Here is a 72,089-nt window from a genome sequence, read left to right as displayed (position 1 = left end):
ATGTGGGATCTTCCCGGATCGGGTCACGAACTCTCAACCACTGCGCCACCAGGGAAGCCCCTCTCTGCTATCTTAAGTCCATGCAATTCAGGATTTGTTTTAATCAGTGCCATGGAAATTCTCACTCCACTGAATAGGATCACTAAAGTGTTCTCTGTCTAGATTTATATATATATTTTCCATTTAAACAAAGGAAACAGAAGAGGGGAATTCATCATGGGTTATTGTGGTAGTTTTACAGCAATTTTAGCAATAATGACATTTAAGTAATAGTGATATTTAATGATAGCATAATAATAATAAAATAATAGCTCTTAAATGTATTGAAGACGAATCGTATGCTAAACTCAGTGCTAAAATATTTCCATGTATATTTTGTGCAAAATCCTTATGAATATTCTATCAGATGAGCTTTATGTGTAACTCCACCAGGCATACTTCTCTTATTCTGCTTTCAAAGATAAGGAAATTGATGAGAAGTGTGGTAACCGTTTGATCAAGATGAGACTGGTAATAAGTTGTGAGTATGAATTTAAATTCAGGTCTAACTCCAGAATTTGATTCTCAATCCATACATGAAAATTCTGATAATTCCTTTGATAAGGGTATGTTCTCTCCTGGAAAACATCCCCCATTATGTCTGCCTGTGCTCATACCTTCAGGACACAGTCAAGTTTGAAACATGATAAAAATGTTTAAATAGTGTGCTTTAATAAATGGAAATATCTTCATCTAAACAATAACACAAAAAGGCAGGCTCAGCCCTTTGAAGTGGCTTCGTTGCTACCTTCCATCCAGAACAAGAGAAGGAATCAACAGCTGCAGAGTAAAGAAAGCATGAAACCCAGAGATGGAGGATTCTGTAAATGACCAATTACAAGACTATTAAGCCACACTTTCATAGCAAGAGGCAAAATATTCCATTAAACTGAAAATTCTTCTACCCCTCACTCCAAGGCCCACACAAACATTAATGTTGCATTTATTAGGATGTATTTCCTGTGCTCTATCAACTTGACTTTCAGCAACTGTATTAATACAGTCCTTTCGCTTTGCACATATATCTGAATGATGGATTCCATTACTGGAGTTTTGTAGAAAGAGTGGAGTGAATGAAGTAAAGTTTGGGAAGAGCCATCATAATCCATAATGATGGGCACTGAATCAGGACAAGAAGAAACCTCTCTTCTCATTTATTTGAATGAAAATTCTACTATATATTTATTGCCTCTGTACAGGGCCATCTGTTGAATAATGGAAAACAAGCATCTTTCATTTGGAGGTAGGATTTGTGTGCTCAAGTTTCTATGGGCCTGCAGAATTAATCTTGTTTTAGAAATGAAATAAAATGTAATTTCTTACTGTAAGTAGATGTGGTTAAGCAACTGGCAACTTTGATGTCTTTAAATCACTGCAGTTTCGGGGTAGGCAAATCTATAATTATTTCAAGCACTTCTTTATTGGTGCAACAATTGAGCAGTGTACATAGTGGTCAACAACCTGGGCATTGTCAGACGACTCTAAGTTTGAATCTAGACTTTGCCACTCACCAGCTATGTGACTTTCAGCTATGAGAATAACTTTCTTCAGCTTTACACTGTGGATTATTATATGCCCTTTGCAGAACTACTGTAAGAACTAAATGTATATGCGCACAGTGGCTCATAGTAAGGGCTCAAATTAGTACTGTGGTCACTACTAGTAGTACTGAAAAGAAATTAGAACTTCTATTCTCATAAAGTGGGATATGTGTCCCTTTATCATTGTAATTTCATATCATTTTACTTTTGACCTTATAATTTAATAGCTTGATCCAAAAAACATTTAGCAGTAAATATAATTGAAAGAAGATTACCTGTCAAACATGAAATACTGTAGTAACAAGTGTGCTGGCACAATACTCTTCTCAGATAATTAACCTGTAAAAATATGTTATTGTCTTCTTTTTAATTGAGCACATTGAACATATATATTTACTGTGCCAATTGGCGAAAGGTCCATTAATTAATCAGTCTAACTATATGTTGCATAAACGTCTTCTAAACATAATCGTATATGTATTTTATTTGTTGGGAAAATGTGTTTGAGATGGTTCTTTTCTGCCTATTTAAAGTAAAAGAGGATGAGAAGTAGAGTTAGGCTTAATGTACTTTGTACTCCATTATGCCATGAAAATGCTTCTGTGTCCTGGAGACAACAACAAAAGATTTGCTTTAATGACAAGAATCAAGTATGTTCTAAAGCTTCCAGGTAGGAGGCGTATAGGTTGCAGTTTATATCAGAAGTCTTTGCTCTCTCTCTCAACTGCGTCTAGATGGGAAAGATGTGGTCACAAATGCTTCAAGGTGATATAGTAAATGTTGGAAAAGAGGGGGGTAGGAGGCAGAGTTTTGAATATCTCAAACCTGAGCTAGAAGGATTTTATTTAAAGAAAATAGCGGATATTATTTTTCACTTAAGGAAGCAAACGTGACATTAACGTAGGAAATTAGCTCTTTTAGCTATGATGCTTTCAAATGCACATGGCTGAAAACAAATTCAAAATAGTCAAAGGAAATTTAAAAACAAAACCCAAACAACAACAACAAGCTCAACAAACAAGTACTAGAAATTCAGGGATGCAGCCATATTCAGATACAGTTGGATCTGGACGTTCCAGAGTATCAGCAGGGTTCCAGCTCTCTCTACATCGCTCAGCCCTGCTTACCTCTGCAAGACTTTATTTTACAGAAAGTCTCTTCTTGTGCTGGATGGTCACTGGGAGTCCCAGAGTCATATCTCCCCAGCTTAGAAATTCCAGAGAGAAAAGACAATTCTTCCATTTTGCTCTGAGACAAAAGTCCTGGGGAGGAGTCTGATAGACTTAGCCGAGGTCAGATGCCTACCCATGAGCCAATCACCTGCTTTACTGGAGTTCAGTCCCTGGGCGACTCATCCCCGGGGCCCGTCAGGAGGCAGGATGGCATTATCTGGCAGTTCTCCAAGAAAAGCCTGCTGTTTTTGTAAGATGAAAGGGGAGAGGACATGGATAATGAAACCTGTATCTGCTTCTGTAAAATCCACAGAATCTTACTCCCTGCCCTGTGTCGATGACCACGCAGTAAGCTGACCCAGGAGGTCATTTTTCCCACAACAGTCTTTATATATATGACTAAGGAACACACTGGTAAAAGAATATGGGAGAAAGTCTGAGTATGACAAGTCAGCTAGACTGATATTAACTAAAAAAGCTGTGTGAAAATATCCTTAAAAAGTTGCCCCCAACTCACTCAAAGTCCAAAGTTGGAGCTGGAAATACAATGTCATGGAGTTTGGATAAGAACAGGTTTTCTCCAAGCTGAACTATGACACAGAGATTAGAGACTTCCAGAAACTATACTTTTTCAAAGAAAAAACATCACATGAGAAAAATGAGGCCTAGAAAAATTAAATGACTTAAGCTAATTAATGGCAGGACTGAGACTAGAGTATACTTTGTGTAATTCGCTATGGCCTTGTTTTTGTTTTTGTTTTTGTTTTGTTATCACTTCAGAACGAGACAAACTTAAAGAAAGGAAACACAACCAAAACTCAATGGTTGGAAAAGAGATGGATGTGAACGCCCACTTGTTTCTTACGTATAAAGTTACCCCTCGCAGTGTTTTGGAGGAGAAAACGCTGGCTCTTCCCAACGTTGGTTACATACACAAAGATTCCAAAGACAAGTGCTTTGCAAACAAAGTAACTAGAACCAGCTCAGGCTTCCCCGCGCCGGGTCCTACGTTCCACGGTCAGAACCACCAGTTGTATCCCCCCGGGTAACAAGGTGATTCAGAAAAGCTGGCGCCTTAAGAGAAGGGAGAAAACTTAGCCGGGAAGAGAGTCAGGAGGAAACTTGCTCAGCTTCTTACTGAGGTCTGAAACGATCCCAATAGAGTCCTTAAACCCCTCAGGTTTCCCCCATCAAGCACCCTCGCCTCCAACCTGGGCCACCCCAGATCTATCAGACGACAGAAGTCTGCGGACGCACGGAGAGCTGACCACCCCACGAGAGGGACCTACGCGTGGCCGCGCCCACTCACCCGCCGCTCCCTGGGAGACGGGAGACCAGCCCGGGGTGCAAGTCCTGGGCGTGGCAGACTCGCCCCTCTCCGGGCCCGGTTCCAGCTCACCTCGGCGCGGCCCGCCTGGGGGACGCCATCTTGACCACGAAGGGGGCCTCGCGCCGGAGGCCCCTGAGCGGGCGCCCTGAGCGGAGCCGGAGCGCCGAGGAGGCCCAGGTCGGCGCCCTACGTCCCCCGAGCGCTCGCGCCCCGTCCACGAGCGACGAGAGTCCCGCACGCAGTGCCCGACCCAGGCTTCCGCGGAACCGGCGCCCCGCGCAGCCCGCACCGCGGCTCAGGCGGCGCCGAGGGCGGCCCGGGCGGAAGAGCGAGCGCGGGGAAAGCGCTCGGTAACCTGGCAACGCGGAGCAACCTGGCGTCCCCGGCGAACCCCAGCCCTCTACCACGAGGAAGCACGGACCCCCTCACCCGCCGCCCAGCCCGCGCCGCCCCTCGGTCGCTCCGCCCGCCGCTGCCCGCTTGCTATGGTCTTTTAAATCCATGATACAACGTCTATATGTAACAAATCTGTTAAACCCTAAATGTTTATGATATTCAAGTAATCCAGTATCTGAATTATTCTTGAAGATAAAACATCCAAAGACTTCTTAATTGTATGGGTTTACACACATAAAATACACGTGGAGGTAACTTCAAGTATAGTATGTGCCTGTCTCTATTCCTTCCCTCTCCGCTCTTTTAAAAAATGCCCCTTTAAAAATTGCCCACTCACCATCTGTTAGGTAAATTTGCTGAAACACAGTAAATGTGGAGACAGAAATTGTTATAGAGACTATTCCAAATGGCACTGACACCTGTATTTATGAAATTTTTAAAAGGGTAAGTTAGAGTTGTTTTTTTTAAAAAAAAAATCCCACTATAGTAACACCACATCATCCTAGGTGCCCAGTTCTATCCAATTACATAAGATGGAGAAAGAGAGAGAGAGACAGAGAGAGAGGAGACAGAGAAAGAAGAAAGGAAGAAAACCAAGTACTTATGTATAAAATGTTGCTGCCAAAGTTTGAGATTATACTCAAGCATCAATGAACAGAAGGAAAACACAAATTTACAAATGTATTTCATTTATGGTATGAGGGACACAGGTTTAGATTTGCAACACGCTCCCACAAGGGTCAAATTGACCACTTTTTTCTATCTAGTTGCTCTTGAGAGAACAAAACAATTGAAACAGATGCCATTCAATTCCAAGTCTATAGCTTAGACCATGTCACTGCACATGAAATATTGTTCATTCAGAATCAGCACACAGCAAGAGTAATTTATACTCTCAGAGTGTTTGCTCTCAAGTCAATAGCAGAGAAGCCTTGAATAAAAACGTTCCCATTACTTTCCATTGTAATAGATCTTACTTATAGCCCATGAAACAGTGGTCAGAGGAGATTTATTCTTTGGACACCATATTATATAATCTCTCCACTTTAAGCCATCCCCCACTCGGCGATTATTTTTTAAATATGTTACTCGTAGTCAATATTAATTTACATTTAATCTTTCTTAGCATTAGGAGAGTATTATTTTGTACAGGCTCAGAAACAAATCTCCCGAAATTCCTCCCTGATGCTCCCTTCAGGCTGAAAATGCATTGCAGGGTGGCTGCAGTGACTTAATTCTAGTTGGCAGAGCCCTGGCCACACACTAATTTCATTAGCCTCAAACTCCTGGATTTGAAAGATCCACTGAATATGATTCCTGTCCTCTGACATGTCACTTACTAACCAATTCAGTGTGCATACAGAGGAGAGAAAGGACTTGCTCAGCTCTGGCCCACCGGCAGGCAGATGAGAATTCCCAGTCAGAGACACTGTTTACATCTGAGTGGTCATTCTTGCCCGGGTCCTCATTTTCAGGAAGGAAGTTCAATCCAGGCTTTGCTGGCAGCTGCAGCATTTGTTACATCCATTACTAGCTCCTTGTTCCTTCCTGCCCCCCAGTGCTTAGCATCCCCCATTTCAGTCACTAAGTCTTCCTTCCCCCAGCCTAGAAGCTTACCTCACCATAAATTTTTATCTCAAATGATAGGTTTGGCACATTCCCCACAGCAACCCACAGGGACTGGGGAAAAGAAAACTCAAATCTCTGGAGAGCTAAGAATTCAACCATTTAGAGGAGTTTCTTTTATACAGGACAGTCTTCATTGAGCTGAACCCTGCAATCCCAGAGAAGATTCACCTACCCGTTCTTTTCCTCTTTCCCTAAAGTGACTGTGTCTTTGAACAAGGGGTCTGTGTTCCACTATTCTCTCTATTCATTTTGCAGGTTTACAGAGGCTGGGAAACTGGGGGCTGGACTTACATGCCAGGAGCTTCTAAGATCACACGCAAAAATAAGGCTACTGGAAGAGATTGTTGGAATCTATCTCTGTATATTTGAACATGGGCAGTGGTTAACCAGGATGCTCACACCAAGCTTATATCCAGCTTGCAGCACAAGCTACAAGTTGGTGCATCCCTCCTACTACCAGCCTCTTCTCAATAAATGCAGGTGAAAACTGGGGGCTCTTTTCCCTCAGCTGTTCAATCCAACATGAATAGCTGCAATTTGCAAATTAGAGGAAAATGACAGTGTTTTCTCTGAATGGTTTTGGTCCCAACACACACTGCTAATGCTGGCATTCAGTTCCTTTCCTTCCCAGCCCAGGGAAGGGGGGAACTAACCATAAGGCAAGCGTTCTCTTTTCTTGCAAGTGCCTCAGATCCACACACCAGAGAAGGAATCAGCTCCCCCTGGAATCTTTTTCAGCAAACACAATCCTTCACCTAGTCTGCAAGCTCTCTCTTGACTTTAAGATTTCACTCTTTTTTCGACAGGCAGGCCCATCTGCAAGCTCCCAAGCTCCAAGTGAAGGCACCAAAATAATTTTTTAAATGTCAAACAGCAAATGTGCCTTCAACCCCCAGAGCTCCAGTAAAAATACTGTGAGTTGTCCCTGTGTTTCTCAGGTGACCTCTGGCCTCATCCTCCCTGCAGCGCTGCCTCCTCAGGTTCTCTAGTTTAAGCTCAGAGGTAAAGGAAGTGCTTCTGGGTTTTGCTTACGACAACCCAGGCTCTTCCTGAAAGCATTACCTCAAAGTGAAGGCTGCCCAGAAGCACTTTTGGCCTTGCAAACATCTAGAGGTGGCATACTCAACAGGTGCTAGGGATGCTCAGAGGCTCAGAGGGGCCATACCAGGCTGCAGCTTTAGACAGGCACCCCTCCTTCTGGCACAAACACAAACTTCATACTCCTGGGTGCTGATGTAGTGACAGCTTGAATCTCACAAGGAGTCCCCTCCAGAAACCCAACATGCTTCAGGAAAGGCACTTGAGAGGGAGCCGACTTTTTAGCTACGGGGAGCATAAGGGTCAGCCAGACATCTGGAGAAGGGACTAACTGAGCTTGGGTCCTACCAGGCAGGGAGAGAGCTGTGCATTAGGAAAGGATCACTTCAAGACAGAGATGAACAAAAAACTTGGAGATAGGGGTAGAGAAGGAAAAGAGACGCAGAAATTGAAAGGGAGAACATAAAAACAGAGAGACAAAAAAAAAAAAAAAAAACCAGGGAGAAAGAGACACAAGGAGAGAGACACACAGGAAGAAAGACAGAGAAACAAGAGAACCCATAGTCACGCAGACCCTGAAACTCAATTTCTTCATCCAGAAGCCATCCATCTATACCCAGGGCGGCACAGGAGCCGTGGGGCCGAGGCTGCGGGAGCAGGCCGTGAGAGAGCACTGCAGCACCGCCCACCGCTCAGCGGGCCCGATCCGCCGTCCTCGCATCTTCCGCCGTTGCCCGCCTGTACCCGGAGCTAGAGGACCGCCCGGCCTTGCTCAGCGCACCCTACTGCCTCCCTCCAGGCGCCTTCTTGTCTGGCTCTGAGAATCGTCCTCAAAACCCAGGACTGGGGTTGGGGGCTGCGTTAGGGAGGTCGTGGGAAAGGATGGGCACAGGGTGGGTGCAGAAAAAGAGACTGTGTCTCGCAGTTAGCATGAGCTCACCTCCGGGCTCTGAGCTGGCAGGAGTAGAAAGCTGATCGCCCGGCTCCTGCCAGTGGCCGGATCGCAAAGGCGGTTTAGACGGTGCAAACAACTGCCCAGAGCAAATCACCTGGAGGCACGTCTGTGGGTGGCTTCTCCCCGCTTGAGGACAGTCCCCACGCCTTCCGCCCCATGCCCTCGCAGAGATAGGTGACAGGTCGGGAAATCCAACCCGAGCGAAATGGGCAATTCACGTCCAAATGTAGGTGAAGACCTAGCTTTCGGTTTAAGAACTGCCTCCCTAAGCTCTTCTCGAAATTTTCCAAGGCAGCTGCAGCTTGTCGGGCGGCTTGGGGCAGGGAAGCTGGGGAGTTGAGAAATGCCTAGTTTCTAGGCGTCTTCTCATCTTTCATATTCTTTGCGCCTAAGTGGCTCTCACAGGAGCCCGGCACTTTTACAAGCCTGTTTTGGAACCATATTTCACTGGAATGCAAACCCATTTAAATCATCGCCTTGTTTTTCGGAGACTGTTTCTTGTCAATGGGGCCATAAATCCAGAATGTCAAGCCGGATGGAGTGGAGCGCGGACAGGGGAGAGATGGAAGGGAAATGAATCAAGCAGGGCAAGTACCTCCTCGGGTGAGGTGGGAGGGATTCGGCAGGATCTCCAGGGTGGAAATGAGCGAAGGCTGACCAGACCCCGCACCCCTGGAGTCCAAGCCAGCCTTCAGGATAAAGAGCGCGGGGAGCTACGGCGCGCTCTGCCCCGGAGGGAGCGCCCCCCTACCTGGAAAAGCCTCAGGATGTTGGCTACCATGATGGAGACCGAACTCCCCGAAGCCCCAATCACTCCAACTACTTTCTCGGGCTTGACGAAAACCGGAGGCTCGCCGTTGGTGCAGCGCACTTCGGAGGTGTCCTTCTGGATGAGCGCCTGGACGAAAGTGAGCGACTGTTCGAGCGCATAAGTGTCCCTGGAACAAGTGTCCAGGATCCGCGCTCCCAGCGTCACGTTGGGCAGCAGGTTGGGATCGCTGTTGATCTGGTCCAGGGCGTAGAGCATCGCTTCCAGCCTGTGGATCCCGTTCTCCCTCTTGATGTCGCCGCAGGGCACTCCGCTGGGACCCTTCGCGTGCACCGGGAACAGCCCCCCGAGGGTGACGTCCCCCTCGACCCGAATGGAGTGCGGGGCGTACATCTCCTGGCCGCGCGCCGCCGCCGCCAGCGCGCACAGAAGCACCTCCAGCACGCAGCAGGGAAACTTCATCAAAGTCAGGGCGCGGAGCAGCTTCCCCAACTGGACCATACTGCTCCCGCGGCTGCGGTGGTGGCGGCGGCACTCGAGGGGACGGTGGCGGGCTCGCCGGAGTCCTGGCCCCTTGGGGTGAGCTCCTCCGGGGAAGCCCAGGGTCTCCTGCGGGCGAGGAGGGTAGGGGCGCCCGGGGAAGGGCAGCCGGCGAGGGTGGGGGGTCCCGCGGCGCCTGCCAGCTTGGGGCGCCGTGCGCTCTTGTGTTCCCCGGCCAGCGCGCCGCGCTCGAGCTCGCGCTCGGTGGCTTGCAGCTCGAGCTCTCCAACAGCCCAGCACTGGGGAGAGAGCGAGGATGGCTATCGCTTTAAATGCGCGTTCGGCTCCCTCTCCTCCTCCGCCCACTCCCTCCCACCCTCGCTCGCTCTCAGGCTCTCCCCACCCTTCCCAGCGCCCACCCTCCCCACGGTTTTGCATCATCACGCAGGGAGGGGCTGCGTGCTGAGGTAAGGGGGGAGGGAATGGGTGGGCGGCTGTGGGGGGGGAGTACCTCCGATTCGGAGTTTCGAGGTCCCCAGGGAATCTGGGGATTGCAGGTCGCAGGCGAAGGCTGAGCTCCTGCTTCGGTCTCACTGTAGAAGCCGCTCGCTCGCCCGCCTGCACCCACACGCACATTCTAGGCACAGGGTGGCATCAGTCCCGGACAGGGCGGTTCTAGCTGGGGCTGACTGCTTCCAACCCTGAGGTCCGGAGCCGGGACTGTCAGCGCCGGGAGAATGCGAGGTAGTCGAAGGTGATGCCGCCAAGCATGAAGGGTAGTAGGGAGACCCCAGTCTGTACTGCTAATTCGTCTGTGCCAGTTTTTCCTAAGAAAAACACACATACACACAGGAGGCTGATTGATGACCTAAAGAACCTTTACGCAGAGACTTCTCCGGGGCCAGGCACTGGGCTGCCTGTAGGGAAAGACGCCAACAAGAAATGCTGGGAATGGAAATGCATCTTTGGTCTTCAGGGGTTACTGTGGCCGGAGCCGGATGAAGTAACCCTGGTCTCCAGTAAATCTGTGGCGGATTCGCTCCTTTTCTTCCTTTCATCGCAAGAGGTGGAACAACTGAGAACTCTGCAGAGCGCACTTTCTTCTCTGGCGCTGACAGGTGTAAGGCTCCCTCCTGCCCATTTCCAGAGATGCTTTTGGGCTGATGTCAGGTTTCCTCGGGCAGGAAATAGCAAGAAAGAGGTGGCAGTAGGAGGAGCAGACAGAAATCTCCCCATCGATCCAGTGATCCAGTGATCCATTCTTCTTTTTTTTTTTTTTTTCTGGCTGAAGATTTGGGGGGTTTGGGGAGTGGAATCAGGATGCCAGAGCAGGTTGTAGTGCAGTTAGGAAGCTGTTTTTCAAAGGTGTCCCCTCCTGCAGGTCCAGCCCAAACTTGGCCCATTAAAGCAACAAGTGGCCCTAGTTCCTACACAAGGAAGGGCAATGTATCTGCCCTTGGTGCCCACGTGTACTGCTTATGGTGGTCTCTACTCTTGCTGAGCCTTTCTGTTGGAGTGCAGCGAAACTGTCTTATACAGAATTGAGGGCGCAGAGAAAACCAAAACAAGACTATACTTTCTGTTGTAATGTTAGTGTACTAAAGAAAAATGTCCTTGCACATAAACAAAACAACACACACACACACACCCCTAAAAAGTCAGAAGTTGGGAAGTTGGTTGTCTCTTCCACCAACCACCTGTCTGACCTTGGCACTTCTGTTCCTGTGCCTGAGTTTTACTTTGCCCATCTGTAAAATGATGACATTGAATTGAATGTTTTACACGTTAACTTTTAGCTTTCAAATCCTCTGTTGAAATAGGTCATGCGCCTTTGGCCATGGGGTTCTTTTTAGACCAATATCCTTTGTTGCTTTATGTGTAGGGCACCCGTTTTTTGATACCCAAACAATACTTCAAACATTTCCTGGTACAGAGGATTTTATTTTTTTTCTTGTTGACCACCCATTTATCTTCCTTCTAGGGAGAGTCCAGTCCATCATTTTCTTTTCAGACATGCCCCTCCTCCAGGTTTCAATACTTAAGGTTTGAGGAGGAAAAAAACCTTCTGGCTACAGTGTTCAAGGAAGGGAATAGAGGCTAACAAGAGTTATGCAGGGCTAATCCCTGGACTTCTGCTGGAGTAACGAGGTTGATGACATAGGGTTACCACTGTCCAATAGACAATCCGTGCTGGAGTTAAAAGAAAAAGGAGCCTCCTTCCTCGAAATGCTTCATGTATATCTTTTGGACAATGTTACACTATTTGATTTTGTAAAAACATACCATTTTACTGCCATCTTCAAGAAAAGTGATGTAAAAACTATGAGAAGCTACCCCTGTGTACAATGTGATCATCCATCACTCATAGATGTGATGCCCTGCTATATAAGTGCACACCTTGTGCAACCTTATGCTGTGATGCGCCCGCCCCTTCCAGCCAGCCCTGGAGCTGCGAGCGTATAAGCCCGCAGCTGTGCCAGAAGCTCCCACATAAACAGGGAAATATTTGGATCCCATAATGAGAAATACCAGAGAGGAGAAAAGGCAGAGAGAAGAAGGGGTGGGGAAGAGAGAAAGGGACCTGGTTAGAACATGTGAACTCCTGGATCCACATGTGCCTGAAAGATTGCCTCTTTTTTTTCAATTATATAGTATTTTATTTCTGTTGTTTGAAGTCAAAATAATCCTCTTGTAACTCACCTATTCTGCTATTCAATACATTGGATCAAAAAGGCTGGAACAATCGAAATAGATATCCTGGTAAGGCAGCATTAGCTAATTTGGAAAGGGGGAAAGAAGCAAAGCAATAGAAAGGCATCCTTGGGAACACAAATACTGTGATCCTAGTATTTAGGCATCAGTACCTGAGGCTATATTTGATAGAGACTGTATCCTTATTTAGTTTTTAATTTAAGGCTATTTAGTCGGCACTTGGTGCCAAAAAATATATTTGAAGAGCTGTGTTACAAGTAATAACACTTGATTTTTCACCTGCCCATGTGAAGATCTATGTTCTCCTCTTCCATTTCCAGGTCACAGCTTGCAATTGCTCAACAAATAGTTCTTGGCTGACTGTTGAATGTTGCCTTATTCTGTGTTCTCTCTTTGCTCTCCTCATTCTCCCCAAACATCTGGCAGCAATCATTATCTTCTTTTTGTTGCAGTCATCTGTGTGCATGTTTTATTTCCCTTGCTAAGCTGGAAGATCCTTGAGGGTAAGGGGCTAGGTATTATAAGGGGCTAGGTATTATTTATCTTTTTACCTCGGACAATGTTCAGAATGGTGTTTTGTACCTAAGAAGCACTCATGTGTTGAATGAATCAGAATTGGTTTGCCATTCCCCACTGCCTTTATCTCACAATAACAGAAACATAAAGTGGGCAGAGCAGAAACGACGGCAAATAAATTGTCCTCTTAGTCGCAGAATGCAGTTTCTAGAACTTAAAGAATAATTAGTAGATTTTGAAATAATTTTGTTTTACAAAAATTTCATAAGATTGAAATACTCTAACCTTAAAGCTCTCGATCAACTCTAAGGGAGGGCTTTAATTGGCTCTTCCTGAGTCTAGTGTTTATTCCTGGGCCGATAACTGGGGCCATTGTCATAATAGAAAGTGTGATTTGTTACCAGAGAAAGAGGAAAGTGACGCTGGGCTTGCAAGATATTTATATCTTCAGCCAGAGTGCATAGGATCTGGAACTTAATTGGTGACGCAGTATTTGTTTGAGATTATATGAATGAAAAATCTTTGTGTAAGAGTGATTAATCTAAAACTTGGCCAGTCATTGTCCTAGTGTCATATTAAATTGCAGGAGAATCTAGTTTTAGGCACAAAGATCATAAATATAAAATGTGTTTCCAGGCTTGGTTCTGTGTAGTCAGTAATCTATACTCACCCACTCATTAATAAAAATGAAAGTTAAGGACTCAGTCCTAACTTATATGTTTAGCATTGTATTTTGCTAACAATCTCAGTTTTATTTTCTTTGTTCTCCCCTGTCCATCATCTTCTGCAGAAAATAATGTCTCCACTTTCAATTCCCTGTCTATTTAAATCCAATTTGTAATTTATAAAGTTGTCCTCCTTAAGGGCTGCTGCTTCTGCCACAGTAATGTACTCTGGCCATTATTATACTCTTCCATCTTTCATGGAGGTCTCCATCCATAGGTTTTGTTTTCATAGCTTTTTTTGTTTTGGCGGTACGCGGGCCTCTCACTGTTGTGGCCTCGCCCAATGCGGAACACAGGCTCCGTATGCGCAGGCTCAGCGGCCATGGCTCACGGGCCCAGCCGCTCCGCGGCATGTGGCATCTTCCCGGACTGGGGCACGAACCCGTGTCCCCTGCATCGGCAGGGGGACTTTCAACCACTGCACTGCCAGCGAAGCCCTATACTTATGATTTTATATTTGCTTATTTACTTTTGTCTCCACCCTCAGCTCAAGAGAGACTATATTCATCTGTGTTAATCACTGCTGTGTTTCCTGAACATGCCTATAAATCATACTGAACAATGGTGCCTGAAATTTGGTAAGGGATCAATCAATTTTCTTGGCTGGATGAAGAAATGTGTTCATAAATTAATGAACAGATCTTCGGGGCTTCTGACTTGAGGACTAATGGGAAGAGGATGGCAAATGGTTGGGACAGGGTATTGCAAGAAGTAATATTTGGAGTACTCTGATAGCTATCCTAACAGATAAGATTGTGTTCATTTAAGTAGTTCTAATGAGAGAGCTGGGAACTAGGGACACACAGCATTAAGGTTTTTATAATGCATTCTGTAGAGTTCTTTTTAAGTCTGTACAAATATCATTGAAAATGTATGCATACATATACACCTCTGTTACTTTACTTAGCGCTTTACGAGAGTCCCTCAAGGAAGGGGTAGTAGCAACTCTCAGTATCCTTCCTTTATGATGAGCTTAATTTATTCAAAGTTACATTATAATTTATTTGTAACTGTGAAACTAGACTTAGTTATTGAATAGACCCTCCCTAGAAACGTATGACATTAATAAAACCAAGAAAACTTTGTTCAGTTTCCAATGATAGACACACTACAGACTCAAGTATGGGCCATCCAGTTTAATGAAGGGAAGAAGTGATTGAACAAATATAGAGCAAACAGAATATGAAGTTTTATCCTCCATTAACATTAGTAACGGATAGTGTGGGCTCCAATGCCTTCAAGATAGCTTGAGACCATCATCTCTGTGTCATGGGCAGGGGGATGTTCAGCCAGGATGTCTTTCACTGTCACTGAGAAAAATTTCCATAACATATAATGATACCTACTGAAACTGATATGGGGCATTCGGGTAATAAGGAATCCATTAGCATATTTTTCCGGAAGCCTTGACTACAAAATGAAGACAGTAGATTTGGACACTTTCAGCCATGAAGAAGTTGTTTGGATATTCATCTTTATGCCTAATGAAATAAGCTTATTTCATCTCTGCAGCTTCCCATATACCATTTTCCCACCTCTGTTTTATGTTTGGAAAGACTTTTAGAAATTGAAAGTCAAGTTAAAAAGTGAGTGACAACTTAAATGATATATGGAATATTTTGCTGACTTACAAGAGCATGCAGAATTAAATATGACCCAGTTCAAATGTTTATTTTAACGTGTATGTTGAGGTGGCGTTTTCAAGGTGCCAGAAAATGAGAATTCACCTTCCAGTGTGTGTTACCAGTTCTGTTCATTGCACAGAATCATCTTCATAAAACATACTGTTTTCTATGTACCTGGTATATATCTCAATTAGTCTGAAGAATTTCTCAGATACCTCTTAATATGTAGTGCTCCAATTCCAATCTTGCCGTGTCCTGTACCAGTGACACAGCACACAGGAGTTTTATTTCTCTTTATTTCTCTGGGTTGTTCAGAACCCAATGAAAGAACAATGGAATGGGATCCAAGAGATCAGGGTTCTTGTCCCAGATTTACCATAAAATAATTGTGTCCTCTTGGGAAAATTATAGTCATTCTAGGTCCCTTTTCTTTACTTTGACAGAGCTGCACTAATGACCCAAATAATATAGCCCTCTTTCAGTAGTCGCTTAGATGTTATTGGTTTTCTGAAACAAATGAAGACAATGACACATGGAGCTGTGCAACATCTCTGTAACTCTGTTGTCTTAGAGTTGCCTCCATTTTACAGATGATAAGATGACTGTGCATAGAAGTAGATGTTTGGAACCAGCAGTTCCAAAGTAAATGGAGGTAAACCGCAAATTTCCTTCCTTCCTGAAGCTCACTTAGCCAAAACATAGGCTTCTGAATATTAAGCTGTAAAGCATATTATCAGTACATTTTAAAAGAAGCTATTCTTCTAGGATTTCCAATTAATAGCAGGAGGTTTTGAAATTCTTAAAAGATCATCTAATTTTGTGAGATTTACAGTTCTATTTTCCTGTCAAGCAAGTTGTATTAGTGCCAGACAGTCATCTGAGCTTCTGGATGCTTCTCTGAACCTCTTGAAGTTTTCTTCTTGCTATCTGAAATTCATGCCAGATAAGCCTTTTTCTAGAGCGTATGTACAGACTTGTGTATTTTTATATAGGAAAGCGATGCAGTGAGTCAAGTCGGGGGTTAAGCCCTCATTCTCAGAGTGGTATTGAGCTCCTGGTGAAATATAATCATCATTTCCTCAGAATCGAAAAGCAGTTATCTCAGGTGTATAATCCCATTAACTATTTATACATTTACGTATGATACATGGATTTATTGTACAAAGCTCTTAGAGACATAGGTTGTTCATTTTTTGCTTTCCCACAAATACTGTGACCCTTTGAGCAGGAAGGTCTATATTTTACTAACATCTAGAGCCAGCAGTTAACACGGTGTCTAAGATGTAGTCAATAAATATGAAATAGATAAATGAACACATTTTTATGTAAGGGCCAGGACATGGACAAATAGAAATTTTTATTTTCAGTCACAAAGCAACAACAGACATAAAAATGATACAGACAACAAGTGCTACGGTCATTCAAAGAAGGCATAGAATAGATAGAAGGATCTCCTCTATGGCACAGGGAACTATACTCAATATTTTGTAATAACATCTGTATGGGGCACCTGCTCCACACCAGGCCCTATGACAGGTGCTTACATACTTTCCCTCTCCCCCATCCTATGGGGAAAGTACCTCTGCTATAGATTGAACATTTGCCTCCCCCAAAATTCATATGTTGAAATCCTAACCCCCAAAGTGATGGTATCAGGAGGTGTGGCATTTGGGAGGTGATAAGGTCATGAGGGTAGAGCCCTCATGAACAAAATTAGTGCCCTCATAAAAGAGACCCCGCAGAGGTCCCTCGACCTTTCTGCCATGGGAGGTTACAGAGAAAACACGCCAACTGTGACCCAGGAAGAGGATACTCACCGGACTGTGAATCTGCTCGCACCCTGATCTTAGACTTCCAACCTCCAGAACTATGAGAAATAAATTTCTGTTGTTCATAAGCTACCCAGGCTCTGGTATTTTCTTATAGCAGCCCAAATGGATTACGATCACCTCTGTCCTTAGGTTTCAGACCCAGAAACTCAACTTCGTAGAGGTTACGAGAACCCTAAAGCCACTCAACCAGGCAGAGGCAGATTTGAAATTGAAGTCTCCAATTCCACATGTAAGTCTATCAGATCCTGTCTCCAGACATGATGTCATGAACAAGAGCTAATGCAACAAAGAGTTTACATGCAGCAAAACAATTAGCAAACAAAGTAAGAATATAGTAGACCGACTGTTTTTGTCACCCAATAGTCATTCACCACTCTTCCAGTTGAACAGAAGCCATGCCCCGTGGGCACATTCAGCCCTGCTGTTTTCACTTCCCAGATTTGAGGGGTAGGAAATTATTATCCCTCCTGGCCATCAGCACCCTGACCTCTACCACCCACCGGGCCAGCTTCAAGAACAGCTGGATCCACCTGTTCAAATGAAACAGGTCTGCTCTCTGTGGTGTTGGCTTCTAGTTCAAGCAGCTCTCCCCACATGATAGCAAAGCTGGCTCCCAGCAGTTGCAAGCATGAATCCTACCAGCCTAGCAGTCCCAACAGATACCTTTTAAGTATTTGTTCCCCAAAGCTCCAGTTAAAAGTCCTAGGCTGATTCCAATTTGACCTGCTCTGGACAAACATTTTCTTTACAACCAAGAAGGCTGCCAGACACAATACAGGATGCCCGCCTCGTTAAAGCTGAACTTCAGATAAACAGTAATTTTTTTAGTAGAAGTATGTTGCATGCAATGTTGAAGACACCGTAAAAAGTCGTGGTTTTCATCTGCGGTTCAGCTTTAACTGGGCGCCCCGTGTGGGCTTTGCCGGCTGTGGTGGGCGCCGCGCTGGGTCGGCGGGGACGGTGGGGGACTGTGGCCCGAGCCGGGTTGCACACCCAGCCCACAGCGTGCAGGGAGAGAGGGGCAGCCTCGTCTCCGCTGCAGGAGCTGAGACGGGGAGAAGGGGAGCGCCCCAAAAGGAAACCAGCTGCCCCTCCCAGGAGAAAGGAGATGGCTGTTCAGCAGCCAGAAACAGCAGAGGAGCCAGAGCACAGAAGCGGCGGCCTCTGAGGACGCGGCGCACATATTTCTGGTGGGCGAGGGGCACGCGGGCCGGTCCGTGGGAAAGAGGGAAGCCCGCGCCGGCCCCTCCGCCTCCCGAGCCTGTGCGTTTCCCTAAAAGAGCAGCAGCTGTGCAGACTGACTGTTCACAGTTGTGATAAATCGCCTTAGGAAAGCACTTCGATTAAAGTCACATCTAACTAGAACGCAAGAAGTCATCCCTGAACAAATCAATTGCGAGAGGGGCAGCTCTGGGCGCGCACCCACCCCGCTGCTGTTTTGCTTTCCCCGCAGGACGAGGGCCGCTCACTGGGTCGCGGGGACAGCGCGCTGTCTCAGCTGGGGAAGAGGCGCTTGCTGAGGACACATGCAAAACCCAAAGTGTGAAAGGAGGCCTTTATTCCATTCCTTTGGGGGATTTCTTAATGACGTAAAGCCCAACTTGGTTTCAGATCTGCCTGTCGTTTCCGTGACAGAACCTTCCTGGGGGGGGGGGGGGGGTGTCCACCAGCAGCGGGGTGGCCAGGCGCCACAGGGCTGTGCTCTCCTTCCCAAGCCAGTTCATCTCCATCTGTAGCATTTTCAGAGAAACTCTCGGATAGGTTTTCTCCAACAGGTTCTTTTTCCTTCACTTTATAAAGTCATTCTCCTGCACAAAATGAATGGCCTGAAGACATCACTGAGCCTCTTTTTCTCCCAGGGTCAGGGCCAGCACGGCCCCCAGACCACAGGGGCGCAGGACCTCACAATGGGCTTCAGGCCTTCCCCTCCCCTCCCGCCCCTCCCACCCCGCCCTACCCCTCCCCTCCTCCCCTGCAGAAATCACATCCCTTTCTCCAGACTCCCCACTTCAGCTTGACTTCCAGCAGATCTTTACCCTGCCAGTTAGTAATTCAGGACTAATTAGGTGATTGCTTTCATTTATGGTAGCAGTTGTGGGGGGGTGGATGAAATGGCTTTGCCCCTATTCTTGTTGGAAAAATAAATTACACCCACTGTCACTTGAGATCTTATTTTCCCCCCAATCAAGCAAATTAGCAGCGTGGTTCATTTTCCCAGCATTCACTCCTGAACAGACGGCAGTGCCCTGGAACGTGGCTTAGAGCTGTGTGGTCAGTGCAATTGTTTGGGGCTGTTTGTGCCGACAATGAGAAGAGAAGCCTGTCTCCGGAAAGAAAAGTGGCCCTTGTCTTGCTTAGGCCAACGAGCTGCCCAGAGCGCTGCCCGCCTGGCTTCTGAGGAAGATGTACACCGCCATCTAGTGGATATGGGGGCTCACTGCAGTGTGCTCGTTCTCCCGCCTTTCCTTCTGGCCGGTAAGAACAAGCAATAATGCTTCTTGTAAGTTCCTAAAAATAGGGGAGGTCTTATATCACCAGGAGTGAAATGTTTGCCTCAATGTCTGTAATGAAAGTGCAACCCCATGCTTGCACAACGTCTGTCTTGTCAGTAGCCCTCTTTCATCCCGATGTTTAGGTCCAAGACAGGATCCTCATTGTCTGAGCGATGGGTATCTCTCCGAAGCTGGGTAGTTCTCCCCTGTCCCAGGTAGTGTGGGAGGAGACAGTCAGCACCTTCATAGACGCCTTCATCTCTGCAGCCTCGCCATCACTCCTTATCTCGCCCACAGCAAGCCCGATTCCAAAGTGCACAGGGTAGAGGCGTTCGAAAGTTGGCTTGTTCAACCAGGGGCATTGCCACTTCCCAGAGGGAGCCAGAAACACACCCATATCCTAAGACTCTTTTCAGTCTTGGCGTTGAGCGGGTTCCCACTCTGTCCCCTGACTACACACAAGTCAGTGTCTTTTTCCTTTCCGCGCATTCTACCTACATGAAGAGCACGTTGATCTCCCCAGTTTTAACACAGGAACCATGATTTTCTTGGGTTTTGTGTATGGTGGGGGGAGAGAATGGGAGAGAGAGCAAGTCCATCCCAATATGGAAGGGCTTGGCGCCGTGGTTCTCCACCAGGGGCAATTTTGCACCCAGGAGACATTTGAAAGTGTCTTGGGACACTTTGGATGGTCACAGCTTACGCGAGGCTAAAAGTCCTTCCATCACAGGACAGGCCCACAGCAAAGAAGCATCCAACCCCACCCAGCAGTCGTGCTGAGGCTGAGAAAGCCTGGTTTAGGCTCGCAGATATCGCCCTCCAGCAAGCCGGTTGGAACACTGATTGTCCTCAAATGGCCCACACTGCAGAGGCTGTGGATAGATAATGCATCCTCTCCCAAGTCAGTACTGACCGCCGTTTTTCTTCTTTTAGACCCTTCCATTTTAAACATAATTTAGCTGTCTCTTTTTTTTCCCTCTGCTCTGCTGAGAAGAGAAAGGATTGGAAAGGGGGAGGGGAAGGTGACAGAAAAGGAGGATTAGAGGCCTGACCTGTTTCTCCTGGAGAAGCTGGGCACATTCCTCTCTCACACGTGCTTTGTGACCGAGCGGGGTACAATTAAAAGCATAAAAATTTGCTTGTTATTCAAGTCAGGCATTAGTCCGGGTAATGGCGTGCTTGGTGTAGACATGGATTTCCTTGTTCGGAGCTAAGCACAGGACTAGCTGAATTCTCCATGGAGAAATCTTGATTTGTTCAGGTCTTTCATGTTTTCTACAGAGAAGGGATTATGTCTTCCTAAAGAGGGGCGTTGCTTAAAAAGCTACAAAGTGTAAGAAAAGGATTTAGGGCAGAGAGGCCTGTGGTTACGTAGTGGAGGGGTACAGGGAATTTCAGAGCCAAGGATTATTTAAAGCCATAGAGTTAAAAAAATCATTGTTTTAGGGACTTCCCTGGGGGTGCAGTGGTTAAGAATCTTCCTGCCAGTGCAGGGAACACGGGTTCGAGCCCTGGTCCGGGAAGATCCCACATGCCGTGGAGCAACTAAGCCCCTGAGGATAGGTGCCAACTGGCACTCACCAGCCCGAGAGGTTTGTCTGCTCAGCTGCGGGGGCGAGCGGGGCTGCAAGCTGAGGAGCGCAGGGAGAGGACTGGGGTTGGTGGCGTGAACATAGCCTGAAGGGGTTAGTGCACCACGGCTAGCCGGGAGGGAGTCCGGGAAAAGATCTGGAGCTGCCGAAGAGGCAAGAGACTTTTTCTTCCCTCTTTGTTTCCTGCTGCGCGAGGAGAGGGGATTGAGAGCGCTGCTTAAAGGAGCTCCAGAGACGGGCGCGAGTCGTGGCTAAAAGCGCGGACCCCAGAGACGGGCATGAGACGCTAAGGCTGCTGCTGCCGCCACCAAGAAGCCTGTGTGCGAGCACAGGTCACTATCCACACCCCGCCTCCGGGGAGCCTGTGCAGCCCGCCAGTGCCAGGTTCCCGGGATCCAGGGACAACTTCCCCGGGAGAACGCATGGTGAGCCTCAGGCTGGTGCAAAGTCACGCCAGCCTCTGGCGCCGCAGGCTCGCCCCGCACTCCGTGCCCCTCCCTCCCCCCGGCCTGAGAGAGCCAGAGCCCCCGAATCAGCGGCTTCTTTAACCCCGTCTTGTCTGAGTGAAAAACAGACGCCCTCCAGCGACCTACACGCAGAGGCGGGGCCAAATCCAAAGCTGAGCCCCTGGGAGCTGTGAGAACAAAGAAGAGAAAGGGATATCTCTCCCAGCAGCCTCAGAAGCAGCGGATTAAAGCTCCACAATCAACTTGATGTACCCTGCATCTGTGGAATATATGAATAGACAACGAATCATCCCAAATTGAGGAGGTGGACTTTGAGAGCAAGATTTATCATTTTTTCTCCTTTACCTCTTTTTCTGAGTGTGGATGTGTATGCTTCTCTGTGAGATTTTGCCTGTATAGCTTTGCTTCCACCATTTGTCCTAGGGTTCTATAAGTCTGCTTTTTTAAAAAATTTTTTTCTTAATAATAACTTTTTATTTTAATAACTTTATTTTACTTTACTTTATCTTCATTCTTTGTTTCCTTCCTTCCCTCCTTTAGACAACCAATCATCCCAAATTCAGGAGGTGGACTTTGAGAGCATGATTTATGATTTTTTCCACTTTTCCTCTTTTTGTGAGTTTGTATGTGTATGCTTCCGTGTGAGATTTTGTCTGTATAGCTTTGCTTCCACCATTTCTCCTAGGGTTCTATCCGTCCGTTTTTTTTCTCTCTTAATAATATTTTTTATTTTAATAACTTTATTATATTTTATGTTATTTTATTTCATTTTACCTTATCTTCTTCCTTTCTTTTTTCTTCCTTCCTTCCTTCCTCCCTCCCTCCCTCCCTCCCTCCTTTCTTTGTACTGCTACTAATTCTTTCTTTCTAATTTTTCTCCCTTTTCTTGTGAGCTGTGTGGATGAAAGGCTCTTGGAGCTGCAGCCAGGAGTCAGTGCTGTGCCTCTGAGGTGGGAGAGCCAACTTCAGGACACTGGTCCACAAGAGACCTCCCAGCTCCACATAATATCACATGGCAAAAATCTCCCAGAGATCTCCATCTGAACACCAGCACCCAGCTTCACTCAATGACTACCAAGCTATAGTGCTGGACATTCTATGCCAAACAACTAGCAAGACAGGAACACAACCCCACCCATTAGCAGAGAGGCTGCATCAAATAATAATGAGTCCACAGACACGCCAAAACACACCACCAGATGTGGACCTGCCCACCAGAAAGACAAGATCCAGCCTCATCCACCAGAACACAGGCACTAGTCCCCTCCACTAGGAAACCTACACAACCCACTGAAACTACTTTAGCCACTGGGGACAGACACCAAAAACAACGGGAACTAAGAACATGCAGCCTGCAAAAAGAAGACCCGAAAGACAATAAGATAAGCAGAATGAGAAGACAGAAAAACACACAGCAGATGAAGGAGCAAGACAAAAACCCACCAGAGCTAACAAATGAAGAGGAAGTAGGCAGTCTACCTGAAAATGTATTCAGAATAATGATAGTAAAGATGATCCAAAACCTTGGAAATAGAATGGACAAAATGCAAGAATTAGTTAACAAGGACCTAGAAGAACTAAAGATGAAACAAGCAACGATGAACAACACAATAAATGAAATTAAAAGTACTCTAGACGGGATCAATAGCAGAATAACTGAGGCAGAAGAACGGATAAGTGACCTGGAAGATAAAATAGTGGAAATAACTACTGCAGAGCAGAATAAAGAGAAAAGAATGAAAAGAACTGAGGACAGTCTCAGACACCCCTGGGACAATATTAAACGCACCAACACTCAAATTATAGGGGTTCCAGAAGAAGAAGAGAAAAAGAATGGGACTGAGAAAATATTTGAAGAGATTATAGTTGAAAACTTCCCTAATATAGGAAAGGAAATAGTTAATCAAGTCCCATAATCAGAGGGTCCCATACAGGATAAATCCAAGGAGAAGTACGGCAGGACACATATTAATCAAACTGTCAAAAATTAAATTCAAAGAAAACATATTAAAAGCAGCAAGGGAAAAACAACAAATAACACACAAGGGAATCCCCATAAGGTTAAAAGCTGATCTCTCAGCAGAAACTCTACAAGACAGAAGGGAGTCGCAGGACATAATGAAAGTGATGAAGGAGAAAAACCTGCAACCAAGATTACTCTACCCAGCAAGGATCTCATTCAGATTTGATGGAGAAATTAAAACCTTTACAGACAAGCAAAAGCTGAGAGAGTTCAGCACCACCAAACCAACTTTACAACAAATGCTAAAGGAACTTCTCTAGGCAAGAAGCAGAGGAGAAGGAAAAGACCTATAATAACGAACCCAAAACAATTTAGAAAATGGGAATAGGAACATACATATCGATAATTGCCTTAAATTAAAATGGACTAAATGCTCCCACCAAACGACACAGATTGGCTGAATGGATACAAAAACAAGACCCATATATATGCTGTCTACAATATACCAACTTCAGACCTAGAGACACATACAGACTGAAAGTAAGGGGATGGAAAAAGATATTCCATGCAAATGGAAACCAAAAGAAAGCTGGAGTAGCCATTCTCATATCAGACAAAATAGACTTTAAAATAAAGACTATTAGAAGAGAAAAAGAAGGACACTACATAATGATCAAGATCGATCCAAGAAGAAGATATAACAATTGTAAATATTTATGCATCCAACATAGGAGCACCTCAATACATAAGGCAAATACTAACAGCCATAAAAGGGGAAATCGACAGTAACACATTCAGAGTAGGGGACTTTAACACCCCACTTTCACCAATGGACAGATTATCCAAAATGAAAATAAATAAGGAAACACAAGCTTTAAATGATACATTAAACAAGATGAACTTAATTGATATTTATAGGACATTCAATCCAAAACCAACAGAATACACATTTTTCTCAAGTACTCATGGAACATTCTCCAAGATAGATCATATCTTGGGTCACAAATCAAGCCTTGGTAAATTTAAGGAAATTGAAATTGTATCAAGTATCTTTTCCGACCACAACGCCATGAGACTAGATATCAATTACAGGAAAATATCTATAAAAGACACAAACATGGAGGCTAAACAATACACGACTTAATTACGAAGTGGTCACTGAAGAAATCAAAGAGGAAATCAAAAAATACCTACAGAAAACTGCCAATGCAGACACGATGTCCCAAAACCTATGGGATGCAGCAAAAGCACTTCTAAGAGGGAAGTTTATAGCAATACAAGCCCACCTTAAGAAACAGGAAACGTCTCGAATAAACAACCTAATCTTGCACCTAAAGCAATTAGAGAAAGAAGAACAAAAAACTAAAAAAGTTAGCAGAAGGAAAGAAATAATAAAAATCAGATCAGAAATAAATGAAAAATAAATGAAGGAAACTATAGCAAAGATCAATAAAACTAAAAGCGGGTTCTTTGAGAAGATAAACAAAATTGATAAACCATTAACCAGACTCATCAAGAAAAAAAGGGAGAAGACTCAAATCAATACAATTAGAAATGAAAAAGGAGAAGTAACAACTGACACAGCAGAAATAAAAAAGATCATGAGAGATTACTACAAGCAAGTGTATGCCAATAAAATGGACAATCTGGAAGAAATGGACAAATTCTTAGGAATGCACAACCTGCCAAGACTGAATCAGGAAGAAATAGAAAATATGAACAGACCAATCACAAGCACTGATATTGAAACTGTGATTAAAAATCTTCCAACGGGGCTTCCAAGGTGGCGCAGTGGTTGAGAGTCCACCTGCCGATGCACGGGACACGGGTTCGTGCCCCGATACGGGAGGATCCCACATGGTGCGGAGCGGCTGTGCCCATGAGCCATGGCCGCTGAGCCTGCATGTCCAGAGCCTGTTCTCTGCAACGGGAGAGGCCACAACAGTGAGAGGCCCGCGTACCACAAAAAAAAAAAAAAAAAAACCTTCCAACAAACAAAAGCCCAGGACCACACGGCTTCACAGGCGAATTCTATCAAACATTTAGAGAAGAGCTAACACCTATCCTTCTCAAACTCTTCCAAAATATAGCAGAGGGAGGAACACTCCCAAATTCATTCTACGAGGCCACCATCACCTTGATTCCAATACCAGACAAGGATGTCACAACGAAAGAAAACTACAGGCCAATATCACTGATGATCATAGATGCAAAAATCCTCAACAAAATACTAGCAAAAAGAATCCAACAGCACATTAAAAGGATCATACACCATGATCAAGTGGGGTTTATTCCAGGAATGCAAGGATTCTTCAATATACACAAATCTATCAATGTGATAAACCATAATAACAAATTGAAGGAGATAAACCATATGATCATTTCAATACATGCAGAGAAAGCTTTTGACAAAATTCAACACCCATTTATAATAAAAACTCTGCAGAAAGTAGGCATAGAGGGAACTTTCCTCAACATAATAAAGGCCATACATGACAAACCCACAGCCAACATCATCCTCAATGGTGAAAAACTGAAACCATTTCCACTAAGATCAGAAACAAGACAAGGTTGCGCACTGTCACCACTCTTATTCAATATAGTTTTGGAAGTTTTAGCCACAGCAATCAGAGAAGAAAAGGAAATAAAAGGAATCCAAATCGGAAAAGAAGAAATAAAGCTGTCACTGTTTGTAGATGACATGATACTGTACATAGAGAATCCTAAAGATGCTACCGGAAAACTACTAGAACTAATCAATGAATTTGGTAAAGTTGCAGGATACAAAATTAATGCACAGAAATCTCTGGCATTCCTATACACTAATGAAGAAACATCTGAAAGTGAAATCAAGAAAACACTCCCATTGACCATTACAACAAAAAGAATAAAATATCTAGGAATAAACCTACCTAAGGAGACATAATACCTGTATGGAGAAAATTATAAGACACTGAGGAAAGAAATTAAAGATGATACAAATAGATGGAGAAATATACCATGTTCATGGATTGGAAGAATCAACATTGTGAAAATGACTCTACTACCCAAAGCAATCTACAATTCAATGCAATCCCTATCAAACTACCACTGGCATTTTTCACAGAACGAGAACAAAAAATTTCACAATTTGTATGGAAACACAAAAGACCCCGAATACCCAAAGCAATCTTGAGAACGAAACACGGAGCTGGAGGAATCAGGCTCCCTGACTTCAGACTATACAACACAGCTACAGTAATCAAGACAGTATGGTACTGGCAAAAAAACAGAAAGATAGATCAATGGAACAGGATAGAAAGTCCAGAGATAAACACACGCACATATGGTCACATTATCTTTGATAAAGGAGGCAGGAATGTACAGTGGAGAAAGGACAGCCTCTTTAGTAAGTGGTGCTGGGAAAACTGGACAGGTACATGTAGAAGTATGTGATTAGGTCACTCCCTAACACCATACACAAAAATAAGCTCAAAAGGGATTAAAGACCTACATGTAAGCCCAGAAACTATGAAACTCTTAGAGGAAAACATAGGCAGAACACTCTATGACATAAATCACAGCAAGATCCTTTTTGACCCACCTCCTAGAGAAATGGAAATAAAAACAAAAAAAACCAAATGGGACCTAATGAAACTTCAAAGCTTTTGCACAGCAAAGGAAACTATAAACAAGACCATAAGACAACCCTCAGAATGGGAGAAAATATTTGCAAATGAAGCAACTGACAAAGGATTAATTTCCAAAATTTACAAGCAGCACATGCAGCTGAATAACAAAAAAAGAAAACAAGCCAATCCAAAAATGGGCAGAAGATCTAAATAGACATTTCTCCAAAGAAAATATACAGACTGCCAACAAACACATGAAAGAATGCTCAACATCATTAATCATTAGAGAAATGCAAATCAAAACTACAATGAGATATCATCTCACACCAGTCAGAATGGCCATCATCAAAAATCTAGAAACAGTAAATGCTGGAGAGGGTGTGGAGAAAAGGGAACACTCTTGCACTGCTGGTAGGAATGTGAATTGGTTCAGCCACTACGGAGAACAGTATGGAGGTTCCTTAAAAAACTACAAATAGAACTACCATATGACCCAGCAATCCCACTACTGGGCATATACCCTGAGAAAACCAAAATTCAAAAAGAGTCATGTACCAAAATATTCATTGCAGGCCTATTTACAATAGGCCGAAGATGGAAACAACCTAAGTGCCCATCATCGAAAGAATGGATAAAGAAGATGTGGCACATATATACAATGGAATATTTCTCAGCCATAAAAAGAAACGAAATTGAGCTATTTGTTATGAGGTGGATAGACCTAGAGCCTGTCATACAGAGTGAAGTAAGTCAGAAAGAGAAAGACAAATACCATATGCTAACACATATATATGGAATTTAAGAAAAAAAATGTCATGAAGAACCTAGGGGTAAGACAGGAATAAAGATATAGATCTACTGGAGAACGGACTTGAGGATATGGGGAGGGGGAAGGGTGATCTGTGACAAAGCAGGAGAGAGGCATAGACATATATAGACTAACAAACATAAGGTAGATAACTAGTGGGAAGCAGCCACATAGCACAGGGGATATCAGCTCGGTGCTTTGTGACCGCCTGGAGTGGTGGGATAGGGAGGGTGGGAGGGAGGGAGACGCAAGCGGGAAGAGATATGGGAACATATGTATGTGTGTAACTGATTCACTTTGTTATAAAGCGGAAACTAACACACCTTTGTAAAGCAATTATACCCCAATAAAGATGTTACAAAAAGAAAAAAAAGAAAATATATAGCTGAAGGGTAAAAGGGTTGGAATAGATATACCATAACAGTAAAAACAAAACAAAACAACAACAACAAAACTGGAGTGGCTAAGAAAATATCAGAAAAAAATTATATTTTAAGACGAAAATTTTTACTAGAGACAAAGACATTTTAAAATGATAAAGTGATTATTCCATCTAGAATGCATAATAATTATAAACTTATATGCACCTAACAACAGGACTCCAACATACAATGAAGCAAAATCGACACAACAGAAAAGTGAAACAGACAGTTCTACAATAATAGTTGGATACTTTAATACCCTTCTTTCAATAGCAGAACAGACAGAAAATCAACAAGAAAATAAAAACCTTGAACAGCATTATCAATCAAGTAGACGTAACAGCCATCTATAAAACATTCCACCCAACAGCATCAGAATATACATTCTTTTCAAATGCACATGGATATACTATATGCTAGGCCATAAAACAAATTTCAGTACATTTTAAAGGACATAAACAATACAGAGAGTGCTCTCAGATGACAACAGAATGCAATAAGCAACCGTTAACAGAAAGAAATTTGTTGAAAATCACAAATGGAAATTAAAGAATGTATTCCTAAATAATTCATGGGTCAAGTAAGAACTCATAAGGGGAATTAGAAATAATTTGAGATGAATTAAAGTGAAAGTATAACATATTAATATTTGATTGGTCCCACATACTCTTCTGAAAAGCAGAGGGGTTAGACAAAGAGATCTAAATTAATTAAAAAATCATTTATTATTCTGGGAATAAAAAGAACTGGGCTTAGTCTCAGTTTTGCCTTTATCTTTGTGTCTGTTGATTATCTTGGAATAGTCATTACATAGTCAAAATACAGTTGCCAGCTCAGGAATCAAATACTGTCATCTCTAGGGCTACCATAACAAGATACCACAAACTTGTTAGCTTAAAAGAACAGAAATTTATTTTATCACAGCTCTAGAGGCCAGAAGTTCAAACTCAAAGTGTTGAGAGGGCCATGTTCTTTCTGACGCCTCAAGGGGAGGATCCTTCTTTGTCTTAACCAGATTCTGGTGGTGGCCATCAGTCACTGGTGTTGGCAGTTTTTTGATTTGCAGCTGCATCACTCTGGTCTCTTTCACTGTTGTCACATGGAATTGTCTCTGTGTGTTTCTGTCTCTGGAAACAATTTGAATAGAAATTTCTATTTTTAAAAAACAAACTGTTGATTATTATGCTCTATTTAGATACTTCCTATAACCCACACCCACCTCCATTTCCCCATATGTATTTGAGAAGGAAAGAGGAACTCCTCTGAGCTATCATATTGGAAAGAATCAATAATACAGTGTTTTACTAGAGATGCCTCTTATCTAAAATATTTGAATTAAATATAAAATCTGGGGAAATTATCACCCAGTTTCCCTCCTCTAGAGGCATGTTCTAAATGATAGACAGCAGAATATTTTATACCCATGAGGTTTGCTGACATTATTGATTTGGTCCAGGATCTGTATTTTCTCTAAAGAAAACAGTATTCTCTCTTTACTTTCTTTAATATATAATGTTGGTGTCTTAAGTTTATTGTCAGAGAGGATGCTTATAGTTCAAATGGTTTGGTTGTATTTCACCAGTATTATTACAAGAGTGTCAAACAATGGCTAGGCTCCAGGATAGACCTCGGTCCCTTTGTTCCACTGGGATACTGATCTGAAAGCCACTGTTTTCTTATATTCCAAAGACCAAATAAATAAAACAAATAAATAAACAAACAAAAAAAACAAGTCAATGAAACTATTTTAAAACCAACTCTCTTTTCTTCCTCATCCATGTTAATTCTCTTCTACCTAAAATTGCTTCCTGGAAGTGATTTTTATGTTTCTTAGAGCTTCTTTATGTATATATATCCACACTAATGCATATAAAACTGTGCCTTGTAGATCTTATACTTTTTCCATTTGAATAACTATTTTCTCATGTCATATAGAGTTTATTCATTGTCCTAGATATGCATTTTTCCTGTGTATTTGAGCATCATAGGAAGATAAATTCTACTCTTGAAAACGTTAACTGGTCACTGAGACACAGAAAGCTATTATTCTTACCAGTTTTCAATAGTGAGTAGATTCTGTAGGGGTGGAATTTTAAGATGTAAGTATACTGTTTTTCTACACTCAAATTCCGTTCCCCTTATCATAGAAATTGACCAGTGAAGTGTGCTGCTGACTTTTCAGAATCCATGTACATATAATCCATTAGGGTATTAGATATAACATTGGTCAGAAAAGCATACTGTGAAATGTTGCTTTTATTTAAACTCCCACTATTTTCACTACATGGTTTCAAGATTTTACTTCATTATTGTCCTCTGGTGGTGGGCTCTGTGAACTGCATATTTACGGGTCTGGAGCACATATCTTCCTGGAGGTATACAACTCCTCAGGTACCAGCTAAAGAGTAGATGATAAGAAGCATTCAGATTTATTAAAACTCATTAAGAATATCAGTAGCCTGACTGTTGTTTCTAAAAATATAAAATATTTATCCTTCTGTTGTCAAACAGAAGGTATTTCATGAAAAGAAGTATAAATCCTTTTTTGCTTGCAATAGAAGAACAATAATTGAAGATATTCTTCATTTGGACCAAATACCTTCTCTGAAAATATAAGTTAAAATAGGAGTAGAAATTTCCAAAATATTCTTTAGGGAATAAAACTCCACATATAATTTCAAATTATAATTTAATTTTACCTTAAATTTAAATATCTATATTGAATTTAATTTAAGGAAGGAAGAAAGAAGAAAAGAAGGAAAGAAGGAAAGAAAGAAAGAAAAAAAAGAAAAAAGAATGGAGGGAGGGAGGGATGGTGGGAGGAAGGAAGGAAGGAAGAGAGGAGGGAAGGAAGGGAGGAGGGAAGGAAGAAGGAAAGAAAGAAAGAAGATAAAGTAAAATAAAATAAAGTAAAATATAATAAAGTTATTAAATTAAAAACTACTTATTAAGAAAAAAAACGAACGGATAGAACCTTTGGATAAATGGCGGAAGCAGAGCTATACAGACAAAATCTCATACAGAAGCATACACTTACAAACTCACAAAAAGAGGAATAGGGGAAAAAATCATAAATCTTGCTCTCAAAGTCCACCTCCTCAATTTGGGATGATTCTTTGTCTAAATGAGGGAAGGAAAGAAGGAAGGAAGGAAGGAAAGAAAGAAAGAAAGAAAGAAAGAAAGAAAGAAAGAAAGAAAGAAAGAAAGAAAGAAAGAAAGAAAGAGAAAGAAAGAAGATAAAGTAGTATAAAATAAAGTTATTAAAATAAAAATAATTATTAAGAAAAAAATTTAAAAAAAAAGACAGAACCCTAGGACAAATGGTGGAAGCAAAGCTATACAGGCAAAATCTCACAGAGAAGCATACACATCCACACTCAGAAAAAGAGATAAAGGGGAAAAAATGATAAATCTTGCTCTCAAAGTCCACCTCCTCAATTTGGGATGATTCGCTGTCTATTCATGTATTCCACAGATGCAGGGTACATCAAGTTGATTGTGGAGCTTTAATCCGCTGCTTCTGAGGCTGCTGGGAGAGATATCCGTTTTTCTTCTTTGTTCTCACAGCTCCCAGGGGCTCAGCTTTGGATTTGGCCCCGCCTCTGCGTGTAGGTCGCTGGAGGGCGTCTGTTTTTCACTCAGACAAGACGGGGTTAAAGGAGCCGCTGATTCGGGGGCTCTGGCTCACTCAGGCCGGGGGGAGGGAGGGGCACGGAGTGCGGGGCGAGCCTGCGGCGCCAGAGGCTGGCGTGACTTTGCACCAGCCTGAGGCTCACCGTGCGTTCTCCCGGAGAAGTTGTCCCTGGATCCCGGGAACCTGGCACTGGCGGGCTGCACAGGCTCCCCGGAGGCGGGGTGTGGATAGTGACCTGTGCTCGCACACAGGCTTCTTGGTGGCGGCGGCAGCAGCAGCCTTAGCGTCTCATTGCCCGTCTCTGGGGTCCGCGCTTTTAGCCACGACTCGCGCCCGTCTCTGGAGCTCCTTTAAGCAGCGCTCTCAATCCCCTCTCCTCGCGCAGCAGGAAACAAAGAGGGAAGAAAAAGTCTCTTGCCTCTTCGGCAGCTCCAGATCTTTTCCCGGACTCCCTCCCGGCTAGCCGTGGTGCACTAACCCCTTCAGGCTATGTTCACGCCACCAACCCCAGTCCTCTCCCTGCGCTCTGACTAAAGCCCGATCCTCAGCTTGCAGCCCCGCCCACCCCCGCAGCTGAGTAGACAAACCTCTCGGGCTGGTGAGTGCCAGTTGGCACCTATCCTCTGTGCGGGAATCTCTCCGCTTTGCCCTCCGCACCCCTGTGGCTGTGCTCTCCTCCACGGCTCCAAAGCTTCCCCCCTCCGCCACGCGCACTCTCCTCCCGCGAAGGGGCTTCCTAGTGTGTGGAAACCTCTCCTCCTTCACAGCTCCCTCCCACTGGTGCAGGTCCCGTCCCTATTCTTTTGTCTCTGTTTTTTCTTTTTTTCTTTTGCCCTACCCAGGTATGTGGGGGAGTTTCTTGCCTTTTGGGAGGTCTGAGGTCTTCTGCCAGCATTCAGTAGGTGTTCTGTAGGAGTTGTTCCACGTGTAGATGTATTTCTGGTGTATCTGTGGGGAGGAAGGTGATCTCCGTGTCTTACTCTTCTGCCATCTTCCCCTCCCAGGTATCCGTTTTTTCTAGACTTTTCTTTCTTTAGCTCACAAAGGGGCCCCTGAGGATTAAGCAGAGGAACGTCAGGGTTTCTTCCAGGCCAGCTTCAGCCCCGGGATGTTCAGGGCAGACTCTCATTACAAACCTCAGTTTCTGAGGCTCCTGGCTTATGGCCATTTAGTATAGAAGGAGGCTCCTGGCTGGGGAAGGCTCAGACAAAAAGATGCAGGTTCTAATCTGTGGCAGTGGGCAGTGGGCGGGGGGCGGGGGGGGGGTGTCAGTGCAGGAAGAGGCATTCCCTGCCTTAGGCATTTAAACCATTGCCTTCTCTTCAGGATGGCTCACCTGCAAGATTCTGTGGGGTCCGCCTCCTGGCACCATGCTACAATTGCCGGATTTTGGGTCTGGAGCAACCCAGGTCTTCGTCCGGCATTTCCGGAGAGTGCTTTCTCTTCGGAGCACGTCTGGGGACTGGCTTCTCTGCTTCCACCTTGGCTGGCGTGGCCAAAGGAGCATCTTCCAAGGGGAAGAGAGGGAAGACATTCCAGTTTGGAAGAATAAAAGCAAAGACACACTCTTCTCTACCTTGTCCTGCCCCAAATATAAATTCATAGCACCGTCACATTTTTACAACTATGGACTTAAAAAGACCAAGAGGTTAAGGGGCCTACCCAGTGTTACACAGGTAGTGGAGAGGTGTTCTGTTCAATGGTTAGGTTCATGTTGGGGCTCCGGATTTACAGCTGATAGGAATGTGAGGACAAGCTCATGCCATTTCAAACATTTCCAAGTGATACTGAGAGAGATGTTAAAGGTGCAAAACGAGGGTGCTGAATGACCTCACAAAGTGGAAATGGTGGGCCCATTTTAACATGAAATTGAAAAGAAATTCATGACAAAAGGACATAATAGAAAATGACAACATAATCATAACACTCCCCTCTCCCGTGGAAGTAAAATTCATTAGAATCCTCTCTCTCTCTACCATGAAAGGATGAGATAAAGTCTCAGCAGCAGCCCCCATGAAAAACATGGTCAACAGGGTGAAGAGGTGTTACTAAGACCATATGGTGCGACTCAGAGAAGCAAAGAGACAACTCTGCCCTTAGCCTGATGAGGCCCACAGGAAGGAACATTTGTGGCAACCTTGGATAGTGTGGCAATGAGAGAGAACCTTCTTTAGGAGGGGACTCCCTGCTGCCGACCTTGAAAGAGCAAATATGGGACATGCGTTTACTGTGGCTCTTGCAGAGGCGATGTGCCCAGAGGTTGGGCCACCCTGCTTGACAATCAAAGCACCTTGTATTCCTGTGCTGCTTGAAAGCTCCAATCGCCGGATTTTGGGTCTGGGGCAACCCAGGTCTTCGTCCGACCATTCCAGAGAGTGCTTTCTCTTCGGAGCACGTCTGGGGACTGGCTTCTCTGCTTCTACCTTAGCTGGCGTGGCCAAAGGAACATCCCCGTAGAGCCGGTAGCCACCAACCAGGCAGTATGTCTCCCCGTGCCAGCCCAAATGCGTTTCTCCACACCCGCGGTACAGGACATGGTAGTGACCAGGTGTAGGACGAGAAACGGGAGGCACTGCTGCTGCAAAGAAAATCAGAACTGATCAGTCACTTCTGCTGTGCACAGTCTCCTGCCAGAATTTCCCTCTCTCATGTCTCTCCCAGTTTCTGGCTGAAGAACTTTTAACCTACTTGACGTCCAAAACACAGCCTTGGCCCATCATCTCTATGAGTCCCTAGAGAAGGGACACTGGCTGCAAAAGCAATCCCTAGAGCCTAGGGCTGCAGCAGATGAGGAAGTCTCTTCACCGTTCCCAGGGAAAACAGTAGAACCCGAAAGTAATTGCAATCATGATCCTCTCCATCTCTCCCTTCCACAACAGAGAAAACATTTCTTGCAGTCTGTCACTTCTGAGGCTTTCATGGAAATGTCTTTCAGGTTTTGGAAAAAAATAATCTAATATAAATTTGTTAAGAACCCTGCCCACCTTGGCAACCCTTCTTGGCCCCATTTATACTGCTATTTCAACCACACTGAACTCTAGCTGTCTAATACTTTTATGTCGATTAGAACAAGGACAAATACTGAGGCAGAGTGATCAGGAGACTCAGAACCGGGCTCTGGATACCAAGTCTAGGCTCACATCAACCCAGCCTCCTGGGACACCATCTCCTCAGCCCTCCAGTCTCATTAGCACTTCATCACCCCCCCTTCGTTCTTACGGTCTTCCCATCAATATGGCAACACCCTCTCCCCTAGTACCCAGCAACTCAGTAAGGGATGTGTCTGAGGGGACCGATATAGATGTCTCCATGATAGTACAGTGGTGCCTGGGTTTGAAGGTGCGGTTCAAGAGTGGCCCTGTTCCTCAAACCGCTCCATTAACAATTTGCCAACAAAAATGCACTTGTCTTTTGTTAAGAGGCCAATCAGGAAAGGGTCTGAATGGAAGCATCCTGTAGCCCAAAGGGTAAGGCTACATTTATAAAGCTCAGAACCGTCCTGCACACTTGTCCAGGGATGACCTTTCACTTGTCCTCAGCAGTGAGAACTGTGCGTCCCTGAAGGCGTCCCAGGTCACCGGTATTACTTACATCTGGGAAGGTGCTCAGCTGTACGTAGTTGGCAACCCCCACAGGAACATGTGCCAGCCAGGTGAGGTTGTGTGTGTATCATACCTCCTGTAGAGTTGCCCTGTCTGGGTGTACCTGCTGCACTGCCCACCCAGGGAACAGAGCACAGGTTAGAGTACACATACACTATCCGGTCACACATTCTCACACAGACAGCCAAAAAGATTGGTATCTGGTGGAGAACTGGTAGAGAAGTTTCTCTGAGTGCAGCCCGTTTGCACAGTTATGCTGCCATGGAAACTCTGAGAATGCCTGTGAGGGCATCACTACCCAGTGAGGTCATATATGGAACCTTTGACTTGAGGGGCAGGCTTGAGGAGGAGGGGCAGTTTTGTGGAGGAGAACAGGGTAGAGGCAAAGGTACTCTGCCTCGCCCCTCACCCCTGGGCCTCCCCACCCATGCCCTAGTGTAGTAGACACCCCACGTGGGGTGTGCCAGTGGGCTGGCACAGCCGCAGGGGCCACAGGAGGGCAAGAGAGACCCATATCCTGAGTTTGGCTTGAGAGACAAGATTAACGTAAGAGACAGCTAGGTTGTATGGCACTGAACCTAAGAGGCAGAGATTTGTGTGGCCTGGGGAGTCAGGGAAGGCTCCTTGGCAGTCGGCCTGAAGAACAAGTGAGATTTGGACCCATGCGGAAGAGAGGGAAGACATTCCACTTTGGAAGAATAAAGGAAAAGACACACTCTTCTCGACCTTGTCGTGCCCCAAATATAAATTCATAGCACCCTCACATTTTTACAACTGAGGACTTCAAAAAACCAAGAGGTTAAGGGGCCTACCCAGTGTTACACATGTAGTGTGTACTGTAATTGTATGCTTAGGTTCTCTCTCCCTTAGAACACTAAAAGCATTTTAAGGACAGAGACCATGTGTCTTTTGTTATCCCTCTATTTCCAGCACCTAGCATTATGGCACATAATATTTGTTAAATTTATTTGTTGTCTTAGGGAAGGTGAACTGGAGATCTGAAGAATCAGGAAGCCTTACTTCTCATTTACATACCTTTTTATAATTCTTGTGGTTCTTTGTTATGGCAGTCCCTGGAAACTAATACACCCAGGTACAACTTTTTAAAACTTTTTATTTGGAGATAATAATAGACTCACAGGAAGTTGTAAAAGTAATACAGAGAGGTCCCACATATCCTTCACCCATTTTCCCCCAATGGTTACCAGATGCTTTCAGACCAAAGAATAGAAAAAATTAGAATATGAGATGTTTTAAATTCTTGCATTTGTACTTTTTTAAGTGGTTTATTTTTCAACTTTTCTGTCTTCGTTTCTAATTTAAAAGACTATGAGATATATCCCCTCTTTTTTTGGATTTCCTTCCCATTTAGGTCACCACAGAGCATGGAGTAGAGTTCCTTGAGCTATATACAGTAGGTTCTCATCAGTTATCTATTTTATACATAGTAGCAATAGTGTATATATGTCGATCCCAATCTCCCAATTCATCCCACCCGCCCCCACTTCCTCCCTTGGTGTCAATACGTTTGTCCTCTACATCTGTGTCTCTATTTCTGCTTTGCAAATAAGATCATCTATACCATTTTTCTAGATTCCACATATAAACGTTAATATATGATATCTGTTTTTCTCTTTCTGACTTACTTCACTCTTTATGACAGTCTCTGGCTCCATCCACGTCTCTACAAATGACCCAATTTCATTCCTTTTTATGGCTGAATAATATTCCATTGTATATATATACCACATCTTTTTTATCCATTCCTCTGTCCATGGACATTATATGTATACATATAGCTGATTCACTTTGCTGTACAGTAGAAATTAACACAACATTGTAAAGCAACTATATTCCAATAAAAATTAATTTTTTAAAAAATTAGAAAAATAAATAAATAAAAAGAACTTACAGGAATAAAAGGCATTGAAGTTAAAAAAACAAGCAAAACAAAAAAACAGGCTATGAGAGATTTCAAGCATGCCATTTCAAGCTACCATGTCCCTAAAATAGCACATGCAGATATAAATAACCTTTATTCTCAGTAAATGGAAAATATGACTTAATATGATTCTATAGAATTTTGAATAGATGAATTCAACATATAGGTGTGAGGCTTGTTTTTTAGCCTAATTTGCATAATTATTCTCATGTTTTTTGTTTCTCATTTGGTTGATGTAGTTTAGCATCAGTATTCTTTAGGTTTCCTGTCATCAGCCATTCATTATGGGCATTAATTAAACACTGTACATATCACTAGATATACATATTTTTTAAGCTGTATAATGGTGAAACTATCATGAAAGCTAAAGTTTGAGGTTGTGATAAAAAAATTGAAGCCAGATATTTAGAAGGTCTGCAATAAAAAGAATCTTAGCATTTAAATGAGTTTAGAAGCACTGAAATACAGGAATCAGCAGATCAATATTATACTATCTATCTCGAAAAGAAATGAAAGAAGGTGTGTGGAAAAACAGCACTCTCATTTGTCTGCAGAAAAAGAAAACTGGAACAACCTCAGTGAAGGTCAATTCAACAATACAAACCAAAATTACAAATGAACATAACTCTTTTGTCCAGCAGTTCAGCTTCTAGGGCATATATATGGATACACTTACACATGTATGAAATGACATATGTAATGATTACTTATTGCAGCATAATTTGTAACAGTAAATATGTGGAAACCAGCTAAGTGTCCACCAATGAGGGGTAAATTATGGCATATCCATCATTTAAAAAAAAAAAAAGTTGAGAAAGCTTTTTATGCATTTGTATGGAAAGATATCTGAAATAGATTACTAAGTGAAAGACAAGCAAGGTGAACAGGTATATACTGTAATACTAATTAAATAAAAGTAAGAGACATAATATACACCCACATGTATTATTTATTTTGTATTTAAACCTATTAACCTTTTATTGAAGTGTAACATATATATATACAGAAAAGTGCACATTGTGTAACCTCAAAGAATTTTCATAATTGAACATACCCATGCAACTGGCACCAAGAGTCTAGGTCCTAGATCAAGAAACAGAACATTTCTATCACCCCAGAGGCCTCATCCTGTCCCTTCTAGTCACTATGACCACTCTACAAGAGTAGACATTATCCTGATTTCTAAAAGCATAGGCTAGTTTTGCTTGTTTTTGTACTTAATAGGAATTGACTCATAAAATGTATACTCTTCTGTGTCTAGCTTTTTCATCCAGTATTGTATTTGTGCAATTCATCAATATTGCACACTGCTCAATATCATTGCTGTTTAGTATCCCACTGTGTAAAAAAATGGGCCACAAATCATTTACCCATTCCACTATTTATGGATATTTGGGTAATTTCCAGTTTGAAGCTATTATAAATAGCACTACTATGAACTTTCTAGTATATGCATATGCATGTCCATATACCTAGGCAAGGAATTGCTGAGGATCCGCATATCTGCAATTTTAATAGTACTGCCATACAGTTTGCAAAATTGATTGTACCAATTGACACTCCCACCAGCAATGTGCAAGAGCTCCAATTGTTACAAAACCTCACCCACACTTGCTATATTCTGTCTTTTAAATTTTAATTATTCTTGTATTTGTGTAGTGATATTGCACTGTGGTTTTAACTTGCAGTTCTCTAATGACTGATGAGGTCGAGCACCTTTTCACATGCATTTACTATTTGCTATTTAGATATACCCTTGTGTGAAGTATCTAGGTGTTTTGCCTAATTTTCTATTGAATTATCTGTCTGTTACACTTTTAAATTTTGAACCGTGTGAATACTAATTTTTAAAAATTTTAAAGTAATGTAATTAAAAATATACATAAATTTTATAGTGCTCTATGCTGCATGTTCTCTCCTTCGAGATTTATAATATACTAGTATTTCAGAAGCTCTAAAAAGTCTTAAAATTTTCACCACAGAACAGTCGGAGAAACGCTGTTTCCATTCTTGTCTAATTTTTAGCTTTCATGGAATTAATAATTGTTTCCTTTTTCTACTTGCGTATATTTTTAAGTTCTCTCTCGAATTTTATCAAGTATTTCATTAGATCTATCAAATATCTATCAATATAACTACCCAAATACTCAAAATTAGTAAGCTAAATAAATTCGATTACACTAACCAGTCTTTCTTCTTGGAGTCTGCCATCTTCCTTCTCTGGTGAAAACGACTGCTCTCTAATTCTGCCACATATCTTTCACCCTGGAATTTCCCGTCACATTCTCCTGGTCCTTTTTTCTGGATCCCACATCTTTCTCTTTCTTGTCTTGCTCTCATGTTTCGTTGGAGCACATCCTCTAGTAACTTTCCCTTAAAAAAAAAAAAACGGTGGATGGATGGATGGAAAATAAATGTTTTCATCCTTGTATATGTGAAAATGTTTTTATTCTACTCTTACTCTTGATGGATAGTTTGACTATAGGATTCTAGGTTGGAAGTTATTGTCTTACAAAACTTGAAATTTCACTGTAGTGTTTTAGCATAAAAGTGTTATTGTTGAGAAACCCAATGCCATTCTAATTCTCATCCGTTTATTCCTGCTCCTTCCATCTGAAAACTTTTAGAATCTTCTCTTTATTCTTAGTGTTCTGATCTTTTTAATGGTGTGCTTTAACATAGGTCCTTTTTCAGTCACTGTGGGTAGCTGGTGGGTCCTTTAAATATGAACATCTTTGTCTTTTGGTCCTGGAAGAAATTCTTGAATTATTATTTTGATCATTTTCTCCCTTCTTAATTTTTGTTCTCTTTCTCTAGAATTCTGTTTGTAAACTGACTGGATGAATGAATGAATGAATGGGAAAAGTTTTCTGAGCACTCTTTGTAGCAAAAAGCTTATTAAGGAATGAACCACAGATTATCAGACCATATCTTTAAAGCTAAGTATTTCATTTTAAATTATCAAATTTTAAAACACACTCTTTCATTACAGCTTCCATTTATTGTAAAATGTAACACTGCTACTCTCATTTCAGGCAATACAAAAATACAGGAAGCACTGATTTTCTGTAGGCAGAAATCCCTGATTGAAGTCAGGCATTCCCTATTACTTTTGCTTTAGAATTCATTAAATGCCTAGCATGGACTCGGTATTGTGTATAATACTTGCACCACACTTTGCAAAATAGCCATTTCAGGTGTAGAAAAGTGTTTGTTTAAGGTAAAAAGATCTTTGCAGTCTTTTTTGGTCGGCATTAAACACCGCATTCTTCCCAGATCTATAAGAAAGAAATGTTTGCAGTCTTACCTGGAATCAAGGGAGGGACTCTCTCAAGGTTACTTTTCAATCTCTGTCTGTAATTATGGACGTCAGGAGAGAAAAAAGAAAAAGTCAGAAAAATAGGTCCCTAGTAGAGAAGCACTCAACAGGAACTAAACACCTGAACGTTTAGACAGGATTAAACTCTGACAGGGCTTATCAGCCACCCCCACACGACTGAAGTAGTTGCAAGTGAGGTTAGACTGGAGTCCAGATAAGCAAGTGAATCTACACCCCTACCTGACTCACCGGGCTGAGAAGCGCGGAGCCCTAGTAAGTCACCACCGCAGGTCCTCAAAGGGCTTTCCGCGCAGGAAATGGCAGCTGCCACACCCACCCCGCTACCCCTGTCTGGTGTTTGGCGACTCCCGGAAGACGCCCCGATGGGACCAGGGGAGATTCCTCCTGGGTGGGAGGGTCCGCTGACTGAGTGTGAAGCTGCGGAGAGGAAATTTCCCCACAAGAAAACCTTTCCAACCTTGTGGGTTGGGGGGAGAGAAGACAAATTGAGCGCCCCTGGCTCACTTCCCCACTCCCAAGCCCCCGCCCGAGCCCCGCCGGTGTGGCACACGTCGTCTGGTCGCCACAAGGCGGAGATCTCGGGCCTGAGGCCGAGGCCGGAGCCTTGCTGGGAGGATCGCGGGCCAGTGGCCCTCATCCCCGCCTCGGCATCCGCCGCTGACGTCGCGTGAGAAGTCTGGGGAGGGAGGAGCTCCGAAAGGCGGGCTCGGGTGGCTGGCAGCGCCTGGGAGGGCCAGGTCGGAGAGAGGAAGCTCCTCCCCTGTGCGCCCCGCCGCCGCAGAGTTGACCAGTCCGCTCCGGCTCCGGATAAGCAGCGGCTTGGCGTGGGCTGCGCGGAGAATGGACGACCTCGTGACCTCATGTCCGGCAGGCTGTAGGGCCTGCCGAGCCGGCTCGCGCAGGGGGTGGAGCCGCGGGAGCGGCGGGCACTTCCGGAATCGATCGGCTGCTTGAGTGCCCGCGCCACCCGCTACCATGAACGAGCAGGCCATCTGCAGCGCCCTGCCCACCATCCCGTACCACAAGCTCGGCGACTTGCGCTACCTGAGCCGCGGCGCGTCCGGCACCGTGTCTTCTGCCCGCCACGCAGACTGCCGCGTTCGGGTGGCCGTGAAACACCTGCACATTCACACCCCGCTGCTCGACAGGTAGGGCGCCCTGGCGGCTCCACCGCGGAGCCCCGAAATCTGCGTTCCCCACCCCACTGGCTCTAACCCCCGGCAAGCGGGCTCTGAAGCCCAAGCGACGGTGACCACTTGGGATCGGCCGCACACCTCGTCACCTCTAGGCAGCCGTTCAACGCTTGGGCTAACATGGTGGGGAGAGCAGGCTTCTCTGGAGATGCAGCAATCACGCTTCTTTTCACTGCCCTCTCCTTTTTTTCTTACTCCTGGGCCTCCTTTCTCCAGACACCAAAAATCAGCAATCACAGCCCAACTCTAAACGTCCTCTTTATTGAAGTTGGGTTCTGTTTGCTTTGTTTTTCCCTTTTTTTTTTTTTCTTTTTTGAAGTCGAATTCTAGGGCTGCACTGCCCAATAGGTAGCTCTTAGCCATAGGTGGCTATTAACTTTTTTTTAAAGTGGCTCTTAGAAAATTTCAAATTGTATATGTGGTTCACATTATATTTTTATTGAACAGCACTGCTGTAGAGTCTGGGACGTTTTGGTTTGGGCTTTTTGTTGTTTTTGGTTTACACATGTAGGCATGAAAGTTTAGATATCAAACTCAATTTAGTTTCTCCTCTTACCGTCACAGGGAAGGAAGACTGTCTCTAGAGGAAACTTGTATTATTTTTGCTAACAATAAACTGAAATCAGAAAGCTGTTAAATGACCAAAACTTTTGAATGTCTCTCCCATCCTGGAACAAGTTTAGTGCAATGTCCAGATTTCAAGGGAAGGCTAGATTAGTTCCTGTTTCCAGAAAAACCTTTCAACCGTATATATTAATCAGTGAGTCTAGTCACTAGTCTTGTGTATTTTCCTTCCAATAGGAATTTAACTAGGCCCTGCATTCAATTCTTAGTGAGTTAACATCCATGACTGCAACATTCTCCTCTCCTCCCCCTATATCTAAAGTGAAAATACATCATGCTAGATGCCTGATTAGCTAGAGGCTGTCAGTATCCAACAGCAGATAAATTCCTCAGCTTCAGCCCTGCTAATGGTATTGACTTTCATCTGCCTGTGGCTTTTACTTGCTCTCTTGCTATCAGGCTTGGATGGGCTAGATCTCACAGTAAGTTTGAGACACCTCTAGAAATTGTTCCCGCTTCTTGTGTACCATAATCCTGATTTCGTGATATACAGGGTATATTTACCCTGGGTCTTGAATTCTGTGGAGCAATTACTGGGAAATTATGTGTATGTAGTCAACTTTGAAGGGTGGTGGTTGATTAGAGAGGGTAGATGTATTTTAGAATCAACTATTAAAATATGTGGAAATCTAGCACTGATGGACTCCTTAGGTATTTTAAAGGAGATTGATCCTCCCATTTTGGATGCTGCTTCTCAAGATTTTAATTTATCTAAGTTTTGTGCCATTTGGGGCCAAGAAATGAAGGGAGTTCCCTCTCGTGCTCATTAACAATTTCATCATCTAAAATTCTTCACTAAATCGGGTAGGAAATTAATTCTGCCGTCAAAGACGCCATAAGGACCAGTGCAACACTCTGGCATTACTGCATCACATTTTTTCTTCCACTTGTTTCCTAGAATGTTAACATTAGCTGTATTTATGTAGTCTGAGCATAGGACTGGGCTCTGCAGTTGACTCACAGGGTGTCTTATGTCCTCACTTATGAAGTGGGAATAACAGATATATGTACTTCTTGGGCTCTGGTGTGGCTAATGTTTGCATTGTTCTTTGAGATCACAAAAGAAAACTAAGTTTATGTGCTGTAACATGTTCTTATTTTAGTGATTGGTGAATTATTCTCTGTAACCTGACTTTTGCCCATGAGAGGACCTTCCCCAGCAATCTCCCAACGCCTTATGAATAGGTGAGTCTGATAGGTTGTTCAAATACCTTGTGTAAACAGTGTAACTGTTTTGTAACTGAAATTTGTTATGGGTAATTTTGGTAATATGTCTGTAAAAGCTGTTTTACATTTTTATTTTTTTAATATAAAAACCTAGTTTTAAACTGTGTTGGCTTTTTCTGTTTTCCCACTCATTCTTCCTGAAATCTGACTTCAAGAATTTTCCTTCTCTGATTAAGCAGTGAGTGGAAAAAACAAAGGCTTTAGCGTCCCACAATTGCAATTCAAATCTGACTCCAAATCTGCCACTTATTGTTGGCATGACCAATAGAAATTATTAATTTATGTGAGCCTTCGTGCTCTCATATATAAAGTAGGGATAATGAAACCAACTGTAGTAAAGTGGCCAACAAATAATAGGATCACAAGAGAAGGAAGAATGCATCATACTCTTCATGGGAGGGGGAATTAGTACATTAAGTATCAATAAGACATCCCCTAGCATGCCCTCTCTATAATTCTTTCTCAGAGTATCCAGGAACCTTCCCAGCAAAGGTGCTACTCAATAACTGTCTTGTTGACCTACATTTCATGAGGCAAATACAGACGTGTTTCAGCTTAGGAAATATAAATTTAATTAAAGCAGGTCTCACAAACTGGTAAAATGGGTTGCCTCACAGTTGGGATATTAAGTGGCTGAAGAGCAGGGAGAAGAAGAGAAACTCTTTTATGCATTCTTGTAATTCTTGAATTTTGAAACATGTAAGTATATTACCTCTTCAAAACATAGATGACTAAGATGTTTCTGCTTTATTTTGCTTATTGTTTGTTTTTAAAGGAGGCTTCATAGTCTGGTCTGGAATGTCTGTTGCTTTTCTTATTTCGGCAGCCATTCATCAAGAGCTTGGGTGGTTTAAGCACCAACTAATCATCATTGTTTACCTAGTAAGCTTCTCCTAGAGACAGTTCTCTTTCTATTACTGCTGCTACCAATACCAAACCATCCATGGAAAAAAATTGGTGACAAATGCAGTTCCCTTCATATATAGGTACACACACACATACGTACACACACACATACATACACACACATATACACATATATATATGTATATACCTCCCTTAGTCAATCAGGTCAATCAGTCAGCCACCAGAGCCTGGGTATTCTATTCAGCTAGTGTTTTTCTTTCTATTTACACTGCAACCTTTATAGTTTCAGACTCTCATTGCTTCACATCTTAACTAGTATTATAATCTTCTAATACCTGGCTTTCAAACTCTACCTCCTTCTGCTGATCCTACACCTTGCTGCCAAGTTAATCCTCCTAAAAGTTTGTTCCACTCCTGTCACTCCTGTGCTCAATAACCTGTAGTCACAACTCAGTGACTACCAAATCAAGTGTAAATGCTCTCACCTGGCTTTAAGGCTCTGAGATGAGGCCCTACCCTACCCTATTCACCTCACTCCCTTTACACACGCTGTTACACATCCTGATTCATATTAAACAATTTGTCATTTTCCAGATATAGCCTGTACTTTAACTTTCTTGAGTTCATTTGATACACATCTATTAGACAAATTCTGTGTGCCAGGTACTGTTCCAGATCCTGGGGAGACACAGATGAAAAAGAAAGGCAAAATCTCTCCCATCTTGGAGAGGGACCACATATCTTGGATGCCCTTTTTCCAGTGGTTGAAATTCTATCCATCCTTAAGGTACTGTTGACATCTCTCTCTAAAGGCTGTAGCAACTCCCTTAGCCCAGATTTACTAGTTCTCTGAGCTCCCTATATTTATTTATTTATTTGCTTGCTTATTTACTTGTTTTTGATGGCGCTTATCATATTCTGCCTTATATTTTAAGTATTTGGTTTTCTTTTTTTGCTTTTCTTATTTTTTAACTTTATTGAGGAATAATTGACAAATATAATCGTATATATTTAAAGTGCAAAACATGATTATTTGCTATACATATACATCATCATGTAATAATTACCAATATCAATATAATTAACACATCCAAAGACATACAAGTGACCAATAGGTATATGAAAAGGTGCTCAACATCACTAATCATTGGAGAAGTGTAAATCAAGACCACAGTGAGTACTTATTTTTCTTAAAAAGATTTCTTAAAAAGATTTCTTATTTTCTTAAAAAAGATTTCTTAAAAAGATTTCTGGACAGTTTGAGGTCATAGACTATGTGTTTTGTTTTTTGGTTTTTTTAAACTTACTAGTCTCCATAATGCTGAGCACAGTTCTTTATTCATAATAAATGTTCAATATTTATTTGTTTTATGAATGAAAAATCAAATGAACCTGGGATCCAGAGTTAGCCCAGGGATCCATTCTAAGCATTTACCTGTTCTCAGTGTCCTTTTCCTGTGTTCCAGTATATAATTTCTAAGCATTATTGACCCTTATGCAACTATTATCATCTAGTCATTAAAATCTACAACATTTAAGTGTTTTAATATTCAGGATATTTAGAAAATTTTTACATGGTATGCAGCCATAAAATTTAATATAATAGTCTAATCAAATTTGATCATTTTAATACAACATAAACTTAACGTAATTAGTTCAAGCACCTATCATTCTAATATAGACTTTATAAACTTAAACATGGTATTCTTTCCCTTTCCTGAGAAGAGTACAATAATCATCTGTATGTAGCACTTTTTTCTGTCAGTGGCTTATACAGGTATTTTGGTCTCTAAACAGACCTATGGAATATATAGGGTAGATATTATCCCAACTTTAAACACGAAGAAACTAAGAGAAGCTGCATAATTTACATGAGGTCAAAAGCTAATGAATGAAAAAATCCAGGATTAATTAATATTTATGGGCTTGATAATTATGTATTTTTCCTTACTTTGAAATAATTATACATTTTCTTTCTTTAGTGAAAGAAATGATGTCTTAAGAGAAGCTGAAATTTTACACAAAGCTAGATTTAGGGGCTTCCCTGGTGGCGCAGTGGTTGAGAGTCCGCCTGCCGATGCGGGGGACGCGGGTTCGTGCCCCGGTCCGGGAGGATCCCGCATGCCGCGGAGCGGCTGGGCCCGTGAGCCATGGCCGCTGAGCCTGCGCGTCCGGAGCCTGTGCTCCGCAACGGGAGAGGCCACAGCAGTGAGAGGCCCGCGTACTGCAAAAAAAAAAAAAAAAAAAAAGCTAGATTTAGTTACAGTCTTCCAATTTTGGGAGTTTGCAATGAGCCTGAATTTTGGGGAATAGTTACTGAATACATGCCAAATGGGTCATTAAATGAACTCCTACATAGGGTAAGTATTATACATTTTCAGTCGTTATAATTCTGTTATTCAACCTATATAGTACTTTCGTTTTACAAATGATCAGATTATTTAGGGATATATAGATGAATCAAAATAAGAATAATGAAAAACTTCACCATTTATGGCTTCTTTTGTGTTGTTAAAAATACTGTGGGGCTTCCCTGGTGGCACAGTGGTTGAGAGTCCGCCTGCGGATGCAGGGGACATGGGTTCGTGCCCCGGTCCGGGAGGATCCCACATGCCGCGGAGCGGCTGGGCCCGTGAGCCATGGCCGCTGAGCCTGCGCGTCTGGAGCCTGTGCTCCGCAACGGGAGAGGCCGCAACGGTGAAAGGCCCGGGTACCGCAAAAAAAAAAAAAAAAAAAAAAAAAAATACTGTGGAGTCAGAGCCTGCATTCTAAGTGACCTAGATTATTTTGCTTAGGTTACTGTTCCTGAGGTTTACATTGAATTCGAATATCCACATGTATATATATGTAAGAGAGGAACAGGAGAGAGAAAAGATAAACTCGGCACACCATACAATTTATTGTTAGTTTAAGCCAGATTTCATTTTATGTTAAAGACAATGTAGGGTTCAAATTAAATGTTAATAATACCAGTTCATAAAGTTCTGAATTAATAGACCAAATAAATCTGAGTATCAAATACATGAGCTTTTCCAATAATAGACAATGGCATGAGCCATGTACCTTTTTCCCAAGGTATCAGTTATCTGGCTTTAATTGTGAATCCCATCAGTAAACAAATATGGCCCGGTTGTGGGGGGTGTCCTCATTCTCAAAATATGTGTATCCATCTATTGTTGTTTGCTTGCTCTCATATTACTAAGATTATCTCTAGCCTGCAGTTTCTGTCAAGAAATATTTTTAAAGAACTCGGTCTCTTTTGTGAGGGGTGCTTTAGTTAAAACTGAGTAGTAACATAATCTGTAAAATCTAGTCACTGAACACTCCTAAATTCTGATACATCATAGTGATCTATAAGCAAACAAGAGAGAATGGGTGCCACTGTCACCACTCATGGAGTGACTTCTTCTTTATTTCGGGATACAACACATTCTGTTTGTGACAGGACCATCTGAAACAAGGGCAGAGTAAAGTAACTAGTGTCAGTGTATAAGATTTGTGTAACCAACACAGCAAGTAAGATACAAATACTAATTAAACACAGTTTCCTTTTGTTAAATGAGTATAAGCATAAATTCTAATGTTGTCTTCCCATACCCCAGCACCACAGTAGATGCTCTGGTACCCAAATTTGGAGCCCATTAGAAATTCTAGAGCCTCCTACAGGGGGATTGCTGACTCCTGGAAGGAATCATAAAATACATAGTGAGCACTCATCTACCTTCCTCTCCATGATCAAAAGCTTCCATATAGCACTATACTGCAGAGAGGCCTTGTTACTTCTTTAAACTATATAATTTTCAGAAAAAGTTACCTTTTTAAAGATTAAAAGATTCAGTTACTCAAGGGGATGGGAATCTGTGTAAACAAGAGGAAGTAATGTTGAACATTTGTGTTTTGTGTTTCTTTTGGTGTCCTGTATTATTAGGTCAGGATTTATCTTGAAGCACGTTCCCCCAACCTCACAAAAGATTGATGAAAAAAATCAAAATACTATGTAAAGACAAGTATTTTGAGCCACTCCCCTGCCAAGTTAGTTAATCAATGAACTATAAGCTGACCCATCTGCAGAAAAAAAATTCTTAAGAACAGTTTTGAGCTCAGTGGAAGCATACTTTTTCATATTATTTAGTAAAATGTACCCAGTGGCATGGTCCCTGATGATTCATGGTTGGATATTCCCAAATTATCTAATTTTTCTGAGTATGTTCATTCTCCTGGGAAGCTGTATTAACTTTTATGTTCAGAAAACATTTAAGAAAGTTCAGATGACTGTCACTTGTAAGTACCAGGAAATAGAAAACATTACATTTTTAATGTTTCTATGTTATATATACTTAGAAATGAAGATGATTTTTGTCTCCTTCACAAAAGCAAAACTCCCAAATGCTAATTTTTCAAGCTGAAATGCAAGTAAATATATGATTTAAAAATATGAAGTATTAATGCTTAGTAAGTAAATATATTATGGTCATAATTTTAATTGATGCAGTGGTTATCATCGTAATCAAGCATGGTTTTATATTAATAGGAGATTTAAAATATAAATTTTGAATAGAAACAAATTGTGTGTGTGTGTGTGTGTGTGTGTGTGTGTGTACATTCATGGGCACAAGTTATTTGATAAGAAGCCATAGAATGGGAAGATGGGTATGAGTATAAATATATGTCTGGGTATTATACAGATAAAAAAATAATTTAAAACTGTCTCAACTGACGAAAGACCCCATACCATGTAGTTGCATTACCAGTATAAACTAAAAGGAAATATCAGTACTGTAAAGTCATTATTTTCTCTAATAATTGAGGAAAGTAAGATACAAGGATGTTAAATAATGTCAAATTGATAATATAACAAAATGAGTATTTTTTGCCCTGAATTTAGTTATACCAGATATTTAGTTTAATACTATATTTCCTCATGGAATATTTCATTTTCTAAGTGGAAATAAATTTGGCCACTAATTTTAGTTTTGTTTCTTTCCACATATATGAAGAAAAATGAATATCCTGATGTTCCTTGGCCATTAAGATTTCGTATTCTGCATGAAATTGCACTAGGTGTAAATTACCTGCACAATATGAATCCTCCTCTACTTCATCATGACCTGAAGACTCAGAATATCTTATTGGATAATGAATTTCACGTTAAGGTAGTTACTTTTTTTTAAAAAAAGCTTATCTGCATCCTTGTGTTTAATAGTTTTAAAGACTTTTTAGTTATTTCTTCTATCTTACCAATTTAATATCTCTGCCTTTTCCATAGCCCCTAATTCAGTGCCACTTCTTCGTGCTGCAGTGAGTTAGTTATTCCTAGACTACAGACATTGGTAAAATTATGGTTCAAAATACAGTCATTCTGTTCTTAATTTAAATTGTCAATTATACCTTTGTTAACTTTTCATTTTGAAATTATTATAGATTCATAGATGGTTGCAAAGATAATACAAAGGAGTCCCATGTACCCTTCACCCAATTTCTGCCAGTGGTTACATCACATATAATTATAGTACTATTTCAGGACCAGGAATTTGGCATTGGTACAATGCATGTATATAGTTCTGTATCACTTTATCATGTGTAAATTTGTGTAACCACCACAGCAATCAAGATATAACACTACTCTGTCACAAGAAAGATATCACTTATGCTACCCCTTTATAGTCATACCTTCTCCCCTCCATCATACCTAACTACTGTCAACCACTAACCTGTCTTCCATCTCTGTAATTTTGTCATTTCGAGAATACTATATGAATGGAATCATACAGTGTGTGATATTGTGAGACTGCTTTGTTCACTTAGCATAATGCCTTTGAGATCCATTTAAGTTGTTGCTTGTGTCAACAGTTGGTTCCTTTTTCACTGGTGAATAGTATTCCATGGTATGGGTGTACAAAAGTTGTTTAACCATTCAGCTGTTGAGAGATATTTTGGTTATTTTTAGTCTTTGGCAATTACAATAAAGCTCCTATGAACAGTCCTGTGCAACTTTTTGAACAAATGTAAGTTTTCATTCCTCCTAGATGAATGCCCAAGAGTGTAACTGCTTGGTCATATGGTAAGCATATGTTTAGCTTTTTAAGAAACTACCTAGCTACTTGCCACAGTGGCTGTACCGTCGTATATTCCACCAGCAATGTATGAAAGACCCAGCTTTTCTGCACCCTCACCAGCATTTGGTATTATCATAGTTTTTTATTCTAGCATTCTAATAGATGTATAGTGATATAGCACCATGGTCTTAATTTTCATTTACCTATAATGTTGAATATTGTTATTTATTTATTTGCCATCTCTATATCCTTTTCAGTGAAACATCTCTTCATATCTTAAGACCATTTTCTACTTGGATTCTTTGCTTTTATACTATTGGGTTTTAAGAGTTCTGTATATTTTTTAGATATAAGTCCTTAATCAGATATGTAGTTTGCAAAAATTTTCTGCCAATCCAAAGTTTGTTCTTTTCCTCCTTTTAACAGGGTCTTTCACCGAGCAAAAGTTGTAATCTATTTCTTTTATGATCATGCTTTTGCTGTCATGTCTAAGCACTCTTCACGAAGCCACAGGTATTGCAGATTTACTTCTATGTTATCTTCTAAAAGTTCCATAGATTTATGTTTTACATTTAAATCTGTGATCTGTTTTGAATGAATTTTTTGCATAAAGCATAAGATTTAGATACCTAAAGGCACCAGAGCAGTAGTGATTTCAGTTACCCTATATGTAACTGATGACAGCAAATAAAAAGTAGTTGCTGAGAAATTAATACTAAATGTAACTCACTTTATTTTTACATAGTATTTTGCTGCACTTCAAATAATATACATAATTGAAGATTATTATAAGTATCCAAAAATGTTCAAATAAGTAATAAGGAAGTTGGAACAATAGAAAAATAAATATAAAAAGTGTGAGAAAAGTTAAGTGAAAAAATAAACCTTTATTGAAGGCACTCCCTCTGCCTAGAATAAAATGGAAGGAAAAGGAAGAGAGAAGCAAGCTGCTGCCTCAATACTACTTAAAAAAAAGAGACAAATCTATTCCATCAGTTATAGAACCATACAGGTAGAAGTGACCTATTCTAGTCCCCTAATCAGCTAGTCCTCTGAATCCTCACTACAACAATCCCTCATCTCCCAAGGCAGTTACCCTGTGACAAGAGAGTGTTTAAGCTCCGTAACTGAATGACTGTGACTTTTTTTTATACGATCAGTCAAAACTCCTTCTCTGTTGCTTCCACTCATCGGTCCTAGTGATAAAGTGAGTTCAAAGTCCAATTTTATTTCCACCTGACAGTGCTTCTGAGATTTGAAGTTAGCTATAATCCCCTTACTTCTCACATACACTTTTCCCTTATACACATCTTTAGTTTCTTCAGCCAATTTCCTTATTACATAGGTTTTAATCCCGGGTGCTATCTAGATGCATCTGTGTTTAAATCTCTCTTAAATTTTGATCCTCAAAACTAATCCAAATACCCATATATACCTAACACAAGTTTGTGTGGCCAACACATTAGTGAGGTCAAACAAACCAAAATGTCAGAGTTTGGAGCAGAGAAAGGTTTATTGCAGGGCCAAGCAAGGAGAAGAGGTAGCTCATGCTGAAAAAACCCTAACTACCCAAAGGGTTTCAGCAAAGCATTTTTAAAGGCAAGGTGAGGAAGGGACACACCTTGGGTATGTGGTCAGCTCTTGCACAAATTCTCTGATTGGTTGATGGTGGTCATTCCTTAGGTGCTAGAAGGTCTGGGGATTACATGCCCATGATCATCAAGTAGTTAATTTCTTCCATTTGTTGGTGGTTTTAGCATCTGAAAAACTCAGGAAATAGGCATCAGATACTATTATCTAGGTACTTTAGAGAGGAGCTAAAGCAGTAGATATGTGGGGGGAGGTCTGTCCCAGGAAGGCCTCATAGGGTCCTGGTCAGTTACACCCTTGATGTGGTGTGATAAATGTAGAATCGTCCTTAAATACTTTACTTCGTATTCATAGTTCCTCACTAATTCGTCTTTTGGGGGGCAGTCCTATAACAACATTCAAGTTGGGCTCAGTGTCAACAAAAAACACTGAGAGGTTTTCTTTCTTTCTTTTTTTTTAATGTATTGTTACTTAAGTCATGTCTCCTTGTCATGTACTTCACAGGATATTTTCTGGACATCATCAAAGTTTATCTTGTTACATTTGGGTGATAACTTCAGCTCTTAAGACCTTTTTGAATGTTTTTTCTGTAGTCCAAGGATTTTTAACTTTGTCCTCCAGCTTTGTGTCATCTTCAAATTTAATTAGCTGCTTTTTTGTATCTTCAAGTCATGATTAACTATTAAGCAGTACAGAGCTCAAATCAGAGCTACACAACATGGTCTGAAAACCTCCTTTCAGGTCAATATCAATCCTTCTATTAATTAGGGCTTTTGGAGAATAAGCATTCATTTTGTTTGGAATACTCCTAAAAGAGCTGTTATACAGCCCATATTTCTCCATTTTTTTCCATTAGAATATTACAAAAGTCCTTGCTTGACTGCTTTCCGAGGTGTCCTTGTTACCAAGTCCAAGTTCATACTGCTCACTGCAGGACAGGGCCAGTAAATCAACAGACGAGGTGTTGGGGCAAGGAATAGCAACTTTATTCAGAAAGCCGGTAGACCAAGAAGATGGTGGACTAGTGTCCCAAAGAACCACCTTACCCCAGCTAGAATTCAGACTAAAAGGGGAGAGGGTGTGGTTGGTTGTTGCAAATTTCTTGGACTCCTTTGTTCTTGCAGCAGTCCATGTAGGTCAGATCTTGATGTTCCTGTAAACGTCCAACAAGACAAATGTAATTGTCTGTTCTGTAACTTTTTATCTCTGTATGAATAGAAAAGTGTTATACCCTTAAAGGTCAGAGCCTTGAGAATGGGCTGTCTTGTATATTTCAGGCTATAGGCAACATTCTTAACTTGTAGCAAAAGCAATAGAATACGAAGGTTAAAGTAAAAGAAACAGATCCAATATGGAGTCAGATTTGTTCTTCCTTGTTACATACTCATGACTTACTCCCTTTCCTTTTCTTCCTCATTATCAGAGTGGCTTTCCCTGACAACCCGCCTAGTTCCTCTGTATCCTCATACCTTGATTAATGCTTCTCCATAGTATTTTTCACCATCTTACAAAACATTTTTTATTAATATGTTTATTGACCGTCTTCCCCAGTTATAATATAATAAGCTTCACAAAGACTAAAATGTAGTCTGTTTTATTCACTGCCACCTGCTTAGCATATGCCGTATAGAAGCATTCAATAAGTAGTTGTTGAATGAACAAATGAATGAATTCCAGATCCTCTATATATACCCGATAGGTCTGATAATTTAATAGTCAAGGATATTATTAAAGTACCTCAGAATGTTTTATAATATACAAACTGTTTTAACGTTTACTCTTTGACAGTAGTCCTACTGACAAAAAAGGAAATGAAGTCTGTCATTCCTTTATTAAGTATTTGTGGAGCAACAGTGTTGTGCTAGACATCCCAAGTACTTGGGATATGTCGCATGAGGTCTGAAATTGATCACTGGGCTAATATAATTTTTCATTAGTTCTTTCTGGCTCTTTTATCAATTACTCATAAAGTAACCCTTTCATTACATTTTTAAACCTGGGATTAAGGGTAGTCTCTGCCAATATATAGATTTGCAAAATCAATATTATTTTCCCTTTTTAAAAATCAGAATGACATCTGCTTTTCTCGTATCCTGTAATACCTCTCCATCACCATGGAGGTATTTGCAAGTATTCTAACTAAACCTGAAATATATGTAAAATGACCTGAGATTTGTCCTTTATAAACTTTTCAACCTCCTTGGACTTTATTTTCTTCATCTCAGTCCAGAAACTATTCTTGATACAGGAAACAGAAGCAAAGTAATAGGTGATGATGATCCCTACTTTCTCTTTTTCATTGATCAGTAGGGTAGCCATGGTCTTTCTTTGAAATAAATAGAATTTAAAATAGTTTGGCTTTGTGTGTTTTTTTAACTTTTATTAGCTTTAACACATATAAAACTGTGACCTAATACTATTCTTATAAATTATGATACTCTTTTATATGCATCCTGTGTGTCTCTACTTTTTATTTTATAAATGTCCCTTAAAAGTCAAAGTTTATCAGTGACTCATGAAAAAGTAACAGTTACCTGATCTACCTATCTTCTTGGAAGGGCCTTTAAATGAAGTGCAAAAAATCTTTTAAAATACTTAATGAAATTAAATGGAAACACACCTTGCTACAGTTTTTTGAAGTAAATTTTTATACTGGAATGCTAACCAGAAGCATAGTATCTAAAAGAAAAATATACTACCAATTAAGATCAACCAGGACTTTTCTACTTTAAAAAGAATACATTCAATTTGTTTATCTGCTGGTCAGTATCAATTAGTGCACCTTAAATACAAATGAACCTGTGGTAGGCTTATTTGAAATAAATGTTTATATGTACCATGTTTGATTTCTCAGCTATTCTGTCCATCATGTGTGGAACTTCTAAGAATACTTAAAGTTATTCCTCATAGCTTCTTACTGATAACTTTATAAATTTACAGACATGGATAGTATTATATAAATGAAAATAGCTATTCTGGTAGGGTAATAAGATTATGGATGATTTTTATGAATAGTGTGTTTTAATTTCCTCTAGTTTTTTAATCTTTTTTTAAATTGAAGTATAGTTGATTTACAATATTATGTTAGTTTCAGGTGTACAGCAAAGTGATTCAGTTTTATATATTTTTCAGATTATTTTCCTTTATAGGTTATTTTGAGATACTAAATATAGTTTCCTGTGCTAATACAGTAAATTCTTGTTGCTTTTATCATCTTTTTTAGCTAAAAAGAACCTTTACCTTTGAAATGCATGTTAAGATCTTGTATAGAATAGAAAAGTTCCTATCCTCTGTCTTCATTGCTGAATGATACCAGGACCCTCAAGAAATCATGGAACTTGTATTCCTCTCATCATATTCTTCACTTTTTTTGCTTCTCTGGAAGATCCTGGTGTTTGTAATAGAGAAGGGGGACAAATATGGTTCCATGTGAAAGCCAAACTAAATTAGCTGATAAAGGGAATTCTGATTAAGTTTTCTAGGTGAGATTTAAGAACATAGATGACCTTAGGTGAAGTGAAAGGAGCACATAAGGAAGCAAGCTCAGAATACATTTTCTCCAGCACTGTATTCAAACCAGTATTTAGCCCAGTAGTTTGCAATTTGTGGGTCAGGTATAAGATGGACCACATCCCAGTTTTTGTGTTTTTTTTTTTTTTAACATTTCTCACTGTGGCACAGAAATAAACTTTGCTTCTCATAGTGATGCTTATTATCCTAGCAGATGTGCAGCTGGAGTACTGTTTTTGCTTTTAGAGAATGAGTGGGAGGAATAAGAGTTTGTAGTGGCAAGTAGAAGTAAGTAGGATATACGGTGCCCCAGAGTCTTAATACCACCTCAAAGTGTATTAAAGGCCCAGAAACTATGTACTGTGCTTATTAGTATTGTATGAATAAGAGCAATCTTTAGAGGCTTATTCCCATGTACAAAACATTAATAATACTAATACACAGGGGTCATTTACTACGTGTCAGATACTGTTCTGAGTCCTTCACTTAGAATAACTAGTTTAATATCCTCAGTACAACCCTGTGTTATGTTATTATCCCCAGTTTAAAGATGGGTAATCTGAGGCACAGAGAAATTAGAAAACTTGTCCAAGGTTGCACAGCTAATTAAGGGGTAGAAGTGGAATGTAAATCTAAGTAATCAAGGCTCTAGAACCCATGTTCCAGAACACATATTATATTGCCTTTAGAAATCAATCCAGCTTATCTTCATGTAGTGGCACCATGTTTCCTCTTGGTCTTTTCTAATTATTTTTCTTAGACTTACCCTTTTATTATGATACTGTATGAAAGATTCATATAGGCTACCCCCTCCCTTTTTGGAGTGGGGCCATAATTTTTTTAATCTCAAATTCATCTAAACACTAAATAACTTATTTCTTCTCTTAAAGCTAGTGAACATTTTAAGAGTTAAATGATTGAACCACAAATGGTGTGCTGGATAGAGCTCATTCCACTCTGTTGACTCCTAAATTGTGCCTTGTGAAGATCTAAGTGATTTAAATTAAATGTCTTCAGAGTTTTCCTATACTCTTTTGTTCACTAAATATTGTTTCTGTTCTTACATTTTTGTCTCCCTTTTAAAAAAAAACATTGGAACGTTTTAGATACTTAGTTATAAGATATTGTGTATTGATAGTATCTGCACAAAATTTACAAGTGAAGTAAAACTGTAAAGGACATATCAAAAGTACAGAATGTTTGTCACTGATAATGCTTTAGGCACTCCTTGTCATGGACATAAATATGTTTTATATGCTAACTATACTATTGTTAACAGATATTCTTATAGTGGTAGACATAAATCATATAATAATGAGTTATACTATATTGGAATTTTACTTATTTCCAACTTTAAGGATACTATTTTTAGCACATTATAAATAAGAACATATAAACCTGAGTTGTAAACAATACCCAGTGACAATCGTATTAGATATGACTAGTTTAGCAGTTTTGTGAGGTATAGGTAAATTTTGAAAGCACATGATATAAAGCTACTTGTCACAAAAAGTGAAGTGTATATACTCATTCAGAATAAAAGGCAAAAATACTCCTGTTTAAGTTTTCAAAACTTAGTCTCTTTTAAAATTTGTAATATTATGCTGAACTTCAAGTCAGTTTATATTGCTTTTAGAGTTGTTGGGTTCAGCACTATGGAATCCAATTTGTTAAGAAACTAATAGACTATTATAGAAATACAATATTAATATATATAGCATTTACTCTGGTCTCATGTCTAAATATAATAAATATAAACAAAAACAATTCTTGAACTTTTTTAAAGAGAAAATTTAAAAATTCAATTACTCTTTTCCCTTCCAGATTGCAGATCTTGGCTTATCAAAATGGCGCATGATGTCCCTCTCACAATCACAAAGTAGTAAATCTGCACCAGAAGGAGGGACAATTATCTATATGCCACCTGAAAACTATGAACCTGGACAAAAATCAAGGGCTACTATCAAGCATGATATATACAGGTACAGCATGTTACTTTTGCTCAGAGTTAACCTTGTCTAAAAAACAAGATTAATCAATCCGAATTTTGAAGCTACATTTTAAAAGTATGATTTTTATGCTTCTCTCATAAGTGTGGTGAAAATAAATTAGAGACAGTGGTTAATGTTTTTCATATTAAAGATGCCTTGCTTTGGGAGTTCCCTGGTGGCCTAGTGGTTAGGATCCTGGTTTTCACTGCCGTGGCCCAGATTCAGTCCCTGGTCAGGGAACTGAGATCCCACAAGCTGTGTGGTGCAGCCAAAAAAAAAAAATTAAAAATTAAAAACGTGAAAATAAAGATGCCTTACTTTTTTTTTTTAATATTTATTTACTTATTTATTTGGTTGCAGCGGTGGGCTCCTTAGTTGCGGCACATGGGCTCCTGGGTTGCAGCATGCAGGCTCCTTAGTTGCAGAATGTATGTGGGATCTGGTTCTCTGACCAGGGATCAAACTCGGACCCCCTGCATTGGGAGCATGGAGTCTTAACCACTGCGCCACCAGGGAAGTCCTGATGCCTCGCCTTAAGCTACTTTTACATCCTTAAAAATTATTAAAGCATATCTTGTTGTCCTATCAATTTATAATATTCAAGGGTTTTTATCATATGTGACCTTGATAGGGGGAGGGAAACAGTGCAATTAACATTTAACACTACCAAAAGAGACAGTACTTACACCAGAAAAAGAGTCAATAGAATAGGGCTACATGAGACAGCCTTTTTTATTGCTCTTTATTTTGTGTGAATAATAGAATCATGTAATTAAAGGGCATAGCTTATCTAGGTGTTAAAGAATCATCCACAAGTTATCCTTGCCTATAACTTCAAGTTCTTATGACAGTAATTTCCTAATTTTTCAAATTGAATTAATTCCCTTTCAAAACAAAACTGTATATGAATATTCATCATCTTGGTTCTATATAGTGATTCTTTAAGCAGCATTTCACTACATTATTACTTTAAAAAATGGTATCTCACAGTCAGCTTTTAAAATCAGTACCATTTTAGTTTATTATGAATAGTTTATAAAGTACTATATGTATATTTTTATCTTAAACAGCTATGCAGTTATCACATGGGAAGTCTTATCTAGAAAACAGCCTTTTGAAGGTAAGTGTACTTTGACTTCCTTATTCTAGGTGACATCATATTGGTAAGTCATACTCAGAACTATCTGAATAAAGATCACTTATTTTAAAGCTGCCTAACAGTCATTTTGTGGAAAACACACTAGAAAAACAACAATTTGTCATTGTGAATCCACTGTATGATGGAAAGTACTGGATTAAGGATCAGAAAAATGTGTAGATTCTTCTTGTTCTGATAGTAATTAACTCTATTATAAGCCACTAAATCTCTTAAGTCCTCATTTTTTTTATCTGCAAACTAAGAATTTTGAATTCTTATTTCTAAGATTCATTCCAGCTATAAAATCGTTTGTATGAAAATTTAACTAGTGCTTCTTCTAAAGACCAGCAAATACTGAAGAATACTTTTAAAATTTTCTGATAATATTGTCTCTTTCTTTATTTTGAGGTTCATTTAGGTCAGTTTGCTGTGTAACAACCTCAGAATCTCAGTAGTTTACAAACTAAACATTTATTTTTCATTCACATTGGGTTATTAGTTGCTGTGGCCCTTCTTGGCTCTGCTAGGTTCTGCTCAGCTCTGCTGAGCTCTGTTTTACTCTGCTCTCTTCATACTCCATTGGCCAAATCAAATCACATGGCCAAGCCCAGAATTAAAGAGGTGAAGATATAAACTCCTCCCACGAGAGGCAGCAAGTCTGGCAATAGCTGGGATCTAAATATTCCTTTGACAGAAAGGGAAGTAATGAATTATTCCTAAGATTTTAAGATTCCCTCATGTTCATTTGGTTGGCTTTAGAATGTATTTAATATATTAAATCATAATATATTTCTAATGAATGAAATATATTTGTTTTGACAGAAGTCACCAATCCTTTGCAGATTATGTATAGTGTGTCACAAGGACATCGACCTGACACTAATGAAGAAAGTTTGCCATTTGATATACCTCATCGAGCACTTATGATCTCTCTAATAGAAAGTGGATGGGCACAAAATCCAGATAAAAGACCGTCTTTCTTAAGTTAGTGTACAGTTTTAATCTGGGCCTTTTGAATTACAAAAATAACAAATACGCTGTAAATAAAATATTCCTTGAACAACTACGAAAGTTAGCTGACAAGCTCAAAGTTTTTTTTTTCTAATTCAAAGTTGTTTTTATTTTATGAGATGAGATTGAAGTGGTAAGGAGAGGCTGTTGACTATCATCATAAAAAGGTTAGAAATTTATTCCAAGTACAATGGAAAGCCATTAAAGTGAGTTTTTCAGGGAAATAACATGATTAAATTTAAGTTTAGGAGATATCACTCACTGCTATGTATAAAATTGATTGGAGAAGGGCCAGAGTAGAATTTCCAGACCAATCCTGGAGATCAAAAAATCAGATAGAATTAAGATTTATTTCGAAGTAGAATGAATCATCACCTAAATGTAAACATAGAAGAAAATCTTCATGATCTTGGGTTAAGCAAAGAGCTCTTATATATGACATCAGAAACAAGACCTATTAAAAAAATTCTTTGATAATTGAACTTCAAAAAAATTGAAAAATTTTACACTTCAGAAGATGCTATAGAAAATGAAAAGACAAGCTGTAGACTGGGAATCTTCTTTCCAACTAAAAAAAGAAAACCAAATATATTTTCCATTCAAAACATATGTCTAGTGCTCATCAGCATTGTATTTAAAAAAATCAAAAGTTGCTATAATAATGGATTAACATCTTATCTCTTATCTCCCAGAACCATGTAATAGGGTGTGTGTGTGTGTGTGTGTGTGTGTGTGTGTGTGTGTGTGTATGTATGTGTATATATATGTACATATATGTGTGTATGTATTGGCTTGGCCAAAAAGTTTGTTTGGCTTCTTCTATAAGATCTTACAAAAACCTGTACAAACTTTTTGGCCATCCCAATACATATCTCCTTTGTCCCCAGTGCCACTTCCAAACTATAATTTCTTCTCCGTTCCCTAAAGACTCTAGCTCTTCTGAAGATCATGCCATTAGGCAGTACTTCTCTACAAACTTCCTGGTTTTTCCCTATTGTTCATTGCAGAACAATGGCTTTTGGCTTACTTACTTCTACATCCTGCATTGATCAGTGCTGCTGAATATTTGAGAGGAGCGCTCTGCGGATCTCTGGAGTTCTCTGTCTGTGTACTTCTCCTCTTTGGTGCTCTGTCCTATAAACTCTATCTGCCTCCGTCTACCCTAACTCCCAGCCCTGTGTCTTCAACTCTGAGCTTCCTCTGGGCCCTGCCTTACTTCTCTACCCTGTAGTATAGCTGGAAACTCTCCCAAGGCAGTAAGCTTGGGTAGTCAGGCTGTCATAAGGCTGACCTCAGTTGTTTCCTATCACTTAGAGATCACTGTCCTTTGTTGCCTGATATCTAGTGTCTTGAAAACCACTGTTTCATGCATTTTGTCTGGCTAGTGGTTGCTTACGGCAGGAGGGTGAATTGGTCCTTGTTTCTTCATCTTGGCCAGAAATGGAATTCATTGGTTTCTCTTTAAATTAATGGCTAAAACTAGGCACTAAACTCTACTTAGCAATTCTGTTATGTTTCTCAAATACATCTACTATTCCATTCTCATATATCACCTGTTCTTAAGTTGTGGTGCAGGGACCTCTGGAGGTGGGATTGGTTCCTGAGACTTTCCTAAGTGGTTCACAAAATCAAAACTTTTCAAAATAATAAATATTAAGGTATTGTTTTCCCTTTTTACTCTCATCCTCTGGAAAAATCTTTCCAGAGACTAAATTAAGTATGATGATATCATTGCTCCAACGGATAATGGAATGTGTTTTCATATACTCTGATGTGTTAAAATTTTCTGTTTTAATCTAATGTAGTAAATATCAATAGATATGACCAACATATACAAAAGCTCTTAATAATTTTGAAGAGTTCTGAGACCCAAAAGTTTGCAAATTACAGACTAGATGATCATCTTGTACTACTGTAGGAGATGCGTAAGTCCCATACTTCATGTTTCCAAAGTGAAGATGAAATTCCATTTCAATCCCTAAGAAGGAAAGCATGGGAGGAACATTTCTAGTCCTATCTGCCCCTCAGCACTCCTCCTCCTCATTTGTTAGTTTTAGAGAAAAAGCAAGCGTACTTATCTAGTCCCTTCTCAGTTTTCTCCTCCTTTTAGAAGTAAGCTTGTCTAAAGGATGCACACATTTTGTGCTTCCCCATATGGAAGCAGGTGAGGCCTGTAGCTGAGTGAGTAAAACTGTCAACTGAAGGGACAAAGTGTTACTAAGCCCATATGCTACAGATCTAAAAAGGGACAGATTCCAATTAGCTTTATCAGTAATAAAGGTGATGTTTTGATCATCATCTCTCATTATTGTGTGGCTTTTCTTAATAGATTCTGAACTTAGGAAGACAAGACAGGGGTAATGCATATTGTACCTTATCTTCCCTTCTTAAACCTCCTACACCCTATGTTCTGTATTTCTTTTGAGCATTGAGAAAGTAGAAACCATGAGAGAGAACTCCCTCGTAGTTCCACTACCAGATCTATAAACTTAGTTGTACTTGACCTGTCTTTCCTGCTTTATCTCTTTTACAGTGGGAAAAAAGTGTTCTTACACAGTTGTAAACAGTATTACTTGTGCTCTGGATGCCATTCCCTTACTCTCTCCAGCATTCTGTTCTTTATATTCTCTCTCTGCTCTTGCATTGCCAATCTCTGCCTGTCTACTGGATCGTTCATCTGTCATACAGATCTATGCTATTATTATATCCTGTCTTTATATAGGAAAAAAATTCTTGACCCCATATCATCCTTCAGCTACCACCTCATTTTTCTACTCCCATTTAGATCTAAACACCTTGTAGGAATTGTCCATACTTATTGTCTCTACTTCTTCACCTCTAATTCAATTTTTAACAAACTTCCATCAGTCTTCTGTTTTCATATCTCCACTAAAGCTGCATTTGTTCAAGTTACCAAGGATGGCAATTTTGGAAAATACTGCTTATCTTACTTGGCCTCTCAGCAGATTAGATATGGCTGACTCTTCCCTCCTTGAAACGTTCCCTCTGATACCTTCCAAGACACAAGAGACCATACTCCCTATTATCCTCTCTTCCTCTACCTCTTTTTTTCTTCCTTTGCTCAATTTCTAACTGTTGGAATGCCTCAGAGCTCTAATATGGGTCCTTTACTGTTTGCCATCTGTACTTTCCCCCTAGATGATCCAGACCAGATCATGGCTTTTATACCATCTATATGTTAGTGATGCTCAGTTTTATATCTAGAGCCCTGGCCTCTCCCTTAAGCAACAGGTCCATATATTATTGTAGTGATAGTGGTAATTATGATTGTTTCTACTCATTGGCTATTATGAATCATGCTGCTATGACTGTTCATGTGCAAGTCTGTGTGTGAACATATATGTTTTCATTTCTCTCAGGTAACTACCTGAGTGGAATTGCTTGGTTGTATGGTTGTATGGGGACTAGTGCCTGTGTTCTGGTGGATGAGGCTGGATCTTGTCTTTCTGGTGGGCAGGTCCACGTCTGGTGGTGTGTTTTGGGGTGTCTGTGGACTCGTTATTATTTGAGGCAGCCTCTGTGCTAATGGTTGGGGTTGTGTTCCTGTCTTGCTAGTTGTTTGGCATAGAATGTCCAGCACTGTAGCCTGGTAGTCATTGAGTGAAGCTGGGTGCTGATGTTCAGATGGAGATCTCTGGGAGATTTTTGCCATTTGATATTATGTGGAGCTGGGAGGTCTCTTGTGGGCCAGTGTCCTGAAGTTGGCTCTCGCACCTCAGAGGCACAGCACTGACTCCTGGCTGCAGCACCAAGAGCCTTTCATCCACACGGCTCACAAGAAAAGGGAGAAAAATTAGAAAGAAAGAATTAGTAGCAGTACAAAGAAAGGAGGGAGGGAGGGAGGGAGGAAGGAAGGAAGAAAGGAAGAAAAAAGAAAGGAAGAAGATAAGGTAAAATGAAATAAAATAAGATAAAATATAATAAAGTTATTAAAATAAAAAAAATTATTAAGAGAAAAAAAAACGGACGGATAGAACCCTAGGACAAATGGTGGAAGCAAAGCTATACAGACAAAATCTCACACAGAAGCATACACATACACACTCACAAAAAGAGGAAAAGTGGAAAAAATCATAAATCATGCTCTCAAAGTCCACCTCCTGAATTTGGGATGATTGGTTGTCTAAAGGAGGGAAGGAAGGAAACAAAGAATGAAGATAGAGTAAAATAAAATAAAGTTATTAAAATAAAAAGTAATTATTAAGAATAAAATTTAAAAAAAAAAACAGACGGATAGAACCCTAGGACAAATGGTGGAAGCAAAGCTATACAGGCAAAATCTCACAGAGAAGCATACACATACCCACTCACAAAAAGAGGTAAAGGGGAAAAAATGATAAATCTTGCTCTCAAAGTCCACCTCCTCAATTTGGAATGATTCGTTTTCTATTCATGTATTCCACAGATGCAGGGTACATCAAGTTGATTGTGGAGCTTTAATCCGCTGCTTCTGAGGCTGCTGGGAGAGATTTCCCTTTCTCTTCTTTGTTCTCACAGCTCCCAGGGGCTCAGGTTTGGATTTGGCCCCGCCTCTACATGTAGGTCGCCGGAGGGCATCTGTTCTTCGCTCAGACAGGACGGGGTTAAAGGAGGAACTGATTCGGGGGCTCTGGCTCTCTCAGGCTGGGGGGAGGGAGGGGCACCGAGGGCAGGGCGAGCCTGTGATGCCACAGGCCGACGTGACGTTGCACTAGCCTGAGGTGCGCCGTGCGTTCTCCCGGGAAGTTGTCCCTGGATCCCGGGAACCTGGCAGTGGTGGGCTGCACAGGCTCCCCGGAAGAGGGGTGTGAATAGTGACCTGTGCTCACACACAGGCTTCTTGGTGGCGGCAGCAACAGCCTTAGCGTCTCATGCCCGTCTCTGGGTTCCGCGCTTTCATCCGCGGCTCGCGCCCGTCTCTGGAGCTCCTTTAAGCAGTGCTCTTAATCCCCGCACCAGGAAACAAAGAGGGAAGAAAAAGTCTCTTGCCTCTTCGGCAGCTCCAGACTTTTCCCCAGACTCCCTCAGGCCAGCCGTGGCACACTAAATCCCTGCAGGCTGTGTTCACGCAGCCAAACCCAGTCCTCTCCCTGCGCTCCGACCAAAGCCCGAGCCTCAGCTCCCAGCCCCACCCACCCCGGCGGAGGAGAAGACAAACCTCTCGGGCTGGTTAGTGCCAGGCGGCACCTATCTTCTGTGCAGGAATCTCTCCACTTTGCCCCCCGCACCCCTGTTGCTGTGCTCTCCTCCGTGGCTCCGAAGGTTTCCCCCTCCGCCACCCACAGTCTCTGCCCTCGAAGGGGCTTCCTAGTGTGTGGAAACCTTTCCTCCTTCACAGCTCCCTCCCACTGGTGCAGGTCCCGTTCCTATCCTTTTGTCTCTGTTTATTCTTTTTTCTTGTGCCATACCCAGGTACGTGGGGGGTTTCTTGCCTTTTGGGAGGTCTGAGGTCTTCTGCCAGCGTTCAGTAGGTGTTCTGTAGGAGTTGTTCCACGTGTAGATGTATTTCTGGTGTATCTGTGGGGAGGAAGGTGATCTCCCCATCTTCCCATTCCACCATATTCCCGGAAGCCCTTTGGCAACTTTTAAAAGTGAAAAAGACAACTGCGGTTGAACACAAAAGGAAAAAATGGGACTTCCCTGTTGGCGCAGTGGTTGAGAGTCCACCTGCCGATGCAGGGGACACGGGTTCGTGCCCCGGTCTGGGTAGATCCCACATGCCGTGGAGTGGCTGGTCCTGTGAGGCATGGCCACTGAGCCTGCGCATTCGGTGCCTGTGCTCCACAATGGGAGAGGTCACAACAGTGAGAGGCCCACGTACTGCAAAAAAAAAAAAAAAAAAACTCTAGAATGGATGAATAGCAGAATAACTGAGGCAAAGAATGCATAAGTGACCTGGAAGATAAAGTAGTGGAAATAACTACTACAGAGCAGAATAAAGAAAAAACAATGAAAATAACTTAGGACAGTCTCAGAGACCTCTGGGACAACATTAAATTCACTAACATTCGAATTATAGGGGTTCCAGAAGTAGAAGAGAAAAAGAAAGGGACTGAGAAAGTATTTGAAGAGATTATAGTTGAAAACTTCCCTAATGTGGGAAAGGAAATAGTTAATCAACTCTAGGAAGCACAGAGAGTCTCATACAGGATAAATCCAAGGAGAAATACGCCAAGACACGTATTAATCAAACTGCCAAAAATTAAATATAAAGAAAAATTATTGAAAGCAGCAAGGGAAAAGCAAAAATAACATACAAGGGAATCCCAATAAGGTTAACAGCTGATCTTTCAGCAGAAACTCTGCAAGCCAGAAGGGACTGGCAGGACATATTTAAAGTGATGAAGGAGAAAAACCTGCAACCAAGATTACTCTACCCTGCAAGGATCTCATTCAGGTTTGATGGAGAAATGAAAACATTTACAGACAAGCAAAAGCTGAGAGAGTTCAGCACTACCAAACCAGCTTTACAACAAATGCTAAAGGAACTTCTCTAGGCAAGAAACACAAGAGAAGGAAAAGACCTATAATACCCAACGCAAAACAATTAAGTAAATGGGAATAGGAACATACATATCGATAACTACCTTAAATGTAAATGGATTAAATCCTCCAACCAAAAGACACAGACTGGATGAATGGATACAAAAATAAGACCCATATATACGCTGTCTAAAAGAGACCCGCTTCAGACCTAGAGACTCACACAGACTGAAAGTGAACGGATGAAAAAAGATATTCCATGCAAATGGAAATCCAAAAAAAGCTGGAGTAGCAATTGTCATATCAGACAAAATAGACTTTAAAATAAAGACTATTAGAAGAGACAAAGAAGGACACTACATAATGATCAAGGGATCGATCCAAGAAGAAGATATAACAATTGTAAATATTTATGCACCCAACATAGGAGCACCTCAATACATAAGGCAAATACTAACAGCCATAAAAGGGGAAATCGACAGTAACACATTGATAGTAGGAGACTTCAACACCCCAGTTTCACTAATGGACAGATCATCCAAAATGAAAATAAATAAGGAAACACAAGCTTTAAATGATACATTAAACAAGATGGACTGAATTGATATTTATAGGACATTCCATCCAAAACAACAGAATACACATTTTTCTCAAGTGCTCATGGAACATTCTCCAGGATAGATCATATCTTGGGTCACAAATCAAGCCTAGGTAAATTTAAGGAAATTGAAATTGTATCAAGTATCTTTTCTGACCACAATGCTACGAGAATAGATATCAATTACAGGAAAAGATCTGTAAAAAATACAAGCACATGGAGGCTAAACAATACACTAATTAATAACGAAGTGATCACTGAAGAAATCAAAGAGGAAATCAAAAAATACCGGAAACAAATGACAATGGAGACACTGTGATCTAAAACCTATGGGATGCAGCAAAAGCAGTTTTAAGAGGGAGAGGGAAGTTTATAGCAATAGAATCCTACCTTAAGAAACAGGAAACATCTCGAATAAACAACCTAACCTTGCACCTAATGCAATTAGAGAAAGAAGGACAAAAAACACCCCAAAGTTAGCAGAAGGAAAGAAATCATAAAAATCAGATCAGAAATAAATGATAAAGAAATGAAGGAAATGATAGCAAAGATCAATAAAACTAAAAGCTGGTCCTTTGAGACGATAAACAAAATTGATAAACCATTAGCCAGACTCATCAAGAAAAAAAGGGAGAAGACTCAAATCAATAGAATTAGAAATGAAAAAGGAGAAGTAACAACTGACACTGCAGCAGTACAAAAGATCATGAGAGATTACTACAAGCAACTCTATGCCAATAAAATGGACAACCTGGAAGACATGGACAAATTCTTAGAAATGCACAACCTGCCAAGAGTGAATCAGGAAGAAATAGAAAATATGAACAGACCAATCACAAGCACTGAAATTGAAACTGTGATTAACAGTCTTCCAACAAACTAAAGCCCAGGACCAGATGGCTTCACAGGCGAATTCTATCAAACATTTAGAGAAGAGCTAACACCTATCCTTCTCAAACTCTTCCAAAATATAGCAGAGGGAGGAACACTCCCAAATTCATTCTACGAGGCCACCATCACCTTGATTCCAATACCAGACAATGATGTCACAAAGAAAGAAAACTACAGGCCAATATCACTGATGATCATAGATGCAAAAATCCTCAACAAAATACTAGCAAACACAATCCGACAACACATTCAAAGGATCATACACCATGATCAAGAGGGGTTTATTCCAGGAATGCAAGGATTCTTCAATATACACAAATCTATCAATGTGATAAACCATAATAACAAATTGAAGGAGAAAAACCATATGATCATTTCAATACATGCAGAGAAAGCTTTTGACAAAATTCAACACCCATTTATGATAAAAACCCTGCAGAAAGTAGGCATACAGGGAACTTTCCTCAACATAATAAAGGCCATATATGACAAACCCACAGCAAACATCATCCTCAATGGTGAAAAATTGAAACCGTTTCCACTAAGATCAGGAACAAGACAAGGTTGCGCACTGTCACCACTCTTCCTCGATATACTTTTGGAAGTTTTAACCACAGCAATCAGAGAAGAAAAGGAAATAAAAGGAATCCAAATCGGAAAAGAAGAAGTAAAGCTGTCACTGTTTGCAGAGGACATGATCCTATACATAGAGAATCCTAAAGATGCTACCAGAAAACTACTAGAGCTAATCAATGAATCTGGTAAAGTGGCAGGATACAAAATTAATGCACAGAAATCTCTGGCATTCCTATATACTAATGATGAAAAATCTGAAAGTGAAATCAAGAAAACACTCCCATTTACCATTGCAACAAAAAGAAAAAATATCTAGGAATAAACCTACCTAAGGAGACAAAAGACCTGTATGCAGAAAATTATAAGACACTGATGAAAGAAATTAGAGATGATACAAATAGATGGAGAGATAGACCATGTTCTTGGATTGGAAGAATCAACATTGTGAAAATGATTCTACTACCCAAAGCAATCTACTGATTCACTGCAATCCCTATCAAACTACCACTGGCATTTTTCACAGGACTAGAACAAAAAATTTCACAATTTGTATGGAAACACAAAAGACCCCGAATACCCAAAGCAATCTTGAGAACGAAACACGGAGCTGGAGGAATCAGGCTCCCTGACTTCAGACTATACAACACAGCTACAGTAATCAAGACAGTATGGTACTGGCACAAAAACAGAAAGATAGATGAATGGAACAGGATAGAAAGCCCAGAGATAAACACACGCACATATGGTCACCTTATCTTTGATAAAGGAGGCAGGAATGTACAGTGGAGAAAGGACAGCCTTTTCAGTAAGTGGTGCTGGGAAAACTGGACAGGTGCATGTAGAAGTATGAGATTAGATCACTCCCTAACACCATACACAAAAATAAGCTCAAAATGGATTAAACACCTATGTGTAAGCCCAGAAACTATGAAACTCTTAGAGGAAAACATAGGCAGAACACTCTATGACATAAATCACAGCAAGATCCTTTTTGATCCACCTCCTAGAGAAATGGAAATAAAAACAAAAATAAACAAATGGGACCTAATGAAACTTCAAAGCTTTTGCACAGCAAAGGAAACCATAAACATGACCAAAAGACAACCCTCAGAATGGGAGAAAATACTTGCAAATGAAGCAACTGACAAAGGATTAATTTCCAAAATTTACAAGCAGCTCATGCAGCTCAATAACAAAAAAAGAAAACAAGCCAATCCAAAAATGGGCAGAAGACCTAAATAGACATTTCTCCAAAGAAAATATACAGACTGCCAACAAACACATGAAAGAATGCTCAACATCATTAATCATTAGAGAAATGCAAATCAAAACTACAATGAGATATCATCTCACACCAGTCAGAATGGCCATCACCAAAAATCCAGAAACAATAAATGCTGGAGAGGGTGTGGAGAAAAGGGAACACTCTTGCACTGCTGGTGGGAATGTGAATTGGTTCAGCCACTATGGAGAACAGTATGGAGGTTCCTTAAAAAACTACAAATAGAACTACCATATGACCCAGCAATCCCACTACTGGGCATATACCCGAGAAAACCAAAATTCAAAAAGAGTCATGTACCAAAATGTTCATTGCAGCTCTATTTACAATAGCCCGGAGATGGAAACAACCTAAGTGCCCGTCATCGGATGAATGGATAAAGAAGATGTGGCACATATATACAATGGAATATTACTCAGCCATAAAAAGAAACGAAATTGAGCTATTTGTAATGAGGTGGATAGACCTAGAGTCTGTCATACAGAGTGAAGTAAGTCAGAAAGAGAAAGACAAATACCGTATGCTAACACATATATATGGAATTTAAGAAAAAGAAATGTCATGAAGAACCTAGGGGTAAGACAGGAATAAAGACACAGACCTACTGGAGAACGGACTTGAGGATATGGGGAGGGGGAAGGGTGATTTGTGACAAAGCGGGAGAGAGGCATAGACATATATACACTAACAAACGTAAGGTAGATAGCTAGTGGGAAGCAGCCGCATAGCACAGGGATATCAGCTCGGTGCTTTGTGACCGCCTGGAGGGGTGGGATAGGGAGGGTGGGAGGGAGGGAGACGCAAGCGGGAAGAGATATGGGAACATATGTATGTGTGTAACTGATTCACTTTGTTATAAAACAGAAACTAACACACCTTTGTAAAGCAATTATACCCCAATAAAGATGTTACCAAAAAAAAAAAAAAAAGAAAATATATAGGTGAAGTGTAAAAGGGTTGGAATAGATATACCATAACAGTAAAAACAAAACAAAACAACAAGTGGCTAAGAAAATATCAGAAAAAAATTACATTTTAAGACGAAAATTTTTACTAGCGACAAAGACATTTTAAAATGATAACATGATTATTCCATCTAGAATGCATAATAATTATAAACTTATATGCACCTAACAACAGGACTTCAAAATACAATGAGGCAAAATCGGCACAACAGAAAAGAGAAACAGACAGTTCTACAATAATAGTTGGATACTTTAATACCCTTCTTTCAATAGCAGAACAGACAGAAAATCAACAAGAAAATAAAAACCTTGAACAGCATTATCAATCAAGTAGACGTAACAGCCATCTATAAAACATTCCACCCAACAGCATCAGAATATACATTCTTTTCAAATGCACATGGATATACTATATGCTAGGCCATAAAACAAATTTCAGTACATTTTAAAGGACATAAACAATACAGAGAGTGCTCTCAGATGACAACAGAATGCAATAAGCAACCGTTAACAGAAAGAAATTTGTTGAAAATCACAAATGGAAATTAAAGAATGTATTCCTAAATAATTCATGGGTCAAGTAAGAACTCATAAGGGGAATTAGAAATAATTTGAGATGAATTAAAGTGAAAGTATAACATATTAATATTTGATTGGTCCCACATACTCTTCTGAAAAGCAGAGGGGTTAGACAAAGAGATCTAAATTAATTAAAAAATCATTTATTATTCTGGGAATAAAAAGAACTGGGCTTAGTCTCAGTTTTGCCTTTATCTTTGTGTCTGTTGATTATCTTGGAATAGTCATTACATAGTCAAAATACAGTTGCCAGCTCAGGAATCAAATACTGTCATCTCTAGGGCTACCATAACAAGATACCACAAACTTGTTAGCTTAAAAGAACAGAAATTTATTTTATCACAGCTCTAGAGGCCAGAAGTTCAAACTCAAAGTGTTGAGAGGGCCATGTTCTTTCTGACGCCTCAAGGGGAGGATCCTTCTTTGTCTTAACCAGCTTCTGGTGGTGGCCATCAGTCACTGGTGTTGGCAGTTTTTTGATTTGCAGCTGCATCACTCTGGTCTCTTTCACTGTTGTCACATGGAATTGTCTCTGTGTGTTTCTGTCTCTGGAAACAATTTGAATAGAAATTTCTATTTTTAAAAAACAAACTGTTGATTATTATGCTCTATTTAGATACTTCCTATAACCCACACCCACCTCCATTTCCCCATATGTATTTGAGAAGGAAAGAGGAACTCCTCTGAGCTATCATATTGGAAAGAATCAATAATACAATGTTTTACTAGAGATGCCTCTTATCTAAAATATTTGAATTAAATATAAAATCTGGGGAAATTATCACCCAGTTTCCCTCCTCTAGAGGCATGTTCTAAATGATAGACAGCAGAATATTTTATACCCATGAGGTTTGCTAACATTATTGATTTGGTCCA

At 40.9% G+C, this 72,089-nt stretch overlaps 1 protein-coding gene, 1 long non-coding RNA gene and 1 pseudogene across 3 annotated transcripts in view; 1 reads left to right on the top strand and 2 right to left on the bottom strand.

Annotated features, from left to right (window-relative positions):
* Nucleotides 1-9,370, bottom strand: part of LOC309974371 (metabotropic glutamate receptor 7-like) — a gene marked incomplete at its 5' end in the record, with an annotated part of 11,935 nt that extends 2,565 nt beyond the window's left edge. Inside the window, one exon of the mRNA XM_082858996.1 lies at nt 8,852-9,370. Coding sequence (XP_082715122.1) covers nt 8,852-9,370 — 519 coding nt within the window. The remainder of the gene's footprint in view (nt 1-8,851) is intronic.
* A 23,062-nt stretch (nt 9,371-32,432) lies between these two features.
* On the bottom strand, nt 32,433-40,647 carry LOC309974072. Its single transcript, XR_014326854.1, has 5 exons — nt 40,600-40,647; nt 39,478-39,665; nt 34,039-34,326; nt 33,085-33,255; nt 32,433-32,800 (listed from the first exon to the last, which is right to left on the bottom strand). It is a non-coding gene; the product is annotated as an uncharacterized lncRNA (long non-coding RNA).
* A 960-nt stretch (nt 40,648-41,607) lies between these two features.
* On the top strand, nt 41,608-60,103 carry LOC309973862 (receptor-interacting serine/threonine-protein kinase 2-like; annotated as a pseudogene). The gene is made up of 9 exons: nt 41,608-41,780; nt 46,526-46,573; nt 46,798-46,903; nt 49,541-49,696; nt 49,810-49,867; nt 50,065-50,094; nt 57,524-57,681; nt 58,761-58,810; nt 59,651-60,103. The product of its transcript is annotated as a receptor-interacting serine/threonine-protein kinase 2-like (transcript).
* Nucleotides 60,104-72,089: the final 11,986 nt, after the last annotated feature.

The sequence above is a fragment of the Leucopleurus acutus genome (assembly GCF_964270905.1).
Source record: "Leucopleurus acutus genome assembly, chromosome: 17".
Lineage (NCBI taxonomy): Eukaryota > Metazoa > Chordata > Mammalia > Artiodactyla > Delphinidae > Leucopleurus > Leucopleurus acutus.
The sequence above is the reverse complement of the archived record's forward strand: the minus strand, read 5'-3'. Positions and strand labels throughout refer to the sequence as shown.